Genomic DNA, 67,500 nt, shown 5'->3' on the forward strand with positions numbered 1-67,500 from the left:
TTTTTATTTTGTTCCTCCATATTTTGCCATATGGGAAAGGAAAATGTTTTTGCTCTTTCATAGCTCTGAAGATCTCAATTATGTTTAATTTAAGCATCAACAGATGTTTCTTCTAAAAGTCCTCATTAGAAACAAAAACAGACAGTCACTAATGGAGTCATCCAGTTAGAAATACAAATAAAAAAAGAAAAAAAAGAAAAAAAATTCTGAAATCAAAATTAAGAAGTGAGTTTTTTGCTGAAAATAAACGAAAAAAAAAATACCTGCCACTGGGGTCAGAAAAATAAACATGCTAAAAGGGAAAAAGTTTATTTTTCGGCTCAATCAGAATACTTTCTTAACAAAAAACCACTCAATTTTGATTATTTTTTCCAAAAAAATTAGACTTTATATCTTCAGTCATTTTGGTTCTCAAGTAAATGTTTCTTAATTGAAGAATGTTTAGATATTTGTACTGGAAAAGTCAAAAATCCAGAGTAAAATAATCTTTAGAACCCCGTTCTAGAGGAGATACAGGTGAGCTGTAGTTTTTTGATATGGAGTTTTAAAGTGTGAGTTTGTTTTTGGTTTATGGTAGTTTGTTTGTATTTTTGAGGTCTTTTTGTGAGGAGTGAGATATGTGAGTTTAGGATAGCAGAATGTTTTGTGAGATCATTTGCAGACATTAACTTCACTTACAGGAAAATGTTTTCGTGTCCTCCTGCACGCGAAACCATATTCTGAAACAGAAAACGTGGCCAGATATAACAGATTACTAGTTTTTTCTTTTAACGCGTGCATTCATCCAAAAATGAATGTTCACTGACTCATTGTCGCAACATCGTTCCAAACCTTCTTCACTTACTTCCTTGAGTGGAAAACAAAAGAAGTAGGCCATTCACAATTTTAAATGAATTATACCTTTTGAAAGGGCTTGTTTATAACTTGAGAAGTAAGAAGTCCATGATAGACTCCAAGAGTTTGTTAATATGAAGCTGTTTTGTGGGGGAGTCTTTTGGGTCCAGATACATCATTCATGCCGTATGAATTGTTTCCACTTTTTGATTTGCATCCAATGAGCTATTTCAAATAAACAAGGCCAATAATTCTACAAATAATTTTAACTTTCCTAGAAAATTTGTGAATTATACCTTTTTTTTTTACTGCCCTGCCACCCTTCAGTAAGCACAAATTAGTACATTTATTTATTATACGTTAATTTACATTTATGCATATTCATCAGAAAAAAATAAATATGTAGATGTTTCAAATTTAGCCAGGATAAAAATAATTGTATTTGCCATTTAAGCCTGATTTTTTAAAAAAGATATATACATTAAGAATAATGATTCATTTGTAATTTGTAACAAAAATACAAAAAAATAAACATAATAATAATAATATAATTTATATAATAGTCACATGTTTATTTAGTTCAATTTTATTAACAATTAATCCATTGAGAGTGTAAATATAAATATTTTTATAATAGAAAATAAATAGTTTTTTTTATTTAGAGAGCCGGAATTTTTTCTAAAAGATAAATATGTTTCAGATAAAAATTAATTTGTAAATATATATCTTAAATATATCTATACATATAGATATATATTGTGTATACCATTTTTTGGATTTAACATTTTTTTTTCCAATACATTAAGATAATGTAATATATGAAGAAGATAATGCTAATATAAACTCTGAAGTCCATCCTGAGACATCTTCAAACAGAAGAGCTGCAGGATCAAGATGATGATGATGATGATTGATTTTGAAGCAGAGTGAGTGAAAGTAGGCGTGTTTGAGTCGCGGCGGCGGTTTGCCTTTCATATTCCCAGCAGGATCGTGCGTCCCGCTCCAAAAAGCCTCTCAGCAGCCTGATGAAAGGCTCTCGGTGGGAAGGGCTTTGATGGTCGGGATTCTCCTCGCTCGCCGTCTCTGACCAGCATCTCCATGGAAAACAGCTCTTCTGTCCGATGAGTCCCAATGCAGCTCATCCTCCATCGATCAGGAGGCGCTGCAGCGAGCAGATGTCCCACAACAAAGCCAGGCCATGATTTCACAAAGATTAACTTGCCCTCATATCATAGCCTGCCATGCCCAGCTGATGCAAAGCATAGAATTTATATCTACACAGAAAGAAAGCCCTGTCGCTAGGCTCTGTGTCCAGCTATTCATTAGTTCTGTTTGTTTGATGAAAAAGATGTGAATGTAAGTTGCAATAAACATGTTATGAATCTGTACACCTGCAGCAGTGGAGGATTTATTATTCTGCTGTGTGGAACTGCAGAAAAACGGATGACGGCACGCTTTGATCTTCGGCTGACCAATCAGAAGAAAGGGGCGTTCAGTTCCCACCCATGTACAAAAATCGCATATTCAAGCTGTTTATTCATTGTTTCTACCCCGAACAAAAAATGAAAATTTAACGGATGAAATCTCGTTTTTTTATTTAAAAAAACTAAAAAAGGAGCCGTTTTTTCATTTTTCTATCCTTGCAATATTGAATCAAAAAACGAATGAAACGAATGATACATGGATTCTGAAATGCACTCCAGTTTGATATCTTTCATCTATTTTTAGACACATGGGATGATAGTTTTTTTCTGTGTTTATGAGTAGTCAGCCAGGGTGTGTGTGTTTTGCCTGTGAGGAGAGCAGTGAGATTTACATACAGAGAATCTGGAGCTGTTTACCCGTGGTGAAAACCCAGCATCCGTCTTCCTTCATCGGAGCCCAATTCTTTGTTCTACAGCATGGGATCTGTGTGTCCTGAGGACGAGATTAGACCACAAACGCCTCCCCGAGAGACGCCTCACATGCACCAGCCTGAGAAAAGTGCTGTTTTAGCTTTCTCAGGATTTTCCTGGAGGTTTTTTGATGAAGCAGAGGCAGAGCAGAGATCGCCTTTCGTCCAAAAGCGGCTTTGTCAAATATCAGGATAAGTACATTAAATTAACGCTCTTCCTGTTTATCCCGTTTTAATGAGTCCAACTCAGCGTTTACATAACGCCCCGTCTGCTAACATCTGCTCTGTTTCTGGAAGCAGCTCAGATGTGATATGTTTAAATCAGAAACATCCAATTTATGTGAAAATAGATGAAATATTTCATTTGAATCACAGCCATGAAAATTATTTGCTATCACTAGTCTGATTGGACAAACTGTCATCCACCCCCGACTGCAGGATGATGTCCATCAATAATTTTTGGTGCATTTCTTCAAGAGAAAAAGTACATTTTAATTGTGTAAATCTTATATCTATCTATAAGTTTTGGAAGTACAATAAAGGCCACAAAACTCAAATTTTTATATCATGGGGTCTTTAAATCATGAGATGTTATTGTTACTATTAAAAACCATTTTCAGTATTTGAAGTAGTCAAAATTTATTAAAATTGAAGTACTAAATTTACCTAAAACTGAAATAAAAATTAATTAAAGCTTATATAGAAATATAATAAAAATAAACTTTTTTTTTTTTACAAAAATCTTTTGGTTAAATGATACACTAAAAAACATAAACTTTTAATTTTAGTTAAAATATAAACTTAAAAAAAACACAAAAAACAATAACAATTAAAAAAAAAAACACTTTTTAAATTTAGTTAAAAGATAAATTAAAAAACCTTTTAAAAAAATGTTACATTACAAAAGCACATAATTTCTTAAGGTTAAAAGCGATAAACAAAAAAAACTTTAAGCAAGAAAACAAAAAAAAATGGCAAAATGCATACTTTTTTATATTATTTAAAAGTTTAAAAGAAACTAAAAAATGCAGCAAAAATTACTACAACTAAAACTAAAATTTAAAATGAAATTATAAAAATTCAATTCATTAAAAAAAAATTATATAAAAAACTATACTAGTACAGCAATGATGCTCAAAAATAACACTGGGCGGAGGGTGAAGGGAAATATGCACCGATGAGCGTTTCACAATACTTACTCAGATGAAAAATAACTATTAAATACAATGAAGATAATTAAGTGTTGAATTTAGGGACATTTTAATCTGAATTCTTCATATCTCATGTACAAGTGAATGATCAGCTGAAAAGCTCATCAAAGACATTCAGATCTCACACATCTCAGCATCTGCATGTGTTCAATTAAATCCAGATTTGATGTCTATGATGTCGATTGATGTCACTGCGGGGTTTGGAATATCGACATGAAGGTGAGTAGTTTTCATTTTGGGAGAATTATTCCTGAAATTCAACTTCGGTTCTGGTGTGTTGCATGAGTGGGTTTGGGTACTGGTTGTCCAGTTCAGGAGTTCAGCTTGACCTGTAAGGCCCTTTTATTCTAGCTGAGATCTCTGAGTGATATTTGCATCCATTAATCATGAAGGCAGAACATCCTTCTGGAGCATCTGACGCTGGATGTCAGTGCTGTCACTCGCGTCCGGGCAGGAATGAATCCCAGCGCTAGCCAAGGGCACCTTCAATTCATCCAGAACGCTTTGTGACCCCTTCTCTCTCTCTCTCTGACAGCTGTGCGGCTCAGAGATTCTGAACAGGGTGAAAGATCCACAGGATCGCAGGAATGGAGCTCACATACGAGATCGCTGGAGATACACTTCTTTGGAACGATTCTGGACAAAACTGAGCTATTGTTGCAGATGTTCATGTCATTGACAATAACTCTTCCTGTATGTAACTACTGATTCGTTTGTCCCTCTTATTTTTTAGAATTTTAAGAGAAACATCTGAGTAAAGGTTGATACTTTGTATCGCCTTCTTTCATTTAGGGACACTTTTCATCATCCAATCACAATTCCATGGATAAATCAGACCCCCGCCCACATTTTTTTTCTCATGAAATATCCTGCTCACGTCACATTAAGGATTGTAAACCATTTTATTTTGTGCCCAAATTTTGCGTTTTCTGGATTTGGGTACATGAATTCCAATTTAATTTTAATTAAATTTTAATTATTAAAAAGCATGTTGATAATAATCAATTAATTCATAAAACCTTTTATTATTTTTTTTACTCTAAAAAAAGAAATTTTTTAAATAGCTTTTTTAGCTTTTGAAATGCCAAATGAAAATATCATGCTTCCTTTACAACAGAACATTGCATTTTTATTTATTTATTTATTTATTTATTAAATAACTGCTGCAAAACAGATGGATATTTATTTATTTATATTTTTAATTATAAATACTAATTTATTTCTTAATTTCTTAAAGTTAAATCAAACTTTTATTTTGGTAATTTGTATATTTGAACCTTTAAGTGTTTCTCATTCATTGTGACAACAGTTATTTCCCATATAATTCCCTATGAATCTGTTTTTATTCCCAAAATGTTCCCCCAAAACTCTTTTTGTTTTATTTTTTTTTTTTTCCCAATTTTAATTGGAAAATAAAATTTTAATAATCAGAAAGCCTGTCTAATCAATTGAGTTGATAAACTCAAAATCTTTTGAAATTAAATGAAGAAGTAACGTTTCCTTACAACATAACATCAGCAGTTTTTATTAAATCTTATTTATTTATTTATGTCTGTCTATCTGTCAAATAAAATGCTTTAAATATTTGCACACGTTATAAATAAGAATAGAAATTCTGTCTTAATTTCTTCAAGTTAAGCCAAACTTTTATTTAGGCAATTTGTAGTGAAGTATGTTTTCCTTCTAAAATGTCCATAATCCATAATAACACTTCCTCCAGTGAAGAGTCACCTTGTTTTGTCTTCTCCAGATGTTAACTGATGGACTGGAGGTGCCATGGATTACTTGTGGATTATGGTGATGTTTTTTTATCAGCTGTTTGGACTCTCATTCTGACGGCACCCATTCACTTCCATTGGTGAGCAAGTGTAATGTAATTGTTAACGTTCCTCTGAAATCACTTTTGTGGCTATAAAAACAGGCTTTAATCAGTTTTATATAGTTTGGCCATGAGCATCCAGTACACAAACTCAAACACACCCGCTCAGACTCATCTATGGAACCGTTTGTGGTCCAAATCTCGTCTCAGACTCGCTCCACCTGCATGAATGCCCTGCTGTCCCAATTAGAAGGGAAAAGGTTTCAGGCCTTCTGCTCTCTAGTTTTATCCTGCTGGTCTCCATGGTCTTTCCACTGTCACTTAGAGCATATCTCACCCAAGCACTCCGACAAGAAACACGCCATTTTACTGCCTGTAATTGATGTCACTATGAACTGTTGTGTGTGGTGTGTGTGTTGTGTGTGTGTGTGAGTTGTGAGTGCGTGAGAGAAAGAGAGAGAGAGAGAGATGAGAGAGACGTTTGCATTGTGTAGGTGCGCACACAAATATCTGATATGATTTACAGTAACAATAGAGATGCCAGTGAGAGTATTTATAAATGCATGCATTAGAAAGGAGAAAGGAAATGACAATGAGACAAAGAGGGAGTTGTGTCCACGAGAAATAATGAGGAAAAGCCAGCTGATTAATTCACATCATCTGTCTTGCATTCACATCTGGGCCCACGGGCAACAATGATCTCAGTCTAATGAGCTCAGGTGAGCCCAGATGAATCATACGCCACATGAAGAAACCTATGATCACAGAAAGATCTAGTCATCTAGTCAAGAATGTTGAGCTCAGATCTGAATTGAATGTGATTGCTTTGCGAATCAAACTGAAAACAATGCTTGCAACACATTTTACTTTCGTAATGTGACATATAAATGGGGGAAACATGATTTAATCCACGAGGAACTGATTACATGGTAAAAATGTTGAGAAATCTGAAATCAGTGTATCTAGAATCAAGAATGTGAATTCAGATCTGAATTCAATGTGGATTGTTATGTGACTTAAAAACATGAAAACATGTTCACAATGCATTTTGCTTCTATAAATTTGATGCATATCTGAGGGAAACTTGATTTTATCCATAAGGAATTCTTTAGTGAAAAAGTTGAGAAAAATCTAAAATAATATCTAGTCCAAAAATGTAAATTCAAGATCTCAACTGAAATTGCTGTGTGAAATCAAAGTGAAAACATGGTTGCCACACATTTGCTTCCATAATGTGATGCATATCCTGAGGGAAAACTGATTTTATCCATGTGGAAATGATGAGAATGGTAAAATGTTAAGAAATCTACAGTCCAGAAGGATCTAAAGTCAAGAATGTAATTCAAATAGTGGATTAAATTGGTGAATTTCGGATTAAACTTTACCGTGAACAAATTCTCGCACTGCATTTGAAGCCTATTGAGGGCAAACCATTGGATTCAATATTACAAGCAGGGAAAACTTGATTTATTTGTGAGGAATTGATTGGCTGGTGAAAAGGGTGGTGACAAATAATATATGGAATAAATAAGATATTTATGTTTAATGGCCAAATTCTTGAAGATTGTTTATAATGAAACAAACGCCCGATGATAATTTGAACATTCATAATGAACACGAGAATACCTGATTTCCTGAATTTATTTTGACTTTTATCATGACTTGTAAAGAAAGATAGAAAGAATTGATGTGAAACGAGCAATTTCCGCGCACACTAGTGGGGCAGCCAATGGAATTGCCATTCTGACGCGATGTTGAAACCTATGGTTCTTTCATTGTCACTAGTGGTGCAGAAATTAATTTACTAAGCATGCTGTTTGATATTTTCTACAGAAAAAAAAGTTTTTATATATTTAAATAAATCATCAAGGCTTTAAACCAGCTGCAAGGTCATTATAAGTGAATAAAAACTGGTTTATTGAATACAACGAAAATGCATGAGGCATAAAAGGTAATAAGTGAAATAAATAATCGTAAATAATACGATGATTATTTAATGAAGAAGATTACTGAAAAATGATTTTATAATAACATGCACCAATGAAATCATTCACAATTTAAAATCATTCACAACACTGATTAAGACAGACCTGATTAACTTTTTGACTGTAAAAAAGATCTTGTAAGGGGAGGCGTGTGATTTCAGTGCGCAACTAGTGGCAGGTAAAATGAAATGCGTTATGGACCAATTTTGACTCTTTCGATTAGTTCCTAGGCGTGCATATAAATTACGATCGTCACTAAACAAGCTGAGGTTTGCAGGAAAAAAAAATTAAAAGTTTCAAATATATTTAAATAGAACTAGGGTCACAGCTTTAAGCAAGCTGCAGGGGTCAGTATGAGGGAGAATGAAAACTCTTAACCAGTAAAACAGGCAGCTGAAGTTGCACAACAGGCACAGTCACGGGAGCATGGCGGCCTTAAATTTATTTCCCGAACAGCAACTGCAGTGCCAGCCATATCAACACAGAGAACTTGAACCGGATGCTTTCAGCATCCCCAAACTTGCGATGTTCATCATAACGCGCTTCCCAAATAGGTCATGTATTGTCAACAGCAGAATGCGCAGGAGATAAACTGTGCATCACCGCGTAAACAGTCGGCGAAATCGTCTGAGGACTAATCTCATTAATGGTCCCATTATGTCTCCAGCGTTCTGTTCCATAAAGAGCACGGCCCTTTGTTGCCAGAGAGCCTTCAATTGTCAGGGGCCCCATGAGGGTCCATTCATCCCACAGAGATGAGATGCAAAACAAACAGCCAGCGTTAGACACAGTTCAGCACTTGTGCAGCTGTTTAGAGCCGTTTGTGTTGTTTGCATGTGTTAAATATATCTAATATTATCCTAAAAATCTTTTTCCCTATTAGGTGTTTCCAGTCAAAAATGGCTGGCCTATATAAAAATAGCTTGTAAATCTCTAATTATGCAATATTATTACCAAATATTGGATTCAATTTTCTTATAAACCTGTTTTCTTTCAATTAGCACAGGTTTTGTATTTCTTTTTTGAACTGATTGGTTGATCCGAGCTTATGCACCTCAGTTTTTGAGTGCCAAAATGATCCACAAATAAGACTGTTTATGATCCTCAAAAACTGCAATGCATGAGTTAAGATCAGCCGATCTTTCCCAAAAATAAATACAAAACCTGTACTAACTGAAACGATCAATGATTTTAATGGGGGAAAGTTACTTTTAAAAGTAATGCATTTCAACATTACTCAATAAAAAAGTATATAACTGCTTTACTTAGTTACTTTTTATGTAATGCATTGCAACACTTTTGCGTTACTTTTTGTCACTGGGCTGGGTTTGCGCATTTTCTTTTATAACAAAACCTCCAAAACTTATCATTTTGGCAACTATAAAGGCTCTTTCACACCAAAAGTGAAATTAATAATTTCCCAATTTCCCTCAACATGGGGACAGGAGAGGCATTAACAAGCATTTTCAGGAAATAGAAAATCCTCTCCGGGTCCTGAACACACGTTTAAAATGGACAGTTATGGACAATTATAGTTTTACCTTGGAAGAGGAACGCTCTCGTGTCATCATGGAAACCTTGCACCTGTGTCACGCCAGGGAAAACCCTTGTGCAGGACTGAACTCTTGGGAAAACGCTGATCCGAAAACCGCCGGATCCACTCCCGAACGCAGCGGCTTCAACACAATCACAACAAACACCATTAAAACAAAGAGGATTTCACAGCAGTTGTAAGGACTCACAGCATTCCGGTTCAACCACACACACACACAAAACTTCAGACCAAGTTGATTTGCCACACTTTCCCAGCGTTTGTACTTACTGTATGAAGAAATTGTTCAAAAGCATCACTTTTTCATGAGCTTTCACGACTCTTCCAGGCCTTTGGATAATTCTAAAAGTGTGGGGAACCTAGCCTATGTAACATGTTTAATGTATTAATCAAGTCATTATTTATACAGTGCTTTAACAAGACATGAAAAATACAGTAAGTGTTGTAAATTTCAAAATCTAAACTACTTCACTTTTAGCGCTTACAACACAGGACTAGATGACTATTTGTATTGGCTATTATGATATTTAAAAAAAATAGTTTAACTCTACAATTACTCTCCCCTTTTATATTTTACGGATCATAGACCATAATAGAACAACGAACAGTGATGATAGCACGGAATACAGCCTGTCTGTATCAGTGATTACTGGACTTGTGGGACAGCGGCATGGAGATGAATGCATGGAACCAGAGAATATTAAGAACTAGACTGATAATAGCCTCCAGGCACTCATCCCATCATGCAGACTCACTAACTGATGCCGATAATCTCGCCTACTGCTGCCGCGCAAAATAATCCAAACAAACAAACCGCAATAATGGGCGCCCATGGTGGATAAATACCAATTAAGTCCATGTTGCGATAGCTACTCATCGAAAAGGCGCCAAAATGCATTCACATAAAAGCTGGCGTGGAGAGCGTGCGTCCTCATTCACACATTCTCTCCGGAGGCGAGGAGAGGAGCATCAGGGAGCCTTCACCGGATCCGGGGGGAGCTACACAGTGGTTCTGCTGGGTTACTGCGCAGCGCTTCAGACTGACTGCCGAGAGAGCGCGGGGACCCTGCTCGCTCAGAGATGAGAGAGAGAGAGAGAGATGAAGAGAGGGAGAGAGAGAGAGGGAGCGGGAGGAGAGAGAGAGAGAGAGGGAGGGGGGAGGCAGCATGGAGCTCGTGGCCCCCCTGGTTGGCGCTCCGTTCCGACGCCAACGCGCGATGTTCCATGAAAGGTGGGCATGTTTGATATGTGTACACGCGTAACATTATGATTATTAAATTTTAATGAAACATTGATTCCTATATTTTTAATATATAGTCTGGGAGACTGGAGCAAAAGGCTTAGGCTACTTTAAGATGTAGATTCATTACTATGTAGTTGACTTTTATTGATTTGTTTGTTTGTTTACGAATGAATAAAATTCATTTTCTGAAGATGAAAGTCTAATATTTAAATCTATTAAACTTTCCCACAAAAGTTGTCTAGGGAAAAAAGCATACTTAAGCAAACTTTATTATTATTATTATTATTATTATTATTATTATTATTATTATTATTATTATTATTTATGAAAGTAAGTTGAACTTATAAAACTCTTACTGAAACTTTTCACAGATATTTTCCCCAAAAAAAAAGTGTACTTAAAATGTTAATTAATGATACAGTTTCATATATATTTATTTTATTTCTGAATTAAGTCATTTTCTGTTCAAACTAAAATTTGAAAACTGTATTAAACTTTTCCACTAATAATTTTCTGGAAAAAAAATGAATTATGATTTATTATATAGATCCATATGACATTTAGTGTTATTTGTGAATGAAATAAAATTAGTTTCTGTTTCAAGACAACGCGGAAAAGATTAGGAAAAAACGTTTTTCCCGCCACAGATAGTGTATAGGACTTAAAAACTATATCCAACATACTTAAAGAAATAGTTTACCAACAAAAAAAATGAAGGGCATTGTGCCACCATTTACTCCCACCTCATGTCGCTCCAAACGCTTTGGATGAAGTGGTCTTCCTTGGATGCTCGAACACAAAGAAAATATGTGTGACGAAGCAAACATTTGTTGTTCCCCCCACCCCATGCACTTCCCGAAGACTATTGGAAGTCAATGGGGGACCATCCAAGATTCAGTAATATCTAGTTGACCTTGCTGTGTCTAAATGCACGTCTTGATGGTTTATTTTAGTTTAACCTCTTAGAGGACAAAATTCCTAAACTGATCAGTGTGTGAGACACTGTTTTAAACTAGTGGTTTTTAAATATATTGATCCTACAACGATCCCAAACAAGCTTTAACAGAAGTAACAAAAGTTTCGAGTTCACCTCTTAAAAATAAAGGTTTTCACAAAGACCAAGATGTCCACAACAAGAAGAAGGTGGTGGCCTCTTTTCGGTTCTCAAAACCTTCAGAGCAAGAGCTCTTAAAAAGACCTTTTTTCCTCATGTGACAAACAGTCCGTGCAGTTGTAAAGATCAGCGCTGTTAAAGGTTCTCATAGAACCACTGATACCAATAAATAACCTTTCTGTTTAAGAGGGGTGGCATCAAGGTAGTGACCCAGAAATGTCTGTGGAACACAAAACCTGGTTAATCTTACTCACACAGTCCTGAAGCCGAGTCCGCTAGTGTGCTGTTATGCGTATATAGAATTGACATGGTTGTTTTTCCCTCTTTATGAAAATGCTCAGTTCTCATACATCGCACGGTTTCATAGAATTTGATAACTCCTCTGTAGAAAGTCCAGCTGGGAATGTGATGCCTGTTTTGGGTGTATCATTAGCTGGTGTGAAATGGATTTTTTCTCTCCACTGTGGTTCCAGTTTGAATTGAACAGGGGCCGAGACTCTTACAGCCATTAAAATCAGAGAGGCCGGTCTCAAAGCGCACGCTGTGACAGAGCCGGTTGCGAAAGCTTCACCTCCCTGCGACCGACATTACATGTGTTGAAACTTTCTGTGATACAAGCTGAAACACAGTGCAAGCAATCTCTGAGGCCATTCCGCCAATTTTAAAGTAGTTTATAGTGAGTAATAGGTGGTTAGTTTTTTTATAGTGCCCAACCATTAATACAAAATAACAAGAATAAGAAAACATAAAAAACATAACGCAATGTCATAAAGCACAAAGTGCCAATAAGGATAGAAAAATAAGTATACAAATAAATTACAGCATTTACTGATTTGATTTTGTAGTTGATTTTACAGAATAGTATACAAACTGCCATTCTTTTTTTTCATGTATATTAATGTTGTATTCAATAATTTACAATTTTATTTCCATATATAATGCATTATTTGTATTTTGTTCATTTATAAGTATAAAAACAATTTTATTGGATAACAGTAACAGTTCTGTATGTATATTGGTATTTGAAAACAATGATACATGAGTTATATTTATTCATTAATTGTTTTTTATTTTAGTTTTGTAAGTTAATAATTAATATTATTAACTCAAAAATTTATGTTTTTATTATATACTGCTCATTTAATAGTAAAGAATTTAATAACTAATAGTTATAACCATTACTATATACATATTTCATTTCCTAGATTGATGCTATATAGTTATATCAAACATGTAACAGAATTTTTGTTTAAATTATTTTTTACTTTTTAAGTTAATTTAATACGTTACTGAGTAATTTAATTCCGATTGGTGGCTTTTCTACAAGGCTTTCAGGTTGACATCAGGTCACTTTTTCACTCCTGCCTTTTTTGTTTTGACGATACTCTGTGGACGCTGTTCTTACACGAAATGAGTTTCCGACTAGTCTGCCTATTCGTAACAAGACTGAGGACTCTCTTGGAAACTGACCTAAGTAAATCACAAGTGGTCAAGCTGCAGTTTGTCTCTGAACAGAGGAGCATAGCTCGTCCCTGGTGAGCCGTTTGGCGGCGCTGGGGGGAAAAAAGCCCAGTGTGTATTATCTTAGAGCCTGCAGCCTTTACGGGTCTTGAGGCGTCCCTGCAGAGGAGAAAAGACTGCTCACATTCACAGATAATCCCTGCAGATCCCCTAGTAAGGAGGTAAAGGATCACCCACAAGCCAGAACTCCCAATAACGCCTGACGCGCGGATCCGTTCCCCGCTCTCGGAAGCCTCTTGACACCCAAATGCATCTCAGCGAGAATCTAATATCACCTCCGATATGAGACAGCTGCGGGTCCCAGAGCCGGCCACCGCAATATTTTAATAGCGCTCATAACTCTTCCGCTGGATGTTATTACCCTCTTTTAAATATTTTGGGGGGCCCCCGACCGAAGAGATAGATGATTGTTTCTGGTGTGACTGCCTGCCATTCAGAGCAAGACATGATGACTGAAAGCCTGGTCAGAATAACATGTGAGAACCCCTCTCCCGCATGACCCCAGATTCAGAGAAAGAATCTCGTCCTTCTGCTTATATTGCTGGTTCTGTGGTGCTTCCAAATGTGTTTTTGGTGGTGGTTGGCGTTGCTTGCCTACGTGGTTGTAAATATTTTAGGGTGGTTGCTAATGTCTATCGTTGTGCTATGTTGTTGCAAATGTTTTAAGTGGTTGATAGGGTGTTGCTATGTGGTTGCAAATAATTAGGTTGTTTTGCTAAGCGGTTTGCTTGTGTTGTGTGAAATGTGTTTTGTTGGTTGTTAGGGGTGTTGCTATGAGGTTCGCAATGTGTCTCAGGTGGTTGCTCGGGTGTGTATGGTGTTGTAAATATTTTGGAGGGGTGCAAAAGATTTTAGGTGGTTGCTAGGCGGTTGCTATGTGGTGTCAGATGTGTTTTGTGTGGTGCCTGAGGTGTTTGCTATGTGGTTGGTAAATGTTTTGGGGTGGTTGCTGGGGTGGTTGCTATGTGGTTTGCAACTGTATTTTGGGGTGGTTGTTAGGCGTTGTCCTATGAGGTTGCCATTGTGGGGTGGTTGCTAGGGTGTATATTTGGTGTATAAATTTTATTGCGGAGGTTTCCAAATATTTTAGGTAGTTGCTCGGCTGTAGCTATGTGGTTTTGAATGTGCGTTTTGTGTGGTTCCCTGAGGTGTTGCTATGTGGTTGGAAATGTTTTTTGGGTGGGTGCTCTAGGGTGTTGATATATGATTGCAAATGTGTTTTGGGTGGTTTTTGGGATGCAGTTGCTATGAGGTTTGCCATTATTTCGGTGGTTTTGCTAGGGGGGTTGTACATGTTGGGTGTAACTTTTTTGGCTGGTTTAAAATATTTTATGTGGTTGCTAGGCTGTTGCTCTGTGGTTCCGAATGTGTAGTGTGTGTGGTGTCCTGAGGTGGTTGCTTATGTTGGTCTGTAAATGTTTTGGTTGGTTGCTCGTGTGTTTGATATGTGTTTTGCAACTGTGTTTTTGGGTGGTTTTTTAGGCCTGTTGCTATGAGTTTTGCAATTGTTGCGCACGCGTTTCTAGGCTGTTTGCTATAATGTTCCCAAATGTGTTTCAGGTTGGTGCTTAGGGTTTTATTTGGTTCTAGATGTTTTAGGTGGTTGCTAAGTTGGTGCTATGTGGATCCAAATGCATTTTAGGTGGTTGCTAGGCAGTTCTATCAGGTTGCAAATGTTTGGTTGGTTACTAAGCTGTTGCTATGGTGGTCTCAAATGTTTTTTCGGGTGGTTGCTAGAGGGGTGTTACTAAGTGTCCCCTGCTGGTTTGCCAGTGGGGTTTGTTCAAGCACTGCAGGACAATGCATGCACTGAAACCGGTAGAAGTCGACTCAGATTAATGTACTACTAATATTGTTAGATGTGCCTCTGTTATAAACACCACTAACTAATAGCTTAATCTAAGTACAAACAGCAGTCAATGGAAGATCGTGTGTGGTTGTGTGTGTGTGTGTGGTGTTTGTGTGGCCATCATTTATTGATGTTGTGGCGATGGGACTGAAACACAATAATAACCATCGTTGTCCTTGCAGCACGTCATTTTCTGAAGTGCACCAGGAAAATAAATCATTCAACACAATCTGAAGCCTTTTCCAGACAACAGCAGCCACTTGAGACCCTCGAGAAATAACAACAGAGAGAGACACATAGAAAGGAGAATGAAAAAACTCCAAAAGTGCCCCAGTTTTTCCCTTATTTGTGTTATTGAAAGTGAAAAACAACAGCCGAGCAACAAGCGTGTGTTCAGAGCCTCAGCAGTAAATGAAGCGAGCAGCACCTGTGTGATGATCTTTGCTCACCTGTGCAGCGCTGCAGGCCTCGACTGATGCTGTTTCTGGTGCGTCTGCAGTATTGTACTCTGGGAATGAGTTTCTCAAGTACACTGGATTGTTTTCACACATTCTGAGCTGCAGAGATGTTCATCTTGGTTTAATTTGTGTTAGAGTCTCTGAATCACAGACGACCAAAAACCACAAAAACTTGTTTCATTGCATAACCCTTAAAAATTCACCATGCCATTTACTACTGTAAATTAATAAGTTAATATGGCTTTTCCTCAAATTCTAGCCAAAATCTACCACAAAATCTAGTTTAAAATCCTTCCTTATTAAGACTTTGTAGAAAAACTACTAGCGTACCGTGGTACAATTATGCCATCGTATTGGTACTGTGGTACATTCACTGTGTTTTTTTCATGGATTTTCCAATGATTAAAAAAATACCATGGTATTATGATATAGTACATGTTTAAAACATGGTAATACTATGGTATTTCTCTTTATGAAGCGTGATCAGCTGTTTTTAGTAATGCCACAGCAGTGACATTGTCATTTCTTGTAAAACACTGACCCCTAGTGACACAAAACTGACTTCACACTGTTTCATTATGACATAAAAAATAATTAATAGGACAGAACGTCAAAATTATGACATAAAAAGTCTCAAATTGTAATTTTTCAAACTCATGATTGTAACTTAGTATGTCTTGTTTTTTTATTTTTTTGCTCACTGTCCTTATTATAACTTTTTTCATTGCTTTGTCAGACCTAATTTAGACATTAATATCAATAATTATTACTTAGACAAAGGGTAAAAAAATAACTATGTATTTATATCTATAGATAGATAGATAGATAGATACATACATACATACATACATACATATATACATACATACATATTTTAAAGTAAACTTTTTTTTTTTTTACCTTTAAATGTCATAATTTTAACTTATATCTTTCTCGTGTTCACTGGCACCTGGAGTGGCTTCATTTGGCATCTGTTTATGAGTCTGAAATGAGATGTCAAGTGTGCTCTGTGAAAGTGTTTAAACTGTTGCTTCAGTTAGAGTTTTGCACAAAGGGATGAATGTCAAAATGTTGAAGCAAAAGAAATTCATGTTCCATCTCATTTTATTTCAAAAGTAATGTTTCTCATCTAAATGTAATTCAGAATTTACAATGCACACTTTATGCAAGATTAAAAATAAAAGCACATGTAATTGAGTTTATGGCAATTAGTTGTGCATCTTATAAAGAGCTTAATGACCATAATTACAGTAGTAACGAGAATTCAAATTACCTAATTACACATGCATTTTCAAAGATAAAGAGCTGTAGCATTATTCACATTCATCATATTGAGGCATTTTTTACAACACTTTTGCACCAGTGCAATTTCATAACTTGTTCAGTGGAAATTTTTTACCAATTTTATAGAGCTCACACTCACAAAGAGCAATTTCTAGCCAATAAAATATTTGAGAGAACAACTTGAAAAAATATATATTCAGTACAGAAATTTTGGTCACACTTTACAATACAGTCCCATTAGTTAACATTAATAAATGTATTAGCTAACATTGACTAACAAAGAGCAATATATTTGTTACAATATTTTTGTCCATTTTAGTTAATAAAAATACAACTGTTCATTTATTGTTAGTAATTATGATTTAGTATCTATAATTTAGGCCCTTTGTCTCATAATTATGGCTTAGTATCTCATAATTTTGACTTTTTTAATTCATAATTATGACTTAGTATCAATTTTTTTACTTTTCATTGTCATATTTTTCATCTCATAATTTTGATTTATTTTATAATTATCAATTAGTATCTCATATTTTTGTTTGTCATGATTATAACTTTTTGTTATGAATTAATTTATTATGACTTAGTATCTCTTATTTTTACTTTTTATGTCAGTTATAGACTAGTATCTCATAATTTAGACTTTTAAATTTCATAATTATGATTTAGTATCTCATATTTTTACTTTTTATGTCACAGTTATAGCTTCATATCTCATAATTTAGACTTTTAATTTCACAGTTATGACTTAATTTCTCATATTTATGATTTCTGTCATAATTATGATGTAGTATCTCATAATGTTGAAATTAACATGAACTATGATTGAAATATGGTTCATAAGTATTTATATTTATATCATTGTTAGTTCATGTTAACAAATGGAAACATATAGTAAAGTTTTTCCAAAAGTTCTGACTTTTCCATCACTTTTAAAGACATTTCCATGCCTGTAAAATTCCTAGATCTTTGCAGTGTTTGCGTAGAAATCTTTTCCAGCTGTTTCGCATCAAGAGTCTGTTCTCTCCTCTGATGTGTCATCTGGTCTCAGCGTTTGTGCTGTGCACTGGTGAGTGTGTGTGTGTGAGTGTGTTTGGTCTGCCGGTTCAAATTGGCTCCAGAGCATCAGTCGCTCCATCGGCGGTCGTGTGCATGTGCTCTCCTTCTCTCTGGAGTTCCTCCACTTCATCCTGCGGTTCTGGAACCAGATCTTCACCTGTGGGACACATGAACCGCATTCAGCAAACTGGATCGACTTACAGCGTGTGAAAACCCAGGTTTGGCATCATACCGTAGACATAGAGGTCTGTTGTTCACATTTAACTTAGTTTTTTTACAATCATTTTTGCACCAATAACAGAACCTTCATGTCATTTTCCAACAATCTAGATACATAATTCACAACCAAAGATTAAAATGCACATTTTTCAAAACACTTAACTTTTTCCAAATGCTTGGATACAATACAAATGAACCAAATATCTTTTTTTTCATTGTACACTGGTTCAAAATGACACAACTCAACATCAAAGTACTACTATTTCAAAATGCAACTCATCTGAATTGAGTGTCTGTTATTACAATGATCTAACTATCAATTGACACAACTGTCGCATTACTCTTAAAAGTATAGTTTTTATGGAAAATGATGAACAATATTAAATGTATTAGATTATGAAAGTGAAGCAACTGAGGACTGTCAGGTGATACAAACTGCAAGAGGATGAAGGAGACAAACGAAAAGTCTTTAATCAGATAAATCCAGGAGAAGAGGCACGGAAACCGACTTAACATAGACAGAGAATGGATAAAGAGTGAGGACTTATAAGCATGAACAAAACAAAGGGAACTAATGAGCTGATTAACAGACAGCAGCTGAACTGAATGACATAATCAGGCAACTCAGGAAAACTAGGTTACAACGGAGAGGACAGAATCATTTGGTTTCTGCCTACAAGTACCTGTAAATTAATGTATTTCTGTGATAAAAGCTGATTTTCGCGATCACGTACGCCATCATCATCTTTCAGAAAATCATCTAATATGATGATTGCTGCCTTTAAGTAAACCATTTCCTGTATATTATGATTCCAATGTTGAAAAACAGTTGTGATGCACAATACTTTTGTGGGCAAATGTCATACACATTAGTTTTTAAGGAATTCACACCGGATTAATAGAACGTTTGAAAAGAACACAGCATGTATTGAATAGAAATCTCTAATAGAAGTGCTACCAACCCGATTCCCAACAAAAAGTCTTGGGGACACTGTTACAAATTGTGAGTAAAAAAGGAATGGAAATACATAAAAATATAGAGTAATCGTCAGATAAATGTATTCTACTATTGAGCTCACACATGGACAATAATAGGACGTAACAAACATCAAATGTTGAAACGTGGGACGACCTTTTGAAACTGTCATGACCAACAATATCGTATTCACTTTTGGATTTCAAGGAGGAAGTAGCATGGGGAGGCTAAGTTGGGGAACCACGGTAGCCATAACCGAGCGACCAGGGAAAAGTTAAAGTGTTACCTATAAAGACACAGGCTGGAGGACCCATTTGGCCAATTATTAGGTCAACTTTGCACACAATGATTGTGGGATATAACACGCGTCGCGCTCAGAGTCGAATCCGCAGTGGACTCTCAGAAGTCCAAGATGGGCAGGTAGGACGCTCACGATTATCCCCAATGCTGCGGACGAAAAAGATAGTGGCCGGGATGGGAGACAAAGATCCTGGAATAGGAGTTTCTCAGAGAAAAAATCTGCACACAGACATGTTTGACGCGTGGGTAGCTCAGTAATCTGACCCAAGTGCATAATACACGGTCGGTCCCAACACACACGGATTCAGAGGGCTAAGTCTAGTGAAACAATCTCTGGTGTGTACGGGTGACAAGGCCAGAAAACCAGGGACTGGATGACACGCGGAAGTCTTCGGGCCCGTTAGCCACCGGACACACTGGGCATCACATGACAGGAAGGAATGCTCCTGGTAATGGAAAATCATCCACATGGGCGTAAGTAAGTAACTATTCCCAGACAGGAACATGTCACAGTCAAGCAGACAACATCCCCCGTGAAATTCGCCTTGCCAAGGCTAAAAGCTCTATAGGTCAACAAAAGAAGGCCAATATCTGCCTGCAGCCATGCATCACCGAGCAGCAAGCGCGGCAAGGCAGTTGTTCTCTGGGCATCAGGCTAGATTTAAATTGCTTGGAGTGCGCACACATCTGCCTGTGGCAGGGATGGCAAAACGGTGTTAGTGGTTGGTCAGCCGACTGCAACAATTTAAGTGTTCTTTTTGGTCCAACTGGTGGACGCCTCCGATGTCAGCCCGACTAGAAGCCCGGACAAGGACAACCCAAAGGTTGTTATCAGCCGAGATCGTTTCAGAAGCCTGCATCTCTGATGGTATTGTGGTTTGCATGCGTTGAGTGTGGCCATGGTCAGCTTAGCCACATCTGGAAGTAGGCGACCAATCAACTGCTGAAAGGTAGTACTTTTTTGTTCCAGACCCGGTTCCTAGAGTAGACAAAAATGAGAGTGCTCACCCAGCCCAAGCGTCGTCTTGCTCTTCAGGGGAATGGACGCCTTGCATTAATTAGCACATACAGATATCTAATGAACTGAACCACTTATGGCACAATCCCCTCTAAGAAACCCAGAATTCGTTAGAAGTAAGAGTAAGGATAATGGGTACTGAAAGGGCCCAGTCTGTAGTCCAGATCTTTTACCCACAGAAAACATTTGGAGGCGATACGCACTACAAGAGGAAGATGTGACGCAAAGATACGACCTAAGACAGTTGAGCAACTAGAAGCCTGTAAAGAGTTAGACAAGAATGGGACAAGCATATCCTATTCCTAAACTTGAGCAACTTGTCTCCTCAGTCCCCAGGTGTTTGCAGGACTGTTATAAAAAGAAGAGGGGAATGGGCAAACCCAGTGGTAAACATGAATGCCTTGTCCCCAACCTTTTTTGAGACGGTGTTGATGCCATGAAATTTTAAAAATCAACTTAGTTTTTCCCTAAAATTATACATTTTCTCAGTTTAAAAAACATTTGATATGTCATCTATGTTGTATTCTGAATTAAAAATATCGAAATTTGAAACTTCCACATCCTTGCATTCTGTTTTTTATTCACAATTTGTACACGTGTCCCCAACTTTTTTGGAATCGGGGTTGTATTTGTACTTCACTTTTGATCAATTGAATGCATCCGTGATTAATGAAAGCATTCATTCTTTACGCCAACTGTTTTGTACATAGTGTATCACGGTTTTCCAGGCCACAAAATGGATGCGAAGGCTATAGCATGCACAATGTTTGAGCGAGTTGTTTCTGAGGTCTGACCGTGCGTCTCTTTCAGACAGAGGTGGTGGCCCAGGCGCGGTTGCGCTTCAGATTATTGCTGATGTACTTCTGCTTGCGGAAGGTTTTCTCCAGCTCTCGTCTCCTGTTCCTCAGAAAACACGGCGCCGTCGCAGGATTCCCGTCCGAGACCCTGGAGCTCCGCGCTGGACTCCACAGCACAGGACCCCACAGCTCTGCAGACACAGCCAGGCACCATGTGAGGACACGCCGTTTCTTTCATTATGTACTGTAAGTATGTATTGTAGGCCAATGTATAGGAGTTATCATGTAAATATGTTATCATGTAACATTATCCTACTTGCTAAGAGCGATAATATTTTAAAAATATTACATTTAATTTAATTTAAATACAGACTTTTAACTGTGTTTGTTTATTTATTTATTTTTATATTTTGACGGGTATGTATAGGATTTAGGCCCTTCTAATGGTCGTTTTATTTTATTTTTAGTTTATTTATAGTAAATGTATAATGATTTTTATATTTTGATATTATAACATGACAACCTCTGTAAGAATTTTTTTTGTTGGTTGTTTCTATGTAGTTATTATTCATTCATTCATTTAGATCAGGAAATGTGGTATGGAGTTAGCACGTTGCATTATAAGTGTGTTAATTAATTATTTTTACTCTGTTTAGTTATAGGAAAGTTTATTTAAGGGTGGAAAAGATATATTCTTTTAAAAAAGGTGAAAGGGATGGCCTCTGTAATAATAATTGTGGTTGTTCGCTTGTTTGGGTGTTTGGTTTTTATTTATTTATTTATTTCTTTTTATATTTTTATAAGGCATTTTAGGATTTATCTGTTCTAAGGGTATTTTTTTAATTTAATTTAATTTAATATTAATTTAATTAAATTTTTTTAATTTAATTTAATTTTATTTTATTTTTTTTATTTATATGAAATGTTGTAGGATTTCATCCTAAGGGAATAAATATATATATATTCACAAAAAAAAGTAAACCTTTGTGTGATTTTTATATTTTAATAGGACCATTTTTATTGTATGTTATTTTATTTATAATTGTATTTTATTTTATTTTTATGGCGATTAAATCTTCTAATATCTGAGGGTAAAATAAAGAACACATGACTGACTCTGTTACAATGTTTTGGTTGAGTTTTTTTATGTTATTTATTTTAGCCTATGTTATAATAGCGAATTTATAGGATTGATCCATGGTCCCGAGGCTATAAAATATGGGTCGATGTGTGGCTAAATATTCATTATGTATTTATGTATTAGTTAAATACATTACATTGCAAGATTTCACATACTAGCCTGATTTTCAGGATAGCTAACACTCTGACTTTACATGTAAGTCATTCAGAGCCATGTTGCATGGGAAACAGAATAAACTTAAAACCAACCCCACGTACTGCGCGCGCCGAGGCCCAGATATAATGAGGCTGGATATGAACTAAAACTCTCAGGTGCTTCGACAACACATTCCGCGATGCTTTTTTAAGTGTTGAGACAAACGGCCAGAGTTGAGGCCACGTCGCGGACTCGTGAGGTAAGCAGCTGTTGTCATGAACTCTGCTGCCACTATTGAGTCAGAACGAGTTTACACTTAAACGCCTGTTAAAGGGTCAGCGACCGCAGCCACGTCCACACACGCCCGCAGCAAATGATGCATTATCCACATCTATCTTCCTGCTCATCAGTGTTTCCTTTTCAAGATGAGATGGACGCGTCTCATTCTCTGTACAGGGAGATGAGCTGGAAAAAAGTCTAATCAAAAGTCCATTGTCTATTGAGGGGCCTCATGTCTACGGGCACCCGGCCTGCAAGTGGGACAGAATGACGGTATGGGGAGATGGAGGCGCCGGACTGTTATAAGAGCTCTGCCTGTTTCATTTAGCGAGAACAACAAAGCGCCGGAGAACGAGAAGCGATTCCGCCGATTAGCGCGCCCTCACACCCGCCGGTCAGCCGGATCACAGGCGGTCACGCGGGAGGGGGCGGGGTACGGTCGCATGCTGCCTGGCGAGCTCTGCCTGCTTGAAGGCACCGATATGGTCACTGGAGAAGAGCGCCAAGGGCAGACTGTGCTTTCTGAGGAAAGTGGTCAAAGAACACTAAACTCAATAATGTTTTCAGGGAAGGCTTTTGGAACACCCACAATCTGACAGATCCGTTCGATGTGCCTGAAGTGTGTTGGCATGTGGACGAGAGCAAGACAAGCTTCCGAGATAGAAGAGACCCAGTACCAGCCGATTAACATGAGTAGCGTTCTCTTGAATATCACTAACATGCCTTTATTTACAGTGCACTACTCCTAATACGTCCAGTGGAGAGCCGTTTGGCTTAAACCTGCGAAAAGAAGTTAAAGGACCGTTTAATGATCTGTGGACAACGATTAATGACATAAAATCAAGAGGAAATATAGCAATAAAATCATGAATATAGTTCAATGTATTAGCCGAAAATAATTATAAAGCAAATATTTATAAGAAATGAGAAATAGTTTTATATACAAGAAAAACTTATGACAACTTTTTATTTATAAATAAATAAGGGACATTCTGTTTTTATATATAAATAAAATATGTTAATATTTAGATACGTTTTACCATATATATAAAAAATTATATAAACATTTTCTGTATTATTTATAGTACATATTTTAAGATATGAAATATCGGTATATGACAAAATGAAGAAAAACTATTTGTATAAAAATTAAAACATGTTAATATTGAACTATTTTTATATAAAGAAAAGATTATGAATGAAGAAATTCTTTATTATAAATAAAACATTATTTTGGTCTATGCTATAAAATAATTTTATACATAAAAGTCCTTAAATAAAAAATTATTTGACGTCCCGTAAGGTTTTAAATGTAAGTAGCCTAAATACAGTGATCCCCAAACTGGTCATGTGATACTGTACAAAATTTCAATTGACAGACTTATTCTTTCAAAATGGTTGATTCTGATTGATCATATAAATTATAATTTATTGAAATTACATATTATTATTAATTATATTATATATATCTACTATTAAACAAGTGCAAAATATACAAGTATTTCACTAGAATTGTCAGGACTCTGTATTTTAGAATGTCGTTATGTGCGTTGCTAGGATGTTTTGAGTCTGTTACCAGGTGGTGGTTGCTACTTCGGGTTGTGTTATGTGCACTTGCTCTGTGACTAAATATAAATACTCTGACGAGATTAAAATAGAATTAATAAAGGCATTTTTTGACTCTTTTGTGCATTGTCGTGTGTGTGTAGTGTGTTGTGTGTGTGTGTGTGTGTCTATCTCAGGGAAACAGAGGAGCAGAAGACCTCACAGGTCCAGGTCCAGAGCAGCCGGGGCAGAGAAACACCGGTCATGAGAACTCGGGAGGACGGTCCATGAGTGCAAACTGAGCTTTAATCACATTATATCACATAAATCTGCAGCTCGTCAACATCATGTTCAAATAGAGACATGAGGCAGTTCATAAGTATTATTCAATCCACGTGAACCTAGTCCAATAAAATAATTATGATACATGTCTAGCATGTTCTAGTGATGGTGTGCAGAATGTACTGTATTTATGTGACAACAGGGCAGCATGTAAATAATATGTGATGCAATGCATAATTATGTCTTGTATATGTTAAAAGTTATTAATTTTTTTAACAACGAATAATATATGCAGGTGAGTAATAAGCAAGTATCGGTGACTGTTGTGATATGCGTCATTAAAAAACTACTTTAAACAATATTTTTCTAAACACCAGTATACTAATAATTCATTCATCAAGCCTTAAAAAAAGTAAATACATTCAAATAGTAGTTATAAAAATATCTTGTAATATATAGTCTACTATTATATTTTATATATTTTGATATATAATATACTTCATATTATAGACTCCTATATATATTATATATATATAGTATATATATTATAAAACCAAAAATCCTAATTCTAATTCAATTTTTTTTTTTTTTTTTTTGGTATTTAAGAAGAAAAACATGTTGATACATTATACGAAAGTAAAAAAAAAATAAATAAATATAATATAAACCAGTACCATCCTGATCCTACAATTGCACGCGGTTGTGTGAAGAACGACGATGAACTGAACGGTGACCTCAAACAAACACAAATCACTCTTTTCACTATATCTAAGTGACACTTCCGTAAAATGTTGATGCTGATCGCACAGAAACAGAAGAGGTTGCAGTGCCAGTACTCCGCGGCCGATCGCGAGCGAGACGGACTTGAGGTTTTAACTTTCAGGGTTTACTGTGATAGTAGTAGATGTATTTTCACAAAGATATTGAGAATCTGGATCCTCGTGATCCAAAGCTTTTAATTTAATTAAAAATAATTGAATTTTTTTTGATGATGTTATGAAGAGCAGTTCAAAACTTTAAATTATTCCCTAGGTAACTACATCTGAACCACGCGATAAAATGTCGACATTTGCATACTCATTTTCCAATACTGCTGTTGAGTACATGCCATGGGTTTGTATTCCAGCTATACGATACTAAATGATACACAGAAACAGCAAACTTATATTCTCTACAAACCCCACGGAAAACTTTTATTTTGTCTGCAAGTTACACTACTGAATGCGGATTTTGTACGTAGTGCCACTAAAAACGCTAGATAATATTCATAAACGATATATAACCGCGAAATAAAACAACATCTGCTTCAGGAAGGGGAGGCATCTGAAAATAACATATTTTAAGAACACACAAGTTTTAAAACAACTATATTTCATCTAGCTGGCCAAGGATTAGCCATTTCATTTAATTGAACTTGAATATTAAGTAGTAACAAACCAAAAACTGAAATAAAACAATAAACATAAAACACATAGCAAAGAACGTGACATAGCACTACTAATGAACAACAGACTAACGACTAGGAATTAAAATGCAAGAACCAAGGCAGGATAAATCAAAAAATATTAAAATATAAAAAACATATAAAATATTATAAAAAACTTTAACAGCAGGTGAAATGCATCTCTGGTTGTGTCAGTGTCTCAGGTGCTTTTACCTGACGGGTGTCTGCTCTCGTTCCCTGTCCTGAGAAACACACCTGTCTTCAGCATCAGCCCCAGCGGCCCAGAAACCCTCTGTGGGACAGAACAACTGGAGCGACCCGTGAACGCAGCAGCGTTCTCTATCAGAAACACTTCCAGAATTCCCGAATCCCGGAGAGCGAAAGCCAGCCATGCTCGTTCAGGTTCCTGCTCTGTTTAAGACATCATCCTCCAGTCTGAGGCGCTCAGAAAGAGTTTCTCCCTCTCGTGTGAGAGAGTAACTTCATTAAAAAGCACAAAGGAGACAAAGCGGCACGCTGTGATTGGCCTCTGATAAGACGGCGCTTTCTGATGGGGACGGAAGGTGGGAACCCCTTCATTCATTATGTCAAAGCTCCCATTAAATGATAGACAATGGAGAGACAATAGACTCCCGGCCAAGTTTAACTTGCACACCCAAACAGAGCCCCGGCGGCAGTAAAGAGTAATATCTTTCTTACTCAGCACCAGCCATTGAGAGACGGCCTGGACCGAAAAGTATCTGTGCCTCAGTCTATATCAATGTGTGGACTATATTTCTTTACTTTATTGTTGGCCGTCCTCACAGCTGCGGACAGATGACAGCTTGTTTGCGATCAACAAGTGCTACTTTACAAATAATTAATGCATGACTTTGTGAAACTCTCAAAAGTTTTAAAGAACACGTCCCTGAATGTCTTACTCCCCAAAATCAGAAGAAATAAATAAGAAACAAGACTTTTGCATCGAAGCTACTTTTAGTAATCATTAAGATTTCTTTCTAAAAATTAAGCCCTCATTTCCCTAAATTTAATAAAAAAAGACTATATAATGATATAAGATAAATGTTATAACAAAAATATGATATCATTATTTAAGCCCCTGTATTTAAAAATAAATAAATGTCGTGTTGTACTGCCTGTATGCTAAATTAATTTATATACTTATATATATATATAATTTTATTTTAACAATCATAGTTACACGCTTCAGCTAAATTATGGTAGTACAAAAAAAAAGATATTCATTTTCTTGATACAAAATTATTTTAGGGTAAAAGATGGAAAGATTAAATCTAATTTTATCACCAGTTAGGATTATTTCTTACATAATCGAAGAATGTTACCCTAAGAAAAAAAAAGGAAAAAGAAAATACCCTTTACCATAATGTGAAAAAAAATAGGTGATATAGTAGTATTTGCTGGAATTGTAAAATGGGTAAGTGTCCATGCCTTTAATCTATGGTGAAATTGCAAAAAATGAAATGAAAGAAATAAATAAATAAAATCATTGTTTTTTTATTTGGTATTTTTTATTTATTTATGGTATAAAAGGATGTATCTAATGATGTTGTCTATTGAGAATTCAAAAAAAAACAGACTTTTTAAAAAAATGCAAAATAAAACATGAAAAAGGGTAAGGTTATAGCATCACTTGGAATTATTTTCTTAAAAATAAATCTCATTAGCATTACAGTAATGTTCAAAAAATAATGCATGTTTTATATTTAAACTGTATAATGTAATGCCTCGTTTGTTGTATATTGCTGTGCTGCCTTTAATTTATGCCAAGTTACATTAAACATCACAATCTTTAATGTTGTAATAATTTTTACAATGCAAATGGTGGTATTTACAGTTAATGAAAAGCCTAATTAGTATTGAGAATTACAAAAAAACAAAAATCTTTTTGATGCAAATTATTATTATTATTATTTTAGAATAAAAGGATATTCAAATATGTCTTCCAACAATAAAATTAAATTAAGAAGAATATTAAAAAAAAAAAACACGATAGCAGAAATGTCATGAAACCCAAAATCACTGCTTGTGTTCAACATTATTGGCATTAGGCAAAAAAGACTGGGAACATTATTTTACTTTTACCAAGAAGTTTTCAGAACGGCTGCCGACTTGTTAGCTGTTTTATTTGAATATATAATGTATAAAATTTATAAGAACATCTATAATCTGAGAATTATCAGTATTGCCTCATGGACTTGAGATGAACAGAATTTCATTACAAATTCTTTTTCGAATTTATAACTCACGATTGCTCAAAAACAGTCCAAATTTACCTAATACTTTATTTCTAATAAAACAACACCACATTAACTCTGAAAAGATTTCAAAACAAAACACATTCCATACTATTTGCATAAACCGTCACCTTCAGATGAATAAAGTGATTCATGTTTTACGACACTGCAATAGCTTGCACATATGTCATATTCATGCAACAAAATTCAGTCCCAAAAGTGTGTGAGATATGGGAAAAGGCGCAAAATATACTTTACAAAGCGTGTTTCCACTTAATATAACCTCATAGATTCATTTTATATAAGTATTTAACACCTCATGAGACTCTATATCTACACATATTAAAATGGTTATAAAATCATTAAAAATTTTTTTTGCCAAAAATCTGAAAAAAAAGAGATGTGTATTGTTGAGCACTTTTTTTAAAGCATTTGCAGAGTTTCATTGCTCTTACTAAAAAATTATGCTTTTTTTTTTTTTTTTTTTTTTTTTGCATATGTCTTCTGGGTTGTGGTGTGTGGGTCAAAATGCATTTTCAGATGCACTGGAAATGTGTCTTTCCTCAGTCTGGGTCAGAGCAGAAAGTGTGCTGTGTCCGTAAAACAGGCATGGTTCCCAGCGCGGAGGGGGGACCCGGGCCCAGTCTTTTGGGGGCCGAATGGGGGAACTCATGCTGGGCATGCTAATCGCCACAGACAGCACGCTCTCTTTGTCCCCTCGACACAGTAGGCCAAAGGGCACATGTAATCAAATTTGCACCGTTTTATTCGGCCTCGCTAGGTAGCGGGGCAGGCGACTGGCGCGATCCATGGGAAATGTAATGTGTGTTAAAATTCGGGTTACAGATCAAGAAATGATCTTGTGACTAATCAGACGCAACAACAAACATCAATGCGGTTATAACCGTGCTGAGGAGAAAGAAACTCTTACACTGGGTCACTGGTCAAATCATTCAAAAACGCTTCCTGATATCAAGAACAAGCCTGATGCAGTTGTGCATATTCTTAACTATAAGAAATTAACACATTCAATTAAAATAAGACCCTTGAAAAAACTCTTGAAAAATGTTTATTGATGAAGATCTTACATTTTTTTCTAAAAATAAATGATAATTGCAAATGATGTGTGTGTGTGTGTATATATATATTCTAGTCACCACGGTTTTCCAAAACAGGCAGAATTAGTCCTTATGAAGTGGAGTCACTGAAAACATTAGCTTCATGTGAACCAATCAGGAGCTTTCAAGCCTTTTAAAGGAGAAGTGTAATAAAGCGAGAGCCCTCATTGAGAGTGTGTAAAGAGCCTCCTGGTTGTGAGAAGCCAGCTGTGAAAGGTCTCTCTGCTCTTTCATGCCGCGGCCGTCTCTCAATGGTTCTGTCCTCTGGGCTCTTCACACGACTGAAATGGAGGGCCAGGCTCTGAATCAAAGAGAGACCCGGCCCCTGATGCATCTGTGCGGCTGTAACGAGGAGAAAGTCAATCAGGCCTGTTTGATTCATGCTCGCAAACCATTTTGGATGCCATTTTCTTCAATAAACATACATAAACACGTGAAACTGAAAAGACGTTCAGTGAGAATCAACTCTAAAGCAGTTCTGCAATAAATTCTGACAAGGAGTTCAGTCATGAAATCTCTCTTCAATAGTTCAGATTCGTGCCTAAAACCCGGTATAGTCATACTGGTTCAGATATAGAGCTTACTTCAGTATCATATTCCTAATAGCAGTCCATCACATCCTAGTAAATAACATCAATTTTGAACCATTGATGAAATGAACTGTCCCCAGATGAACCGCTCGATCACTAAAATGAATCAGATATTATTGAAGAGTTGTCTGATTGTTGTATCGTCACAATGCAACTATATAGCATCTCCTATTCTAATTCTATTTTTTTTTTTTTTAACTTGGCCCCTTTTCGACTAGACTTGCACTCTATTCATTTTGATTTTTTTTTTTTTGAAAAAAATAGCTTCTCTAATCTTTGTATCTTCTATCTATTTTTTTTATTCTGTACGATTACACGATTAGAAAGCAACACACAATACGGCTCTCTAACACTAGCTTGCTCTGTTCTTTTTTCTATTCGTATCTGTGTTTCTTTTATTTAGTATATAATGATCAAAAAAAATAAATTGCTACGTGTACTACATTAGACTGAACTGAGTCTTGTTATTGCACTTGTATATCATTGCTCTTTTGTTGGGTTTAGATTGCTTCTGTTGTCCTCATTTGTAAGTACGTTTGGATCAAAGTGGTCTACTAAATGACGGCATGTAAATATATATATAATTATATATATATATATATATATATATATAACTATATTATATATATCTATTCTATTTACAAACTATTATAATATATATTTATATTATTTAGTATATATTATAAGATATTTTTCAAGGTGTCTGTCATCTGTCAAATCATGTGGAAAACATTAAAATAAAAATTTATTTTATCTTTTTTTAAATAGTCTGAATGGTTTCTATTAGGGTATCTATCATTTTCATTGGGAGGAAAATCTTTTTAGAAGGAGTACCACCGGCGCACTCACGATCACCACAGCTGAAGACAAATACAAAACAAGACCTGAAAATCTTTCGGTCAAATTTGATTAAATGTGATTAAATTTGCTTTAAGGTATCAAGGGGTGGGTTTTTGTGCGTTTTTTTTGGCAGGACAGTGTATCTTTTTGAGAAAAATCTTTTTAAAAATTTACAATTTATTTTTATATTTTTATAACTGTTAGATCTGTCTATCTATCAAAAGTTTGAGGTAAGTTTTTTAAAGAATTTAATACTTTTATAAATCGTGTCACTGATGCACTAAATTGTGGCGGACAGTAAATACATTTATAATGTTACAAACGATTCTTTTGTATCAAAAAATCGATTTTTGTATCGATTTCTTTTTCGATAACAGTTTCCACAAAAACTGTTTTCAACATTGATAATAATCAGAATCATCATATATTAGAATGATTTCTGAAGATCATGAAAAATGATGATATGGTATTTGTCTCACTATTATTCATTTAATTATTTATTTACATAAATTTTTAAAAGAAAAAAATCTAACTTACAACGAGTTTTGCGTCACACTAATGGTAAATAGCCGTAATTTTTAGGCCAAATATGGATGCAAAAAAACAATAATATAGTAGAAACATTTATTTATTATTTACAGAAAACATCATTAAACATTAATTTACAGCGCACAAAAACAACGAAAAACAGACATAAAATACAACTTGCATCTTTACAAAAGACATCTAAATAGAAAATAATATCTTCTTACACGCAATTATTGGTTTCTAATCTCTATGTACAACAGTCGGAGTGCATCTCATGAGCTGGGTGTGTGTGTGTGTGTGTGTGTGTGTGTGTGTGTGTGTGTGTGTGTGCCTAACTTCAGCATTTGTGGTGTTTCCATTTGCGCGCGGCGGCGGCGATGTGCATTGTCTTTCTGAGAGCACGGGACAAGAGAATGGAAAGACAGCTGGATGGATGCCGGTGGCGCGCATCGTCCCCGTGATGAGGTAGAGCTGCGAATGAGGGCCGGGGCGGACCAGCGGGAGCGCGCAGCGGAGGTTGATGAGCAGCCAGCGCGTGTGGATGAGGCTCACGGTGTCGTAGGGGAGCAGGGGCGGGCCGCGCTGGATCAGCTCCACCGGGCCTTCCCACCGTCAGCTCTCGGGTCCGCGGAGGGCAGGCGGCGCCGCGAGATCTTAGCTTTGACGGCTGCGGAGAGAAAACACACGGTGAGTTCATGGGTCCCAGAAGTCCCTAAAAACCGCATCACGAGGAGACTCAAAAACCTTCAAACACAAACATGCCAAATTGATTAGTACAGAACATTAATAATCGCGTACCGAAGTCGTTGAGGCACAGCGCGCGTCACAGCACGGGTTTTGAGAGACGGCGCTTCCTCCACAGACGGACCAGCTCTGGGAAGCTCTGACAACACGCCGGTGAGGGAAAATCTGTCCACACGAGAACATACACCGTTAAAAACATTTACTTTTACATTTGTGGATTTATGTATCGTCTGAAAGCTGGATAAATTATCTCTCCATTGATCGGTTCAAATGGTTGTTGGATAGCAACTATTTAAAAAATCTGGAATCTGACAGTGCAAAAAAAAAATCTAAATATGAGAAAATCATCCTCTTTAAAGTTGTTCAAATGAAGTCTTAGCAATGCAGTGTTACTAATTAAAAATTAAGTTTGATATATTTACTGTTGGAAATAATAATTTATCTGTTTATCTGTAAAAATTGGATTTAATTTGTTAGAATTTTTAAAATTTATATTTATTATTATTTTGATTGTAATTTGATCTAAGTGTGTGAATGTCAGAGGGCTCACCTTTGGAGAAGGCGCTGATGTGTTTGGGCAGCGGTGTCAGAACACGTGTCGTCCTGCGGGGAAACCTCGGTCGCAACAGTCCAGGGCTATCGGGCCAGGCGTATGAGTGTCCGTGACAGGCCAGTAGCGACAGGAAGGGAGCAGCTCTCCTACTCACATCGCTAAGACCCCATGCTCCGACACGGCTGAATGAACCTGCCCGGACGCCAAGCAGAACACCTGAGTTTAGATGGAGAGTCCTCTGCACCAATCTGACTCTTATGCAGCATACAGTTAAACTGCTGCTACTTCTCTCTGCCCAGAGGAGAACGGGACATTATTTACACACACGATTAATCCTGAAATTTTCCGCATCCCAGACATGTAATCGAGATCCAAATGATGTGTCATTAGTAGCCTTGTTGTTGAAATTCAAAAGGATCAATAATAATTTTTTTTTATCTTTTTTTTTTTTTTTTGGGAAAAGGTGTGTGAAAAATCACGGTTCTCAAAAACTCTCAGTGTGTGACGAGTATTGTGTTGACTGAATCATAACATGTATATGCAGTCATAAACACTTGTTATATATCTTAGACCCAGCTATTTGAAACTGTTTGAGCACATCTAGGCTTCTACTATTTATGCATAAAAACAAATCCTTATCAACACTGACAGAAAATACTGATGATAAAAGACAAGACAGTTTCAAAACTGTATTTTTTTGTAACATATATCATCAAATGGTTATATTAGTGCTACCAGTATCACAACATCAGTATTGTTACATTTGAACTTTTAAGTACGGGCAACTTTTTGTCATTGCAACATTTTAGTGCGAGCCTCACTAACAGCTGTTGAGGACTACGCTGTCTAAGTTTAACATCTACCTCGCTGTACATGTTTGAAAATGATTAACCGTTGAAAACATTAGAAGTTTAGAAAAGTATTCAAATGTGATCAGGTACAATGTAATAAAGTAAATGAAAGAGACACACTACTTGTAATTAACTTGTAACAATCTGTACATTTCCAAATTAGCCTTCCAAACACTGTATATAAACACCGGATGACCAAAAACACAGTGAAGCTCCTCCAGTCCCTCGTCTGAGTCCTCTGCACGTACCTGTCGAGGCAGACGGGGACGCGTACCAGCGAGCAGACGAGCGAAAACTCAGAGCCGGGCCTGTGGATGACAGCCGGGGTGAAGCAGCGCTCCTCCAGTCGTTACGACCCCGACCCCTGCGAGGAACCGCTTGCCTCCAGGACTGCTGTGGCCCAGCAGGGTAGGCAGACGCATCTCCGAGTACGGCACGTCCTGGCAGAACGCTTCATCCTCCCTATGCGGCCGGGACGGGGACGCAGCGTGTCGTCTGGCCCAGGTCGAAGGGCCCGGCGTGAGCCGCCAGAGAGAGCAGGAGCAGCAGGCAAGGACAGATGCATGATCCTGACAGGAGGTGTGGAGGTGAGTGATGCAGGAGCTGAGCCGCGCTCGGCCTTTATATAGAGGACCGGCAGATGTTATCAACGACACATCAGAGAGGACGCAAGACATCAGAGGGACGAGCAGGAGATAACGGGCCCAGACGGGGGGACGAGAGAGGGGACATTAAATAAACTATCAAAGAGATCCACACACACACACACATTAAGATTGCTGCTGACTGACCCACAAAACCATCCGACTTCATTTCACAGGACAGTTTTTAGCTGTCTTTATACATTCAGATTCATTTCACATGATTAAAACTGAACACTAAATAGGTACTAAATAGTAAAAATCACTTAGATGTTGGTTGAAAGACTGCTGCTGCAATGTTCATGCACAATTTCCGTCAAAAACGCCTTTAAAATATTTGTGCAAACATGGTTTTTGTGACATTATTAGTGCATTATTAATTTACTTAGATTAGAAGATAAAACTGAACAGTAAATAGTAATATCAGTCAAGATGTTGGTTGAAATCTGCTGCAATTTCATCAAAAACACTCTCTGAAGTATTTGTGCAAACGTTGTTTTTTGTGGCATTTTTGGTGCATGATTCAGTTTACATATTCAGATCATTCTAGGATGATAAAAAAGCTGAACAGTAAATAGTAATATCAGTCAAGATGATGGTTGAAATCTGCTGCAGTTTTTACTGCAGTTTAGTCAAAAACACTGCTAAATATTTCTATATTTTGTAACATTTAAGTGCATCATATGTTAGGTCATTTATAATAAAACTGAATTATAAACTATAATATTAGTCAATATGTTGTTTTAATTAAATGTGCTGCAACTTCTTTCCAACACCCTCTCTAAAATATTTTTGCAAACTGTTTTTGTGACATTTTTGGCGCAGTGACTGGTAATTATACATTCGATCATTTTAGATGATAAAACTAAATGTTAAATAATAACAAAATATTGGTGTGCAAAACATACTTTTTATGACATGTTTCAGTACACGATTCATTGGGTATATGTTCGCAAATAATTAAAGGTGTACCAGTAAAATACTATAATAGAATGTCAGTTAATATGTGGTTGAAATGTGCCTGCAGTTTCCTGCAATTTCGGGTCCAAAACTACATGGTCTACTATTTTTTGTGCACAATCATAATTTTATTATGTCACATTTAATGCAAATGATTTATACATTCAGATGTATTTTAGATGACAAAAAATGAACGATTAATAATGATAATATCAGTTTAAAACGTTGAAATTTGCTCAGTGTTCTGAAATTCAGTCAGAACTACTGTCTTTAAATTTCACTATGTATTTTTGAAGAATAAAATATTGGTGCAATTTACATTTTTCGTGGACATTCGAAATTTTTGTGACATTTTTGTTTCATTTAATCTATTTGAATCATTTATAATAAAACTGAAGAATAATAATAATAAAGTTGTTGGCTGACGTCTGTTGCACTGTAACTAAATTGTGCAAACGCACATCTTTTGTATGACATTGTGTAGTACATAAATTGTTATACTTTCAAATCATTTCATATGAATAAAAACGAACTGAATTAATAAATTATAATATCAATTAAAATGTTTGGTTTAAAATCTTGCTGCAATTTAGTTAAAAGTACTCTTTAAATTTCATCACACATTTGTTTAAAATAAATATTTGTGACATTTAGTGCTTTATTTATATTTAGATAATTCAGAATTAAAAAACTGCAATGATGAAAAACTAATATGAAGTCAAAAACAGGTCCAGCGTATCATAATTATTTGTCGATATACTTTTTAAGTAACATAAATATACTCAATTTCATAAAAATGCAAACCCATATAAAACACAAACGTATTTGCAATTTGTTTGCAAATGACCTTGCCACAATAATTTGCTAATAATCAAAATCTACGTTAAACTAAAATACTTGGAATGAGCTAATTTGTTTTTTCGGACTCTTCCAGTGTTTATGTCTGTTTTGGCTTCTGTTATCAAGTGGAAAAAAAAAAAAACATTAAAAATAAAAGGTTTGAATGGCATCGATATTATATTCTTGATGTTTGATGATGTTAGTTGTTGCACCTGGACATCTGATGCAGAAATGTAATTTTCCTATCAATTTACCAGCAACAAACAGTGTAAGAGCAGCATAATGGCTGATAGCATCCACATGCAGTCCGGCTGATGATTCGGGCGGGAGGCAGGGTGAGTTTTTTTTTGGATTGTGGGTGATGAAGCAGGGTCGCGTTCATCAGGATGGCTTGCGTGGAGTTGTTTTGTGAGCCTGAAGCAGTCTGGTCTGTGTGGAGACAGGCGTCTCTGACAGCTCTCTGTCTCCAGCAGGTCACTGTGAGCTTCACTCTGCCAGCTGAGAGACGAGGCGTCCCCGCGAGCAGCCTGTCTGCGGTATACCTGTGCTGACGGCGCACCTTTGATCTGTCTCCACAAGATGCAATTGTTATTCAAATCCTCACGGCTCGTGCTGCAGGAGGGAAACAGGGCTTTGTCCCTCCTCTAATGTCTTCAGACGCAGTCTTAACGCAGCGGGCTTCACTGGATTCGCTCACATTAGTGGCTCTGGACATTTGCGCATTACAGCCCTTCACTTTCTGCAGTGCTGACTCTCGGAGCTGTCTGTGACTGTCGCTCCTGTTCAGCTTCGCCTTTTGTATTTTGAGGCTTTTTTTTACATGCATTTTTTGAATGAACATGACATCTCCTGAAGTTGAATGATATAAAAAGCTATGACTGGTGTTGCATAGATCCCAGTATTGCACGACACTGTAATATCAGGAATTTTTTCGACCAATTATTCATTCACAAATAATATTTTTATTTTGGTAAACAGAATGCACTTTTAACCATTTCACCACATTGAGAATAACTAGAAATATCGATATTTCTGTGTTTTGGCGATGTGTTATTACTTTTTCCTGTCTCAAAAAATGACAATTGTTCAGGACTCTCCGAATGCGTTTTATTGGATGTAGGAAATTAATTTTAAATGAATCCAGTGTACTAGCTGTATACATGCACTATTAATTTCTCGTTCTAGCACTTTTTGGCCAATTATTCATTTCAAAATGACATTTAATATATTCACTTTTTTTCTTTTAGCCATTTCAGTGTTTTTGATAAGAGAATAAGTGGGGGAATGTAATTATTTTTCACTATATTTCTGTGGACTATTTTAGTCAATTTTTGTAATTTTTACAGTCCCCAGAATGGCAATTGGATGTTTTATTCATAATTGAAATTGTAAAAAACAGCACTTATAATGTCATTGTTCCTGCAATGTTTTGACCAAACTATTCATTTCAAAACGTTCATTTAAATAAAAAAAAAAGGAACAATTTCAGTATGTTAGAAGGAGAATAACATAGGGAAAAATCATAATCACAATATTTCTGTGTAACTTTAAATATTTACTAATTTTTAATAGTGTGGTTTTTTTTTTTCAGTCTCACAAAAATGTTAGTTGATATCAGCGCTCCTGCACTTTTTGACCAATCATCCATTCAATAATTTATCGGATAGTTTATTTTAAATTTATTTTAGATTTTTTTTTTTTAAACAATTTCAATAATTTTAGGAGGTGAGACATGACTATGAAATAACTATATTTCTCCGACCTCATAAATCTGTTTTAATAAATTTTTAGGACTTTTTCCAGTCCAAAAAAATGGGCTAATTCTAGACTCTCAAAAAGATGTTTATGCGTTAACTTGAAGGCATTTTGCTGATGATGCATGCATTTCTAAAACTCACTTTAGAATATTAGAACAGTGCACCACTTAAAATGTAGGTAAAAGGATTGATATACAAATGAATTTTCCCCTTATATATTTATACAGGATTTCAACCCTAAATGCATCATGCAAAGGTTATGTGTCAACTACAGACTTGTAGATGAGTCGATTTGATCAAACCTAGCTCCACAGAAGAACAGAAAGGAACTACAATTAACATGCCAAGGAAGAGGGAGAGAAGAGTGTTTCCAGACAGTGCATCTGAGGGTATGGAGCACCTGTAGATGAGGAAGGCCAGTCTGGGACTCCCTTTATGACTGAAGACGGTCCTTCATATGAAGTTCTCCCAAGCCTCCTGGGCCACGTTACTGCCCTGGGACAGACGGGTCAGCTACTGAGGGCCCTAACTGGACCAATACAGAACATACCCATTCTAGTGAGAACCACCCCCACCCCACCCGTGTTGGGTTGGAAGCAACCACTCTCGCCGCTGATTAGCCCCCGCTGTTGTTATTCTTTCTAGACGTCTCGTTGTCCTGTGTTTGGATTGGTAATATGTGAGTGCTAACGGGACTCGTCTTCAGTTCCGTGACGACAGCGTCCTGCCTCATGTGTCTCCTGAGGATGTCTAAACGAGGAGCTGTGCTGGAAATCACCGTAGTATGCAGTGTGGGTCATTGTGACGTGGACATCTTGTGGATAAAGAGCTGCTAATACAAATGGTTCTGTGTTTGTCAGTCAGTATTTCTTAATATGTTAAACCTTGGCTGTTATTTTCATTTTTCCCTTAACTTTTATTGTTTGTGTAATATTTTATTTTGTTTATTTTATCTCAACGTTTTTTTCAGTAGTTGTCAAAGCAACATTTTCATTTTTCGTCCAACTTTATATGTTACGTCAGGTTTCTGAAGTGTTTCATTAATATCTATATATATATATATATATTTCTTTTAATTAATGCAGTTGATTTTTGAATTGACAAGCAGTTCTATTTAACTTTTAGGCTAACACTATAATATACTTATAGATTTATTATTTGAATACTGTGAGTTTTTGGTTAATATTTTGAATAATAATAATTTCTGTTTTCACTAATTTTAGTCAGTTTTTTTTTTGTTTTTATTATTTTTTTAAATAGTTTTTTATATAGCTTTAATTTATTTCTGTTTCAGTAGTAATGTATTAGCAATTTGATTGTGGGGTAGTTACTAAGTTTAATGTAAAAATGTTTAATTTTTTAGGTTTTTTTTCAATTAAATTAATACTTTTAGGTTTCGTTATATGACAACCACTGGTGTGATTTGTTGTATTGTTATGTTATTTCATTTATGATGCTATTATGGTTTATATATGATATTATATATTATATATATTATATATATTTCAAATCGACCCCGTTTGTATTTTCTGTTTTATTTTAGTAAATTTGGGTGTGTTATATATGTTTATATAGTTTTGTTTTTAAAATTCGTTGTAGTTTATTAGTTCTAGTTATTTTAGTACTTTTAATATTAAACTAAATTAATATTAGAAATGTTTGCTTTGCCAAATAGTTTTTTATTATTAGTTTTTTTATTAAGCTCTGTTTTAAATGCTTTATTTCAGATATATCTGTATTTTCAATTACTTTTCAATATAGAAAAAGTACAATACTTGTGCTCAGATGTAATAGTGTATATGGATATGATAGTATGCTGTTCTGAATGCCATGCTAATCCTTGTCTGTGTGTGGTGTGTGTATGTGTGTGTGTGTGTGTGTGTGTGTGGGTGAGAGACGAACCCCCATCTCTCAGGTCCAAAACACTCACAGACAGGTTTAACAGCCTATAATATGTTTTAAAGTCTTTGGTCAAGAAAATATTACAAGCTGGGGTATAGATGCATAAAGAATGGGGTGTGCATTCAAAGACCACACTGGAAAATGCAATCACATTCATTCAAATTATAACTTTAATAAACAACACTTGAGAAGAGATTAGGAGATATAACGTAGGGAACCTTCCAGAAAACACTGATTTCACGGCCAATTGATGGCACGTCCTTCCTATATTATTATATATATATCTGTGGGGTGTGTGTGTGGGTGATGTGTTGTGTGTGTGTGTGTGTGAAAATAGAAATAAACTGCAGTATATTGTAGACGGTTTAAGAGTGCAATCAAAGAAGTCTTGTTGCTTTAAATATAAAATTGGTCAAAATATAAGCATAGATATGACGTAAGAGAACATGTCCTAGGCTGCCAGCAGGCTGCAGTGTAGAGAGGTTGTTTGTGTTGTATTGTTTATCAACAGCAGAGGGCAGTAGAGACTGATACTTGTGTTTATCATCATGTATCACCAGCAGAGGGCAGTGTAGAGTTATTAACGCTAGAGGTCAGTGCTGTGTGTTTCTGTTCCGTGTCACCGGCAGAGGGCAGTGTAGAATTATTTTGGTGAATTCACACTCAAATTGGAGATTTAAAGCTTCATTGGCATGTTTAAATGATTTACATGGCCGATGCATTAATAAACATTAGGTTAGGCGCCGTATTGATGTCACTTACTGTATAAACGTGACAAATCACGTTTTACTTCTATCCCTCACAGCCTCGTGTTCATTCCCTCCAGAAATTAATAAATAAACATGGCTCTACTCTGACTAGGCTCTGTTTCCATACAATAAAATAAACGTGTTTCTACAGTCCTCTGTGTGGTTTCGTTATATACTGTAAGAATGGTACTTTCTGCTACTTTTTTTTTTCTTAGCACTTGTTTTAAATTAGGTTAATGATAATTACTACCTCAAACCCAAATCCCTGCAGTAACCTTTGGACATTTTTAGATTTTAATGAACATTTTATTAAACCCTTTTCCTCCCAAAGGTTCCCACAGTGTAGGTGATTTCAGCTTTTTAACTGATACCATAAAGTATTAACATGTTTTTGATTTGCTTTTTACACACAATAGGCCATCGTAGTCTCATACTTGGAGTGAATTGATGTAAATGTATGCTCATTTGTCTTTAAAAAGGTATATTTTATTTATACTGCAGATTATCTAAAATGTACTGTGGTAACATCACGTTTTTGGGCATGTTGCACCGTTTGAAGTACTTTTATGAAGTATTATATACTTCTATTAAGAAGCTGCCCCTTAAACTAATGTTACTTATTTTTGCAATATTGATAATGACACAGTAGTCAACATTTGAAGTGGATCAAAAAAGTTCATCACAGTTGTCCTAAGACAAGAACACACTTTGTTTTTAGATTTTAGGACAACTTTGATGAAAGGGTTTGATTCGCTTCAAATGTTGACTATAGTGTAATAATAATAATAATAAACACCTTTTAACTTTAGTTCTGTTTCAGTTTTGTTCAGATTTTGTTCATTATAAAAAAATAAAAATAAAAAAATAAATAAAAAACATTGCCCCTAAAACAAATTTAACTTATTTTTGGAATAATGATTATTAATAATAATAATAATAATAATAATAATAATAATAAACACCTTGTAAACTTTATTTCTGATTCAGGTTTCATGTTTTGTTCGATTCTAAACAAACAAACAAACAAACAACGTTCTCTCCGAAGTGTGGATAGGGTTCGCCCTCGAGCGCGCGCACGCACGCACACACGCCCGTGCGCACGCGCAGTCTCCGCCTGCAGATCGGTCCGTGGCGGCTGCGGCTGTGCTCGCTGAGTCTGTCCACCGACACCGAGAAGAATCTGTCGTGTTTTTCCGCTGCGGTTCTTCGCCCGCACCGCCGTTTATGGGTCCGAGCCCGAGCGAGGGGGCCAGTTGATCTGCTCGGTCCGTTTACGGCCACGGTTTGGAAACAGTCTCGTATGAAATCGGAGCCGGGCGTTATGCGGCTAAAATGAGGCCGACATGCTGAAGAGTGTCCTACCTATTACATGCTTTCATAATCCTAATCCGAACATGAAGTGAAATCCCACCGTGATGGCTGATGATCAATCACAAACAAAGCCCGGTCGCTCCCCGGAAAGGTCGCATGCAGAGCACGAGGCGACGGCGCGGCGCCTGCCGTACAACAAGATCCAAGAATTCAATTGGTTAAGCGATGCGATCTGGGTCCGATCTCAGACACACTCATGCTACCAGCTCCAGCAATCATTCGGAGTGTTGACGAGACGGGCGTGCGCTCGGGACCGAGATGTCTCGCATTTCACCTGAAGGCCGTATGTTTGATTGTTTACACAGGATGTCGATGTTGATGGACCACAGGCCTGTGGTTCAGTGGCATGAGTTGTGTATGATTACCTTTGCGTGGCATATTGGCTTCAGTGCATGGTGATTATGGATGGGTTATGTGCTTGCCTTTAGATTGTCTGATTTCATGCATGGTACATTGACTCCAAATGCAAAATGATTTACATGATGTCATTTGCATGCGCACTGATTCAAATTGTGTTCATGTTTCCATTGTAATTAGGATTGACTTTGCCTCCATTGTATTACATGGATGTCTTGTTTATTGCATATATGTATCGATTTCAAATAATATATGGTTTTAGTTGCAAGAGGGATGTTTTGATTTCATTGCCTGCCATGGTTGGATGGTTGTTGACATAGGATGTCTGATGTCAAATGCAGCAGGCCGTGTGTCAGTGCATGGGTTGGGTATGATTTTTTATTGGATTTTTGTTGCATTTTGGGTGCGTTATCATTGCATAGATGGCTGATGACAATGCTTGGATTTGGTTTATTGCAGATTTCAAATGTCACCTGCATGGGATGTCTGATGTCAGTGCAGGTGATATGGTGGTTAGATTGCATTAGATTGGTACATCTGAGTTTCAATGCAACTGATACATTATGTCATTTCATGCGACTGTTTCGGAAGTCGTTTCCTGTTTCCATTGCATTTGGATGCCTCAATTTATATGCATGGGTTTTCTGGTGTCACCGCATGGGATTTCAGATAATATCTGGATGCAATGCATGTGGATGTCTGATTTCATTCCAGGAATTGTGTTATTTCGTTGCATGGCATATCTAGTTTTTATGTGCATGTGAATATGTCTGGTTTATGACTGCATTAAATTGTCTGATTTATTGCTTGCATACGATGTCTGGTTTTATTTATGGATTTTCTGATGTCACTGGGTTTATGTATGCTTTCTAATTTCATTCGGATGTCTGATTCATTTTCTTGCATATGATTTTCTAGCATGGATTTTTTTTTTGTCTGCATGGGATGTAATTGCAAAGGATGTCTGATTTCTTTTTCCATGGCATGCATGTAATGTATGATTTGCGATTATGTCTAATATTTAATTTCTTTGTATTTAAATGTCTGATTTTAGTTGCAATGAATGAGTGATTTCATGCATGGGGGTGATGTCTGATTTGATCTCATGGATTTTCTGATTTCATTGAACAATATGCATTTAAAATCTGACATGCCATGCAGTGACATCAGATGAAATCAGACATCATCTCCATGCATTAAAATCACTTACATCCAAATGCAATGAAATCAGACATCCCATGCAGTGACATCAGAATGTCCCTAGCAATTAAAACAGATGTGCTAATGCAGTTAGAAATCAGACTTATAAGATCAGACATAAGATTCAAAGGCATCAGACATACTACTACATGCAATGACATCCGAAAAACCAATGAGACAAAATCAGGGACAATGTCCCCATGCAATAAAAATCAGGCATCATATCCAAGCAGTAGAATCTTGCAATGAAGTTAATCAGACTTATTGGCATTTTAAATCAGATATGCCATGCATTAACAAGTAATATCTGATTTAAGTGCGCATGATTATGTCTGATTTCTAATTGCATTTTTGCGACATCTGTTAAAAATTGCTTTGATTATATGATGTCAGATTTTATTGCATGGATTTCTGATGTCATTGCATGCCATATCTTTTTTCAAATGCAGGAAAATGTCTGATCTCAGTACATGATGTGACTGTCAAAGTCTGGTTTCTAATTTTATTGTATTCGGATGTCTGATTTAAGTTCAATGGATGCAGGATTTCATTGCTTACATTCTATGATTTCAGTTGCACAGGGATGATGTGTCTGATTGCCTTTGCATGAATGTTTGATTTAAGTAAATGTGACGTCTGAAGTCCACTTACACCTCAATTTCCTATAAAAATCAGACATGAAAATGATTTTAGATGATCTACATGCACTTAAAGTCCATAAAAGCTTCACTTCTCCAGAGAAACAACAAACCTGTTAGTTGAATAGACAAGTGGTGTAGAAATGCACCTGCCCTGACTCGACCTTTGACACCGTCATTAAGAATGGAAAGAAGAGCCGGTGGTGCTTTTTTACGATTCTTTTATCTTAAAACAAGCGCACACCACCATCCAAGAAATGCCCTGCCTGTTATCAGGACCCTAACAGCATGTCTCCCCCCCACCACTGTGTTCAAACTTGAATCACAACTGCTCTAATAAGTGTTTTTCTTATTTTTACGGCAAATCTGTACAATCAAAAGTGGAGAGTATATTGGTAAGTATCTCATGTTATTAATTATGAACGTTTTAGGCAATGTGCTTCCAGGTTTTGTATATCCAGACAGATAATTTGGACTCTAAATTAGGGATGGGCGATATCTTATCATTTGTGAGATACTGGTAAAATTCTCCCCCACGCTAAGATTAGTCTTCCCGCGATAAATAATAACGATAAAGCCTAGTTGTTGACATATTTCTGTGTGCGAACGTGCGAGAGTAAATGTAATACAGTAGCACAGCTCTGCATGTGTATGAGCCTGTTTACAAACCTGCTGTCCACAAAGATATCATTTTTGTGATTCGTTTTCCCCAAATTAACTTATAAACATAGTCGAATGTTTGGAATAACTTCTTTTATATTATATACAGTGATAAAGGCTATGTCGATTAGCATTGCATTATAAATGTACTGTATCCTTAAAAAATAAGATTGCTTGAAGAACACAGATAAACCATATATTTTTGTGTAATCGTATGTTTATTGTCTTTAAGATTCATCCAGTTAAAAAATTTCTCTAGCTACAGCGATAAAAAAAACTGGATGCCTTTGTCCATATTAGGGATTTCCTGGAGCGTCATCAGTAATGGCTTCCAGTATGAATTAAACAGTCAATACATTACGTGTGTACTCAGTAATGCTCACAACACCCTCTTTTGGGTAAAAATAGGAAAGATAATAGTTTTTCTAAAGAAACAGAATTCCCTGAATTATCGTCATTGATATTGTTATTATTGCAATAAGTGCTAGAAATGATTGTGATGTATTTTAAGCCCATATTGCCCATCCCTACTTTTAAATTTAGATTCTGCATTAGCGATGTTCAGAGTTGTTGTTTAAAATGCAAATGCATTCTATATTAATCCAGCAAGTTGCAACGTTGCTTGACAAGTGTACGCTGTAATAAATTATAATCCTCGGTCAATACATTTTAAATATTAATTATAAATGTAACCATTTATGAATATTGAAGTCTTATTGCTATTTCCACTGTTTATTAAATTAATTGGCATTTCTAGAGATAATATTTGGTAATATATTGCATTTAATATTATAAATATCTTTGTTAATGGCCTTTTGGAAAAAAGACTTTTCATGGGAATAATATTTAGTTTTTTTTCTATCAAATATCAAACGAAAAATGCACATTGCTTTGTGGGATACAGTATTGTGCGTCAAGTGCTCTAGTTGTATAATGCACAATTGGGCAAGTGTAGAAGATCATAGAAGTGTTACGTGCATACAGACAATTAGGACAGTATGCATACTGCATGCTGCAGTGATAGTATGAGTATTGTGGTAGTACGTTATTTAAACTAGACATTTAAAAATGCAGATTCATCATTTAGGTTTTTTTAGATGTAGAAGCATTGCATTTACACAAATGTGTTTATCTGTAATCTGTGAATGTGAATGAGGTCAGTAGTTTGTGAGTCATATGAACAATTCTGATCATGTTAAGAATATGTTAGTGATATTCATTACTTGAGTCATATGAACAATTCTGATCATGTTAAGAATATGTTAGTGATATTCATTACTGTCTGATGGTGTGATTTATTTTTAGTTCCAGCTTTACCCATTGTTATTTGTCAACAGCCAGCGAGTGTGTCTTAGTGTCCTGCTATGTCTGTATAGTCATTTATTATGATATAATTGCTATGATAAAGTTGTCATAGTTCTCCTTAGTATGTTTGTAGTATTTACACCAATTTTCACTCCAAAATTGCTAGTAAAGTTCATAAATAATTATGAATATGCTGCAAGTAACACATTGAATTAAATGTGCATTCCTCTTATTTAGAAAGATTGAAATATGTCAAAATGTACTCCACTAATCTGTTTTTATTTACAACTTTGTGAAATCATTTTTACGGTGTATCTGAATGTTAATGCAAATTCTTTAATATTAAAATATTTTTCAACAAAGTACTGACATGTTTTTAACATTTAAAAGCGCTTGCATGTTTTCAAACAAAATACTAACATGTTATTAACATTTAAAAGTACTAACATGTTTTTTAACATCTTAACAGTAATAAAAAAAAAAAAAATCTCTCTCTTTTTTTTCATACATGTACAAATACATGTTATTTAGCTTCCTGTAAGGCTTTAAATGAAGGAGTCGTTCATTGCAGTTGTCTTAGCTTGTTGTTTTTCAGATGATTATCTTTTGTTGAGAAATGTTTTGTTGTTGTTGTCAGAGGCCTTTTTAGTTTGCTGTGAAGTGGCATTTTCCATAAAGTTAGACACACTAGACAGAAATATACCAAACTTTAAACCGATTATAGCTTTTATAGCTAGTTATAGCTTTTGTGGGATCCTGTACAGCATATATATATATAAATGTGTGCCATGAATCAGAAACAAACAGTTGTATCCACGGAGGCCGTAACCAGGAAGATGAAAATAGGAGCACTTGTGGTGGCAGCAATGGTTTCCAGGAATCATTTACCTTCCATGTGCAAGAGCCTTAAGCTGCCGTCACACTAGATTTAAAACAAGCAGAATGATTGCAGATACTTAAGCCAATAATTTGGGTACCAGGATATGATGTCACACTCTAGGGCTTCTGCATTGAATTAAAAAAACACTATTTAAATGGTCTAATATATCATATTTATTGAGCTTTTAATATACCAGATTTTACTTGAAAATTAATTGGTGATCCTAAATAGAGACATTGTTGTGATGCTTATATGCAACAATAATGAAATGTAAATTAATAGATTGGAATTGACCGGAGTGGAATTGTATACAGTAGATTGGAATGGATTTAAATAGACTGGAATATAATAGAATTAGAATGGAATGGAGTTGAATTGAGTAGATTGGAATGAAACGGATTGCAATTGCATAAGATTGGAATTAAATAGATTGAGATAGAATGGATTTGAATAGACTGCAATGGAATGAAATGTATAGATTGGAATAGAATATAATGATTGGGAATAGAATTGAGTGGGGTTGTGTAGAATGGAATGGATTTGAATGGATTGGAATAGAATACAATGAAGTAGAATTGTATAGATTGGAATGGAATTGAATGCAGTTATATAGAATGAAATTGAATAGATTGGGAATGAAATGGATGTGAATAGACTGGAATAGAATGGAATGGATTGGAATTGTATAGATTGGATTTTTTTTTTTTTTTTTTTATAACATGTTTTAAAGAGTGTGTTGGTTGGGACAACATGACGCAGAGCAGCATATTACTTTTATAAAATGCCTGGAACAGCAATATGATAAAAGACACCAATGTTCACTTAGTAGTTTAATCATAATCAAAATAACTCTTCACCAGTTAATTGGTACGACTAGCTGTTTGTAAAAGCATTATACAATCGACCTTCAAACACAACTCATCCAAACTGAATTTAGAGGTTGCATTATAAATATGGGACAAAAGACAGTATTGTGTGCTAGAATACAATGTACAATATACAATATAGCCACAGTCAAAAAGAGCATTTTGTGTTTTGTTGTTCAGGGATTGTGCAGTAACACCTGTTTGCATTGCTATTCCATTCATCATATTGCATTAGAATGATGCTTATCAATAACACCACAGTCATTACTGAAGGTGTTTTAGTAACATAATAAAGCCTTAAACAGAATAAGAATAAGGCTGTTTGCTTTGGATGGAAGGATTGTGACAGCTACCTCGTACATTTAGGAAATAACAGTGAATTGTCTTTATTTTTTTTATTTACTCTCATTGGCTGTCAAGCCTCACCCCATTCATGAGCGCTGGTTTCCCCTAGCAACAAAGAGGCGAATAGAATAGGACGAGGTGAGAGGAATTCATTCTCACCAGCCAATTAAATGCCTGCGCGCTGAAACGACGTGTTGCCAGTGTGTCAGCATTGACATGCATGTTTACTGTCAGGGTTTACATGGCAACCGGCTAAGAGCAGGGCAGGATTGCAGGTTTGCTGCTGGTCATATGTGCAGACACGCTCCGGTACTGTGTGCCCGGCCGACTCGAGGAGCTCTGGCTCTCCCCGTACAATACGCAACCTTGCGGAAATGAATGCAGGAGAAGACAGTGATGTCATGGGCCTTGGAGTCTTGCAGGGGCCGAAAATCAAGGCCTTTAAGTGAATTTTAGTGTGTGATATTGGTGTGGGAATTTGATATTGTGCATGATAAGAATACATTTTCTGCTATGTTTTGGAAAAAAAATGTTACAAAAACAAGCAAAATAGCATTTTTGCTGCGGTGGAATTTTTTTGTCATTTTCATCACCACCAAATATATAAACTTTTATTGGGGAAAAACTAAGGCTGAATGATTATGGTTAAACCTAATGACCAAAATTATTTTGCTTTTCGTTCACGTGAATGCACTTTCACAAATTTAACCATAAATTAAGAAAGTGTGAGGTTTATTTTATCTCTGTACGTTATGATAACATGAAAAACTTTAAGCAGAGAGATTCTTAATATTAATTAATATAATTGTATAATAAGTTAATGTTTTTCTGTTTTTCACAAACAATAGTCAATAATTTTATAGTACACAGATGATGCTTAAATAATAAGTAAAAAAATATGATCATGATTAAAATATAATTAATCTCGCAGCCCAAAACTCTGAGTTGTTCCTAAAATGCTTGATGTGTCATTAAATCATTACAATAATAATAATAATAATTTTTAAAACTGCAAAATTGGCATACAAAAAAAAAAAAAAAATTGAATGTTGCACATGCTGGGTTTTTGTTTTTTAGAGTATCTGATTAATAAAGCAATGGTAAAGCAATGATTTAAACAAGTTGCCAATTGCTAAAACAAGCCAAATAAACTTTTTATTGGAAAAAAAACTATTGTTCTAAAAAAACATGGTGTGACTGAAATTTTTGGGGGAAAATACATTTAGATTAGTCATAGAATTTCACTGATTTTAACACTTATGTGTAATACTTGCACGTGACTGTTAACATGCTGTGATTTAAAAAATAATAAACTTGTGTGATCGCCCTTGTCTCATAATCCTTGCATTGTTCATTTCACACAGCAAGATGTTGAGAAGTTTACAGATATTGAAAAGCTCTACCTCTACCTTAAGTTGCCTTCTGGTCCCAGTAGTGGCAATGATAAAAGGTACATATTATTTTTTTATCTACCTTATTCCTTTCCATATCCCCCTCCTCTCCTTTATGATTTCAACACCACCTCATGAACCATTTGTGATTTTTGTGCTTTGCAATTTCAAATACACTCATATGTCTGATAATTATGATTGATTCATGTTTACATTCGGTAAAACATGCATATATGAAATGCATTTATGAAACCAAATCAAAGCATATGCAAGTATATATTTTTTTTGTAATATTGTCTAATTTCAATTTTGTTGTCAGCTTCAAATTGTTTCATGATTCATTCAAGCTTAATCATTTCACCTTTAAAATAAATTGTGTAAATTATGACATTGCAATACCAAGCTTCCTCCTGTGTTTTATCATTTGTGTCCCCTTATCTGTCCATCATGTCAACCCCTCTTTCCCAAACATGATGTCCAATAGAACTGAAAATCAGAGGGGCTCTGCAAGTCCTGCGATATGGTACTACAACTTTAACTATATTAAAGGGAAAAGAATTTTGAAGTAATATGTAACATTATATATTATATAGGACCAACAGACGTACACACAGCTTTCTGCTGCTACACCATCACTGTTTCAAGCCGCCCCCCCTCTTTCTGTTTTCCCAATAGTGACCAGAACTCCATGTTCATCGAGCCGAACTCAACAGATGTACGCATTCAACTGGATCCGAAATCACTTGGAAGAGCACCCGGAAACCTCACTGCCAAAACAAGAGGTGTATGATGAATACAAGTGAGTGGTTTAATGCTGCAGTATTGGACGGAGTTTGTGTTTGCTTGTACTCATCATTTTCTCATGCTGTGTTTCAGGAGTTATTGCGACAATCTGGGCTACCATCCTTTAAGCGCAGCTGATTTTGGAAAGATCATGAAGAACGTTTTTCCGAACATGAAGGCACGCCGTTTTGGGCATGAGGGGGGAAGTCAAAATATCCTTTTGAATGGAAAAAATCTGATGTGTTTTGTATACTGTAGATTGCAAAATGCAATACACCTAATGCATGACAACATTTGCTTTTGAAACAGTTCGTATGCATTGAGAATTGTTGTGCACCTTACAATGCATTATACGTACTGCTACAGCGGCTGAGAAAAAAAGCATTTGTGCACATGCCGTCACTCCCTAACCTGGAGTTGCACAAATCAGGAGATGGGGTGAGTATCCTGTTCCTGTCAAATCCAAAACAAGTGATTCATATCAGTTTATTTTAAATGCCCTGATTACAACAACATTATGTGCGGGTTTGATAACCAGATCCCCTCTTATCCCTCCTCTTCTTTAGTGTGAGTTGTTGGAGTCGACTGGACAGTCTCCCAGTGCTGAGGATGAGATGCGTTCGGCAGCTTGCGGTCTGGTCTGCGAATGGGCTCAGAAGGTTTTGAGTCGCCAGTTTGACAGCGTGGAGGGACTGGCACGCTTTCTTCTCAACAGTCATTATATAGGCACTAAGTCCATGGCAGCTCTGACTGTTATGACTGGAACCCCAACAGGCAAGAAACCAAAAATACTTGCATACAAATCTAGATGATGCATGAAAATGTTGGTTGTAGCAGCTGCTGGTTTACTTGTGTGGCATTCAAACTTTGTTCATTTCTTGTTTCTAACTTGAATCTCTTTGATAAAAAACAGGTATGAAAACCCCTACGCCTGCCTCTGCCTTTGTGCCAACTGGTGAAGCCAACTCATTCCAGCCCCAAGTGAAGACCCTCCCTTCACCTTCTGTAGATGCCAAACAGCAGCTGCAGCGGAAGATCCAGAAGAAACAGTAGGAGCAGAAGCTCACCTCTCCTTTGCCCACTGATGCCCAGGCCAGAAGGGCAGAGGACAAAAGGGCACACCTGGCCCTGGATCCAGCCTGACCTCTGGAAGTCCTGCCCTACTGTCCCCCCAACCAACCATAGGCATTGTGGTTACTGCTGTTCCAAGTCCTATCACAGTAAGGAGATTTTGGTTGATAGCAGGGTATGGATGATTTCACATTGCTTAATGGACAAGTGGTTTAGATTGTGCTTTTGTTTGCAGGTTCAGAGAAGCCGGAAACTAATGACCTCTCCAAGTCCTGTTGGGGCAGCAGAGGGAAAAGTTGTACCTGTTAACTTCCAGGTTGTGACACAACCTGTTAAGCAGTCTCCAAAAACACCCCAAAATATCCCTGCCAGCCCAGTCGGTGATAGGTTGGGTAGACACCGATATGCTCAGATTTTACCTAAACCATCTGCCACAAGCGCCATTGCCCTTCGCTCGCCCCCAACGCTCCTCATCACCAACAGTCCCATCAAGACGGTGCACTCCACGTTAGCTCTGTAAATGTGGTCAAGATGACTGCAATTTCATTAGCACCTAACAGTAGCAAGAGCAGTAGAGTAGTAGTACATCTACCGCGTTGCGACCTGCTTCAGCAGGTGTCGGTAGCACAGCTTCCCTGGAAGAATCTAGCCAAACCCATCAAGGTCAGAATGGGGCATCTGTCATGTCTCTTCAGTCATTGGGAAAGCTGGACGTCCCTCCACAACCCTAACCCCATCAGCGTACACTGTTACCAATGAGGTAAAAGTGACATTTTGAAGCTGTGAATGACAGTAACTTAGCTTCTGCTGTTGATAAACAAAGCACTGCATCAGGGGCAAGTGTACAGGACTCTAAAGAACGAAAGAGCCACTAAATTCAGGGCTTCCAGTGAACCCTCTTTTTTTATTAAGGCATCCCCTGTGCCTGAGAGAGTGGCAAGGGCCAAGAGTGACTCTACAACCCCTTCAAGTACAATCATGGGGGCTCTTGCCCCGAGCAGCAATAACAACAATGATCAACCAGAAAGTACTTTGTATTTAACTGTTACTAGCCAGAATGTAGACGCCGAATTGTCATCCATTTGTGCAGTGGCAACTGCAAGCACTTCTTCTAAAGATGCTGGCCTCGGTCCAAAAAGCCCTCGAAAACGCTCTGCATCTGTATTGGAAACCCATGCAATCCCAGTTAAAAGAGTATTCATTTCCCCGCAACCTTTGGATGTTAGCAGCAATACCAAGCCTGGTATTGTAATAGCAGCTAAGAAGATTCACATACCTGGCACCTCAGCAAGACCAGAGAGTGCTCCATGTAAAGTTACACTAAAACAGAGTAGCTCTCTTCCGACTCAAATCTTGGCTCTTTCTGACACCCCCATTGGAGCCCTGGACACCTCTCAGACTGTTAATCCTCAGAGCTCTTCACTAATTGAGAATGAAGTTGCAGATATTAGCCCGAATGAAAACTGCTTCTGGTAAATAGCACAACTTTACTGCAGCAAATCCCAAGTCACCAACAAATCAGCAGTGATGTTTCTCAGGAGGTATCTGCTGTAAGTAAGCTCAAGAGTTCTCTGCAAGACTACTCACAAACAGATGCAAGTAGAACACAAGCAGATTGCAGCTAATCCCTTACCGTTGATGGCCCAGGCAAATGAGACCACCAGTCAGCTCACTCAGCAGGACATTGTTGATTTTGCAAGAGCCCAAGCAAGCATGGACTATTTCCCCTTCAATGATGATGATATGACCCAGGACAGTATTGTAGAAGAGCTTGTACAGATGGAGGAACAGATGAAGCTGAATAGTAGCTTGCAATCCTACCTGAGCTGTGTTGATATATCCCTACAAGGTCAAGCCACAGTTGGCCAAGGAACAATCCTGTCGCCCCATCAGACAAGTACACAGTTCTATCATTCCTCCCATAGTAGTGCCACTCCAATCCACACGCCAACTCCAACACCCACACCGACACCAACACCTACTCCAACTCCTACCTCTGAGATGCTACCAGGGGGGCATAGTTTCACCAGAGAAAGTCCTTGTTCGCGAATGGCACCTGTTACCCCAGTGGACAGCATCTTAGGTGGGCGCCATACACCCATCAGCACTCCACTGTCAAATTGCAGCAGCAGTGTTCCTCCAAGTCCCATTGAATGCCGCAATCCCTTTGCGTTCACTCCTATAAACTCCAGTATAACTGGATATCATGATGGTAGCGTTGTTTCCAGCAGTCCAGTAAAACCCATGCAAAGGCCAATGGCCACCCACCCAGATAAAGCCAAGCTGGAGTGGATCAACAACAGGTACAACAGCACCGCAGGGTCTCCTGTTATCTCCACAACCTCCACCATTGGTATCCTGCCCAGTTACCAGGATCTGGTCGAGGACCACTTCCGTAAACCACATGCTTTGCCATCCCAGGTCAATCTCTCCAGTGTCAGTCAAGGCATCAGGACGGAAACTTGGGAAGGTTGACAACCGTTTCCCCAGTGCAACAAGGACAGCAAACCACCCTTAGTAGCAAGCAAGAAAGTTTTGCCGTCCCAGCTCCGTTGGACAACAAAGGGACAGGAAGCACATCTGCATCTGGAGGAGGAACCTTCAGGTGTCGCAGCGTTAGCCCGGCAGTTCGCCAGCGTAAACCTTAGTGGCACCACTGCTCAAACAGTCACCACCCCAAGGTCTGTTGTTTCTCCCTTTAATTGCCCCCTGACATCTGAGGTCCTGAACATTTTGTCCAACAACCAGTCTGTTGTCAGTGTCAGCAGCTTGGCCCAGAGGAGCCAGTCAGTTCCATTAAACATCATGATGCAGTCTGAGCTGCTGCCAGTCAGTCACCAGGCGCAGCAAAAGCAATAGTGCTAAGATCACCACTGTGCTTCTTAGCAAGATGGACACAGATGGAGATGATGCAGTGCGAGGGCTAGGTGTAAATAACCTGCCCGCCAATTACACAGCACGGATGAACTTAACCCAAATGTCTGGAGGACAACACAGGGCTTCTCCGGAGGCCCCAACTCCCAGAACCAGCAGCTGCCTCTGGACTCAAGCCCTTCGCCCTTTGACTTCCAGAAGACGGGTTACCTCATAAGCACGGGAGAGGAGCAAGTGACCTTCTCCAGTGGGGACAGTCAAGCACAATCAGGCTCTGGACTGCAACAGCCGGAAGAGCAGCTTCAGCTCCAAGAACCACAATTGGAGCTGCAAAACCAACAGCCTTACAACTCCATAATCAACACCTGCAACTTCCAGCTCAGCAGTTACAACTCCAAGACCAACAGCTGCAACTTCAAGAACCAACCAGTTCTTTGCCAGACCAACAACCATTACAGGATGACCCAGATCTTAGCCAGCAGCACTTGTTGCACCAGACCTCGCAGCAGGTTGTGGATCAGGAGCAGCAAGAGCAGCTGGACTTCAACACTACCGTCAAGGATCTCTTGGGGGAGGACAGCCTCAACCCCAGTTCGCAACTCGTTGGACAAGTGGCATCAGAAACTCAGTGCTGTCGCCTCCGAGTTTTCCAGCGATATACGGTTGACTTCTGACCTTTCGAGTAGCATTACCGACCTGAACACTTTGGACCCCAACTTGCTGTTTGACCCCAGTCAGCAGCAGGACCAATATGAAGACGCCACACTGGAAGAACTGAAGAACGATCCTCTGTTTCAGCAGATTTGCAGCGATACTGTGAATTCTGCTGGTTTCGATTGGCTGGAGAATAAAGACCAGCCAACTGTGGAAATGTTGGGATAATATATGTTCCTGTTCCTTTACTGTTGATGTTGCTGTTGTTGTCGTTTATATTTATGGTTTCTGTTCCACGTTTTGTTTTTTGTATTGCGACGTTTTTGTGTATCCTTTACGTGCAAAAAGTATTGAATGACGTGTCTGTGCAGCATAAAATCTGGACGCATTGGACTGTCCAGTTTTAAAGTGCCAGCCTGAGGTAAATTTCTTACAGGCATGTGCTATATCTGAATTTTTTACAGTTGTTTTGTTTTGTATTCTTGTTGTGTTTTCAAGGATCATTCCAGTCATTTCTCCCCATTCAGGAAGTAATTTATAGTGGACGGGTCAGATATTTCCTTTGGTTCCAGCTGGTAGTAAAGTACATTCAGTATAATGAGACATCACCTGGTGCACAAGCATATGCCTCTTTTATATATTTCCTTCCTCTAAAACCAGAGTGGATATTGAGAACCTGCATGCAAAATTTGCTCTTGTATTTCAACGAAATGCAAATATTCCAAGTGACAAATCGTTGACTTTGGGGAAACACCCTTTCTAGACAGTTGTCTAAGCATCTATAAAGTGGCTTTGTGAGTTGGATAGGAGACCAAAAGATTGCAAAAGAGTTCCCCAAATACCGTAAGTACAGCAGAGGTGAAATAACATCTACATATCGTAAATCAGTCAGTTCAATGAACTGCAAAGATCTTAGGTGCTACATGGTGCTGACTTAAAGAATTGCATTAACTGTACTTTTCATCAGCCGTCATTTGTTTTGTCAAAGTGATTTCACACATTTTTGGGGGGAAAAGGGTATTTAAGGCCATAATACTTGTACTGTTAAATCCAAACTGTTGGGGAAGGATTAGACTTTTGGTTTGTTTTATTCCAGAAAAATGGGAAGATAAGACTCGTCTGCCTTATTTCCGGAGTCTAAGGCCTTATTCCATCTCATTAAAGGCTTCTGAATTCAATAATTTCTTAAAAGAACGAACTTGGTGCACTTGTCGTGATTAGCAGTTCTCCATGTTCAGATGGTGCTAGCCATTTTTCCTAGGCTTTTTAGCACATCATTTCAAACTGGTAGTGATGATGGTATGGTGATGGCTAGATATTCTTACCAACTCGAGATCAACAGGCAAACCTGTGTAGTTTCTCCAGCCTTAACTGCATACCAAAGAGAAGCTGAGGAAGAACAAGAGATTGCGATCCGTTGAGGTTTCCACCTTCACTCGTCTGTCATCTAAAAGGGATCTTGACTGTTTTAGTTCGTTTTTACAGTAAGTGAATTCACATTTGTGTAAATTATGTATATGGCGGATGTATAGATGGTGAGCATGTTGTACAAGTTCACGAAGGCTACATTTCTAGGCTAGTAGTGGCGACATTTGTATAAAGGACATAGTTGTCATCATGAGATTTCCATTTTATCAAGATGCTAATGGTGATGATTTGTAGGTAGATTCGAGTGCCCTTAAGAAGAAAACGCTGATCATAACGAGTCCATAGCCAGCACGATATTTCGCTTGTTACGTTTCTGGCTTCCTGTGATTGTGCTAGTAAATGCTTGGGTCTGTAGCTTGCTAATGTACCATTTTTCTTAGGAGTTTATTGGTTCCTGCGTACGCAGATGTGATGTGTAAAAAAGATGAAGAGAGGATAGAATAGCATGGATTTATCAAGAAAAAAAATAAATTAGATAAGCCACTTAAATATAACGTTAATTTGCATTCGATTAAATTAACGTGGCATAGCTCAAATGTGTGTGTGGAGAAACGAATTCAAAGGAGCAGACACTGGAAATGGTTTTGAAAACGTTCATCTTATTGCACTAAAAGTTGCGTTTCTTTTTCCGTCGTGACAAACAACAATTGGTGAACCGCTGCGTTGTTGTTTCTTCTAATGACAATAAATAGAGGAATTACTCACTCATGCTCGAAAACGACCATGAATTAATTGCCTTGGATAGCAATGAGCTCTAACTCTCAGTGAGATCCGCGTTGTACGACTTCTCGTACCTAAAAATAGAAGGAAAAGTATCTAGCTTTAATACGAGATTTAAAAATAGGATCGACATTGCGAATTACACAAAAAAAAAAAAAAAAAAAACCAACATGCTTTACCATGTTATAAAATGACTGTATGTGCGCATGTATGTTTAAAATATCTATGGTAGTATTTGTTGTGACCCACTCCTTGTAGCCAATCCAAACAGGACGAGGAGGCGGACGAGAGTAGTTCTTCAGAAGCTATATGCATTTTACGATGTTTACTAAGTTTAAAATAAGTCCGTTTCTGTTTCATGAATGTTGCGTTCGTGTTGTTGTTCTTGTTTTTTGTTTTGAATATTTTTTTATTTTTATTTTTTTTTTGTTTTTATATTATTGTTATGTGAAGAAAGCTGTAAATATTTTTTATGTTCTGGCATTATTAGGCACTGATTAAGTTACCGTTTTTTTATTTTATTTCACCAGTTAGACTTTCAGTCCTCTTTTGATAAACAGGGTTTGACGCCGCAGATGTTGTTTGTCAGGTCGGTTTCTGGTAGAAAAAACATGTTCATTCTGTCTGTCCATTCGGATCTGTAGATTTGAGCCTCTGATTTAGCTGGTTTATCTGCTCTTATGTGGACAGTAGCTTGTTAATATTGCAGAAGCGTGTCAGCGATGTTTTGTTTGTTCTTTTTTCTTTTTTTTTTTTTCTAATGGAAATTACTCACAGGTGAGATGGTTTTTTTTAAGTGGTTTTAAAAGCAATAAACATTTTTTTTTAAACAAAAACATGGGTTGTCTGGAGTGGTGTTTGAGCGTAACGGCCCTCTGTTGGTTCATATTGACACTGCAGCACAAAAAAAAAAAAAAAGCCACAGGTTGTCATGAGGTCATACCATGCACGTGGGATCTACACTAGCCTTAACAAATCAACAATATAAATCTATAAAATTTCACTATAAAATCTATGAAATTTAAAATATAAAATATAAATATGTAGACCATTTAAAAACAAAGTTAGCTTTTATAGTATTTGAATTTGATGTTTTGAGTTTTTGTTTGTTTGATTTAGTCTTTTTATTGTGTAAAATTGCTATTTTATTCATGTTGTGTATGGTTTTATGTAAAATGTATAAGTAGAAGGCAACTTTTAAAGGCCGCTATATAAAAATAGTCTATTATTACTGTTAATTGTTTGTTTAAATTCAATATTTTTAAAAATATTGTTGACTTTAGAACCAATCCGCCTTCATGTATATATTTAATATGCTACTCAAAAAACCTGTACGTACACTGCATAAAAACTATAATGTAATAATAATAGTACATTTTACGTGTTGAAGCGCCTCTTCACAGAAAACTTTGGGTTCTGCTGGAAAGGTTAGAGTTGGGTGTCAACAAAATATGGTCATTTTGTTGTATGGTATGATATTATTCAGCAAAGTACTATAATGGATTAGTTGATGATACTAATAGTAATAACTTGATATTCTACCTGCATCCAGAACTTTAAACGTATGAGAGTTTTTAGTTTATTTCTTAAAACAGGCCTCAAATATTAAAGGCGGAAAAATAAGAGCAATTATATAAATTATTTATATGACCATTTGACAATAATAATAATAATTATTAATATTATTTTTAAAACAGTTGTCATTTATTACTTATATACTTGGTTCTATTCTAATATAATATATATATCTATATTATATATATATAATATATATATATATCTATATATATATATATATATATATATATGGGGGGGGGGGTATTAAATCACTTATTGATTGGAAGATCACTGATTATGTTTTTTACTGTTTGTTAAGGATTTGATCTTTTCTCAGTATTTAAGACAAGGTTATGCTGTAATATAATATTGATCATATAAAACAACTCATACAACATCACAAATTTTCTCATACAATAATCAAGCTCCAAAACTTGAAAAAAAAAAAGCTATTTGCTAAGGAACACAAGTTTTCTCATTTTTAATTTAATTATTAATTAATGCAGTTTTCGGAGTAAAAATGGATAAAAACTATTTAGACATTTTACTATTCTACTAAATAGTAATAACTGATATTACCTGCATCCAGAACTTTAAAACTGAGTTTTTTATTTATTTCTTAAAATGTAGGCCTCAAATATTAAAATGGAAAATAATGAATTATAAAATTATTTTATATGACATTTAATAATAATAACTTAATAATTATCATTAATATTATTTTTAAACAGTTTCAAAAGGCATTTATTAAATTATATACTTCTCATACAATAATCCAAGCTCAAAAAAAAAAAGCTATTTGCTAAGGAAATATTTCTCATTTTTTATTTAATTATTAATTAATGCAGTTTTCGAAGTGAAAAATGGATAAAAAAATATTTAGACATTTTTAAAAAGTCAAACTATACAAGTGACAATCAAACACAAGAGTACTAAACATTAAACAAAAATTAAAAATGAAAACAAAATATAAAAAATAATAACTACTTCAAAACTATCAATAAAACTGAATTAGTATCTCAGTGATACTAAAATGCGCATTGTCTTGTGAACACTTCATGTTGTCCAGATCACTAACAGCACAGATCCTGACGGTAGTCACACATCACTGATAATAAATGCTCTTCTCGGCATATTCGATCACATGTGCTTTTTCGACGGAGGGGATAGAGGTCATTCTGCCCAAGCCGAGGGGGGGGGGGGGGGAGGTCAAAGGTCAGAGTAGAGGTGTGGAGATGAGGGTTCACCCTGGCCGTGGCTCTGACCCAATGAGAGCAGGGGCAGTCCAGGTTGTGTCGTGCCTCTTTTCCCATGACCCCACACACGATTCACACAATTACTAATGACTCTCAGCCCTAGTGATCCACAGATCTGCTGTCGAGCGACTCCGACCGGCTCAGAAAAACAACATAGCAGGAGTCTGTTTTATATATATACAAATTGATATTCCAGCATCACTCATCTGTTTATTGTGTTATTGGTTCTGGTGAGGAGGGTGAGAGGAGGACGTAATCAATCAGTGGTCATCACTGATCAATAACTGATTAAACGAGCAACACCAAACACACACGTGCATCATCTGCTCAGCTTTATGTTCTCTTCATGTCATAGACCTTTATAAGAAATCACTATTTAAAACATGACTATTTTCTGCTTTAGTTCATATTTCCGTGCGAAGCAGCACTGATATTACATGGTGATACTAAACCAGGAGTTATTATAGGCAACCAAACTAAAACCGTATAAACCATTGTTGTTGTTTTCAATATAAATATTAACTGCTATAAAATCAAATAATTTTACAAGAAAATGAAAATCTGCCAAGGCAATAAATTTCTCATTTTCATAGCGAAACACCTGAAATAAGAATGCAAGAAAAAATGTGCTTTAAATATTAAAAAAGCTCATACATCTCCTAAAGGACAAACCTGGCAAATCTTACTAAAACTCATGAAAATGTCATAAAAATCCAAAAGTACGTCAAAACCCCTCAGTCTTTTTTTATTATAAAAAAGTACCTAAAATAACTAAAGCCTAAAAATGAAGTAACAATGTATTATATTCATAATAGTAATAATAATAACCAAATAACTAAAATGTAAACTACAAATTATAACAAATTTGGAGACTATATTAATAATTAATTCAAAATATTAATACTGAATGTTTTTGTCATTTAAAAAAAAAATAATAAAAAGTCAAAATTTAAAAAATGGATTTCAGCTAGTTACCAAGGCAACAGTAAGCACTTTTTATTCAGTACAAAAAAAAAAAAAACTAAAATTATATTAAAATACATAAAAAAAAATAATATTTTTTTAACAATAAGAAAGTTAAACACTAATACAGGTTCAGTGATAGTGAGAAAGTTATACATGCCAACCTTCGTCCTCTGATATAATACTATTGATGTATGCAAGTAGAAAGTGTGGTAGCGATCTTTTATTGTACTGTGGTCTGATGAGATACAGCTGCTCGCTTAGACTCGAATAAGCACGTCCTGCATGGATCTTAACTATGCCTGCAGAAATTGTACCCAACAAACTATTTGTATTACCTTTCAGACAAAGTACAAGGCAACATAAATACAAAAAGACAAAACCTTTGGTTTAGCATATATTTGTCCCGTACTTTTGTTACTATATATATTTATACACACACACACACAACACACACACACACACACACCTTACATATAACATCACACATACACACCACAACCCACAACCACACACACACAACACCACACACACACAACACACACACACCACATAACATACTACACACCTTATCACACCACACACACACACACACCACAACTACATATACACACACACACACATAATATTTTATTGTTAGTTTGCGAAACGTACATCATATCAGTTATGTTGTATAAGAAACAAAAATAAAATAAAATGTATAGGAAATTAAAATAAAGCAATAAATGACTTGGCTACAACAAATACTATTATTATTATTATTATTATTATTATTATTATAGTTAAATTTAGTCTTGAATTTATTTTTGTATTTTCCTCATTCATTTATTTTTCTTTCTGTATTAGTAACTTTTTAACTATTTATTTATTCATGCATTCTTTCATTTCTTTACAATGATCCCACATGTTATTTCTATGTTTAGCTACTGCTGTTCGGGTGTTGCTGCACATTTGACAAATAAAACATTTGTTTAAATTTTTTTATTTTTTAAGACTTTCGATCACGAATTAGCTGGGACTGTTCAGACTGTTGTACTGCATTCAGAGACGCAGACTGCTGATGTTACAGGTGCACATGATGATAACTGTGACATAATCCTGGACGTGTACTGAGACCTGAATATGTAATGAGGGCGGGGCTTGAGTGACGTGTGACGTGAGCAGCGCGAGCAGCGCGAGCTTCAGCTTCAGTCAGTGATCGGATCTCCGGAGAGTCATGACGCGCTCCGGACGCGCGCGATTTACGCACGGAATGGACCGTGAAATCGTCCATAAATGGGGTCGTGAAATGGAAAAACACATCAAGCGGTTGCGATTTTACTCTGGGTTTTGTCGTTTCCAGGTAAGACGTGTTATATCTATCGTTATATTTGAGAGGTAATCTCGTGCGTAAAGGCTGGAGTCTCCAGGTTGCGACCGAGAGACTGTTGAACGATCGCTAAAACCACACCTATGCTTCATCCAGAGATATTTTGAGAGTGTCGTAAATCTTGTTAGTTATTTAAATGGGTCACTGAACTGTTGAGGAATATATTATCAGATTTGAGCATTTTACGATGGTGTTTGAGTTTGGATACAAGTTCTATTACGTTGTAAACTGATTATGAGTGAGAGAGACACACGAATCTAGATGATTGAGACGTGAGGTAAAGGGTCCTAATAAGCTTATTGCTTGTGGGTATAACTTTATCACGGTCAAACTATTGCAATATGAATTATTTTACGATCAGTTCTTTTTTTTGGGTGGTGGATGTTATATGTTCTGATATGATGAATATTCACTGTTTTACAGTGGGCTTAGCCAGGCTGTTTTGTATTGAGTACCCTCTGAGAGTGGATTTAAAATATTTATTTGGCATTAGGTATTATTATTTATATTATTAGTATTAGTATTATTATTCTTGTGAGGGTATTCTGAATAATAATAATACATAATAATCATTAATTAATAATATAATACTACGTTATTTTAAGTGGGTTAGCTCGTATTTGTATAGTATTTTTTATTTTATTTTATTATTGATTTATTTTGTATTTTATATTTATTTTATTAATTTAAATGTTTATAGTTATTAGTGTTTTGTGTGTATTTTTATTTTAGAGAGGGCACATGAACTGAAAACTAATTAATAATAAATGATAATCAATAATAAGAATATTTTAAAAAAACCTAAAGTAATAATATACACAACACCTGTTTAAGTGATTGAGCACCAGTTATTTAGTTTAGTTCCACCTCTGAATGAGTCAACAGTCTGATTTTGTATTTGTATTGTATTTTCTTTTTGCAAAGGTACCTGAATAAAATGAATAAAATCTTAAAAAAAAGACCTCGGAGTAAAACACACATTTTTTTAAAGTGGTTTTTCGCATTAATTTATATTGTTATATTTTTATTTTATTTTCTTTTAGTGGGATTTTGGGGGTCATGAAATCAAACCAGTTGTGACAAAAATATGACTGAGATCAAGGATGGACATACATTAAGATAGCATTATGCAGCATCCCCCCCCCCCCCTGTGGCAGAATCAAGGGAAATACATTAGTCTTCTTCAACACAACCAACCAACATGGACCATTTTCAATCGCATTGTATAAAATAACTAGCCAGAGGTATTAAGAATGAACAATGCAGCAGTGTCCAGCAGAAAGCACCGCAGGCAGGATGATTCTCTCCTCTCGCAGTTGAAGTGACTCTAAATGGTGGATAAGACTTACATCTCTTACTAGAGTGATACGGCGCTGACACAGTATGTTGTACAAAAGCAGAATGTAGAGCCTTCGCCTCTTCTTCTGCTGCAGGTTGTTTTGAGCTTTTTAGTGAGTTGGCGTGCACCGCCAGAGCCCAAGGAAGCTGGACGTAAGATGGTTCCACGGTGGAGCTAGGTATTTTGGACTGTCCATGGCTAGAGCGCGATGGCGCCGCATAGGCTGATGCGGATGGCGGAACGAACGGCGTCCCGCTTACTTGGAGATCGGCCTGGGGCCGGGTGTCGCAGAAGTCTTGTCCAATCGGCTCGCCTGCATCTTCAGCTCAGAGCAATCAGACGAGGGCTTCTACCCAGTGTCATCGCAACACAACAGATTACGGAGCCGTACTGATGCCAAAAATCACGTATCACAGTCTCCAGTATCCGTATGAAAACTGATGCACAACAAGCTCCCAACAAAACCAATAAGACAAAAAGTAAGCTATCTGTATTAGTGTCAAGAACATGAGGCCTAGTTTTTTGCGTTGTGAACATTATTTTATTAAAAAGAACTAATAATGGTGTGTACCCCATTCTAAAGTTTCAGAATTTATATTTATAAGGTATACAAATAATGTCAACAATCTTAAACAATAAGCGTGAATTTGCAATGCAGAAATTGCCAGCCTCCAATTTCATGCAATTACAAAGGAACCGGCAAGTGTTACATTGAACTACATTTTCAACTTTTGAAAAAGTCCATATTAATGCATTGTTTAAATGCCAAATTCTGTCTGATTTCTCGACGTAGGAAAATGTATAGAGAAGAAAAAAAGCCACGTGTCAGTCTGGGCCTTATCACATGGAAAGTATGCTGGAATAGACTATGGAGTGATTTCAACATATAGGTGTATTATGTTGCTGTCACTACACGCGGCTTATCATAGACAGTTTTAAGCCTTTAAATGGGGGTAAAATATTAAATATATACTATTTGTGTTTATTATCATATTGACAAAAAGTGACATTAATTAGAATTCAATTAAGGGGACCATCAAATAAAACAGTTTACCTTTTTAAATCCCAAAATCACCGTACGAAATGTGAAAAAGCCAGATGTCACAATACAGGCTATAGACATGTACCAACCTTTGAATTTTAGAGAGGAGTTGCAGTTGTGGATGAGGTATACCATGTGTTATGGTGATGAGTTTCTATTCACTTAGATGGCTATAATAGAAGAAGACCGTATATGGGTAAAATATTGAATAATCTTCAGCCGGAAAGTAAGAGTGAAAATCTGGTTCTCATGCACAAAGCAGAATTTCATGCTTCGTTATGCAGCTGGCGTCATGGCACTCCTCCTCTAGGCAATGCGAGTGTGTTCACTGAGTCAGTTACTGCTAGCAGGAATCGGGTGGTTAAAGGGCTATTGGGGCCTGACGTCTTTTGCCCCGCGTGGCCCCCCGGACTGCCCTCTGATGGGAGGAACGTTTGTTCAAGCCGATGAACCTGTGGACAGAGAGAAACAGCTTGGGCTATTGAAAATGGCTTTCAGGCCATGACCTTCACAAAGAGGACCAGAGCGGTTCATGCACAGCTGAACTGCACGCGCCATACGCTCCTAGATCAGAGGAAACTTAGGATGTGAGGTTCGTGGGCGTTGACATTACACAATATTGGGCTATTTGTAGTGAGTAGGAACTAACAGATCGGCCTGGTTATCGTTGACTAAAACGGTAACCATAAGACTATATAGTAAATATAGATAGGATAGGCGAATATATATATAGCGATATAATGGTAAAACTAGAAATAACAATAATGTAAAAACGACGTAATAAGGATCTATACTAAAACTTTATTATAAATAATAATAAAATAAAAGTAACTAAAACTAAATCTAAAAAAAAAAAATAATAAAAAATATATAGATCATACTTTATGAAACAATAATGTCAAAATAACCCAACAAAAGTTACTTAAAACTTAACTAACGAAAATGCATAATTAAATTAATGCATATAAATAAGATATAAAAAATAAAGATTAAAGACCAGAAAATACCAAAAATAAACAGTGATTCAAAATATTAATACAAATATAAGATCTGAGTGATAGCTACTTATTGGGCAATGCAAATAATCAGGTCCAGGTATTATGATAAGAAAAATTCAACTATAAATTTCGCAGTTGATTAGCATAACACTGGTAATAATATAATCTAAGTATAATATAATATAATATAATATAATATTAATATAGTATAATTATAAATATAATATAATATAATATTAATCTAATATAAACAATCTTGCGCCAGATCTCATATTGCTTTTGTAATTAGCTGATAATCTTCTATTATTATTAATAGATCTCTATTAGATTATACGAGGGTCTGCACATATATCAGCCCAGATGCGATTAATCAGGCATTATGATTTGGACCTGATCGTTGTTATTATTAACAAGCACTCCGCCCTCTGCTCCCTACAATCCATCAACCCACCCAAACAGGTTAGGTAACTTCAAGAATAAAACTAGGCGGTCTGCCAGTCTAGATAATGTGAGTAGTTGCATAGCGGTGGGGGAAATATAGAATATAATGACTAAAGTCGTATAAACAAAAAACTCAACTACATACCCAAGAAGCTACCTCTTGTAAGCCAGCATCTGTCGAGGGTTTTTAAAAGGGTTTGCCCAGGACACGTCTGGTACCAGAGGCCCGTGGGAGAGGTCAGAGGGTCACAGGCGTTAATTGGCGCTGAGGATGCATGAGAAGCCATTCACTAATGTAGTCCGCAGAGGAGCAGCTGGGTGTTTCTTCGAGGGGCTTTTGAGATCAAGTTGTGATGCAAAAGGGCTTTGGTCATTTGGATTTTGTCGGTGGTTGGATGTGAGAGAGCCCTTGGTTGTTTGTCCCAGCTGGTTTCTCTCTCTAGCTGATTAATGCTTTATTTTAGCTCCAAGATGCAAGTGGAAGACACGCGGCAGGGGATTATAACATAAAATACACAGATGTTTGTTTTCAAAACACATGCCAGGAAAAACTTCAAAGGCGGGCGTATAAATAAAGCCAGGTTGGTATCGTAACTCTAAATACCAACACAAACCACAAAGCAGTTCATTGCTGGGTACATTAGAAAATGAAACGTTAAATGGAAAAATAAAAAAAATAAAAACATTTCTCATTGGAGTAATGTGAGGTACTAAAATAACTTAAAAAATAAAGAGCAGACATACAGGAGACATGTCAAACATCCAATAAAATAGAAAAAAAAAAATTTGAAAATAGTCATAAAACGATTAAAGTATCCACTGTTATAGATATAAAAACAGGACTGTAGTTCTTATATATAGCAACTGTAGTGAATGAACTATGCACACATTTGCAGTATTTGACCCCGAAAAGCAAAAATGTAATGTAAAAACACTGTCTTGCTTGAAAGGAAAGCGGCGTGTCGTTTTGGCATTGTGCGGCTATTTTATACAAAACAATAACCACATGTGCACCACTGATTTCTTGCTACTTGTCATGCTTTGGTTTTTTTTTTTTAAATAGGTGTTTCTGCTCTACTTAATAATCACCTGATTGTTCAGCCGCCACCAAAAAAACTAAGCTCACTTATGTGGCTGAAAGAACTATCTATTGCCCGGTTACTATTCACCGGATATAGGTCCATCTATTGTCCGGTCTTCCTCATTTCGCACCATAAAAAACCAGGTTGATCCGATTAGTTCATCTCAACGTTCGTTCAATGTTCGATTTGTCTTTCTAAGGCTGGACCTGACCTCTTTTGGCTGGTATTTAACCGCATTCTTTGAAAGTCTCGATAACGGCATGCTGTGTGATCCTAAGCACTTTAAATCGAGTCTCGGATGGGTTTCTAACTGGGGGGAGGACAGACAGACTGCGGACCTCTTGACCTTTGGAGGAAACCTTCTGTGCATTTGACTAGGCATTTCTCGGAATTGTATAAAACACAGGCTGACAGAACACTACACCACACTAAAAGAGACCGTGATTCAAAAATAGCGAGGGTTGGGGTTGCAGCGTTTTCATTACTTTGTGTGTGTTGATTTCCGCGGTTTCACCATACTGATCCTCAGATATCATTCTCTGAACAACAACAGCTGTGTCACCAGTTTAGCTTTAACGTTCAAAGATACCATCTTTAAAACACCCCAATACTTTCAACACAAA

General features: G+C 36.5%; 2 pseudogenes; one reads left to right on the forward strand and one right to left on the reverse strand.

Annotated features, from left to right (window-relative positions):
- Nucleotides 1–31,627: 31,627 nt before the first annotated feature.
- LOC122142371 lies at nt 31,628–38,436 on the reverse strand (annotated as a pseudogene).
- Nucleotides 38,437–41,702: 3,266 nt separating this feature from the next.
- Nucleotides 41,703–54,910, forward strand: LOC109072825 (annotated as a pseudogene).
- The last annotated feature ends 12,590 nt before the right edge of the window (nt 54,911–67,500 follow it).

The sequence above is a fragment of the Cyprinus carpio genome, chromosome B25 (assembly GCF_018340385.1).
Source record: "Cyprinus carpio isolate SPL01 chromosome B25, ASM1834038v1, whole genome shotgun sequence".
Classification (NCBI taxonomy): domain Eukaryota; kingdom Metazoa; phylum Chordata; class Actinopteri; order Cypriniformes; family Cyprinidae; genus Cyprinus; species Cyprinus carpio.